Here is a 60,948-nt window from a genome sequence, read left to right on the forward strand (position 1 = left end):
TCTCCAATGCTGACCAAACTGCAAGGCAAAATCCCCAGCGGTCATGCACTGAGTTTCGGGAAATTCCTTTTTTGGGACTTCACCTGCCAGCACCCTTTTAGTATGGATGAGATTGCCCATCCTTGAACTAAGGGATTTCACATTGCCAACCCTATTCAGTGGTGTTTGCCTGTCACTGTCGGGTAGCTTTTCTCAGGGTGTTGGAGCAGCTTTCATGGAAAGGAAGAGCTGGGAAAATTATATCTATGCCAGCCCTGTTGCATGCATCCACCTCAATGGGAATTCATCCAGGTTATTGTACCAAGTGACCCTCATGGGACACGGTGGCCACACCTGAAAGTGTTCAGCGCCTATAAAGCCAATGCCTGTGATACCATGTTCCAGGCTGTCTTGACCACAGCATTTGTTAGCAAATGCAAAACAAAGGGTTGATTTGTGGTAAAATGATCAAGGTGTCATCGTTTCTGTTCTCTTCTCTTCTACAACTTAAATTTTTTGTTAAATGGTCATGTCCAAATTAAGACCATGTTCATGCTGATGTTTAAGCCAGCAGTGTTTCCTTTCTCAAAGGATAATTGGATGAAATATACGCTGGCATGCTGTGGATTTGGCAACCTTTTCGGATTCACCAGGTGGTCGGTTGTCCAGGAAACAGAGAGGAAAATGGATGGATTCCCAGCACAATCTGAGTCAAGGTGTTTTTAATGATCACAGAAAGAGAGAGGATTTCTTCTGTTATACTTGAAGACTCGGTATTGTGCAGACAGAGCCTGAAAACATTCTGTTTTGGACCACGAATTCTGGGATCACCAAAATTTTGCAACCCCCCAAAAAGGAACTTTTTCAAGTGCTGTTTCAGGGTAGTCAGGGTGGGAAGGTGTTGACATCCTTTCTCCACCATGGAATATGGAGTACAGTGGCACTGTCTTGCAAAAAATTCATCTTGCAAAAAGTGGTTTCCCATAGGTATGCATTGCAATGCATTCCTATGGGAACCTCGCAAGACGAATGAATTTTTTTCGTCTTGCGAGGCATCAGTCTTGGGGGAAAAAACGTCTTGCGAAGCATGGCCATAGAAGAAGCCGTCTTGCGAGGCACCATAGCGATCACAAAAACCATTCATCTTGTGGGTTTTTCGTCCCGTGAGGTGTTCGTGTTGCGAGGCACCACTGTATAGGAGGGATATTTCGTATAGCTTTAGGGAAGTGAAGACAACAGATGGTTTAACAAAGCCAAAGCCTTCTAGATCCCAGAACATGTTACTGTTATGTCACGTCAAGGTGCCTACAACCTATGCCAACCTTATGAATGAGCGATTTCCAAAATGTCAGTCTTCAACGGTCCTGTTCAGCCACTAAATGAGCCGGAAGTTCATGGTCGTCTCTAATTAAGAAGCCACGAGACTCCAATCAACTTTCTGCGGAAGCAAACTGGTTCAGCAGAAACTGGCAAATATCCCTCAGCATTTGAGACCACATACCTCTTGTATACATTACACTCTCAATGAGATCAGCCCGTTTCCCAAACCCTAGCAGTGCAAGTGCTATTTTAGCCATGAAGAAAGGGCCCACTTGTGCCCTACAGGAGGGACTCAGGTGGGCAGAATACCTATGCAACCCTCCGTGGGATGTTAAGGAGAAAGGGAAACGATTGCCAGAGTGACTCATTTTTTAAAAATTGCTGCAAGCATTTAGTGCCTCCTGTAAAACCATTCATTCAAGTAACCAAGGCAGCAGCATCTCAGCTAAGCGGCATGGCACAGAATTTAGCACCGACTGGACTAAAACATAAAGAAATAACGAAAGGGAAAAGGAATAAAGGAAAGATAAGAAAATCAGACGTTCACACTGGAAGCATGAAACCTTTCAGTCCTTCTTAATTCCATGGCTCACCTCCCTTCCTTCCCCAACCTAGCATCAAGCCACAAAAAGTGAATTACAATACCATGCATCAGTGCAAGCCCGTTAGAGTACTCTTGCCTCCATTAAGTCTGCTTTTTTTTAAGAAAGGGAAAAGCAGGCACACACACCCCTTCCCAGGTTAAGACTCCATAACCTGGCAAAAAGGGGTAGTAAATCGATATAACGGCACACTGCAGATAGTCCTAACGCAGGGTACAACTGCTACGTGTAAGCAAACTGAACTGAGATGCAAATAGCGAGGTCTTTAACCCTCTGCAGCTGGCTGGATGGCTCAATGGTTCAGGTCTCTGGTTGCAGAGCCAAAGATTGGGAGTTTGATTCCCCCACTGTGCCTCCTACGAGCAGAGCCAGCCTGGGTGGCCTTGGGCCAGTTGCATGGTTCCAGGGAAACTCCACAAGAAGGGAATGGTACCCACTTCTGGGTCACAATAAGTGAGAATTGACTTGACAGTGCATCCCTGTTATTATCCCTCTGCTACACATCATTGTAGCTCCCTGGAAGGACAGATCCTGAAGCTGAGGTTCCAGTACTTTGGCCATCTCATGAGAAGAGAGGACTCCCTGGAAAAGACCCTGATGTTGGGAAAGTGTGAAGGCAAGAAGAGAAGGGGGATGACAGAGGATGAAATGGTTGGACAGTGTTATTGAAGCGACCAACATGAATCTGACCCAACTCTGGGAGGCAGTGGAAGATAGGAGGGCCTGGCGTGCTCTGGTCCATGGGGTCATGAAGAGTCGGAAAAGACTTAATGACTAAAGAACAACACACATCATTAACAAAATCCACAGGGTCTCCAGACTACAATCATACAAATAACTATGTGCTATCAAATCAGTTAGTAATTACATACTGCCAGGGTAACTCTTCCCAGGGTTTTCTAGGTATAAAACACTCAAAAGTGGCTCACCAACCTCTCTTTCTGATGGCAGTCTGGGATGATGCAGCTCGCCCAAGACTACGTAGACAGTACAGCATGCAGTTCCATCAGCCGCACATGCTCCGGGTGACCTCGGACTGCACCTGCCCTGAGAGACACTGTAGGGATTTCAATTCCCAGGCCCTGGGAATAGCTTTCTAGTCAAAATGATGGGGAACGTAATAGGTCCGCCAGCAATTTAATTTTCCAGTTGAAAAATTTAGAACAGAAATGAGGTTGGCCACTAGGTGGCAGACATCCCACTTCTGGTGGCTTGAAGGTTCGAAGGGGGTTCTGTCGAAAAAACAGAGTCATAATAATTCAAAGTACCGCTTTATGGCAGAGCAAACACTTGACCGTGAACAGATGAGGGGAGCGTTCTTATATACAGCTGGGGATAATTACATTTCATGCATCTTAAAGCTAAATTAGGTGACAAATTCAAAAGAGCACTTAGAATTCAGGCAGAGAGATGCTCCATCGGATGTTGCCTCACCCTGAATCAGCTCCATCATCCATTCTGTGTTTTGTTTACACGGATGGGCAGCTGATCTCAAGAGTGTACATTAAGGGTCGTGCTCAGTCTGGAGATGCCAAAAAAGCAGACTCAGGACCTTTTCGAATATAAAGCTCAATCGTTGAGTTACAAAAGCGCTTCCCCCCTCCACAAGAGGGTCGGATGCTGGAAGCAAGAAGTGCACTTGAGTCCTTCAGTTCAGTTCAGGGCTTCTGAATGTCCCCTGATGTGGTCCAAAGTGACACATGTCCCCTCCAATTCTGTCTGTGCCCAGGATAAAAATGAGTTTGAAATCTAGAGACATAATAATAATAAACCTCATGTTCTATCAACTCATTTCTGACTGATGATGATGATGACCCTTTTCAGGGATTTCCAGGAAGAGAGTACTCCGAAGTGGTTTCCCATTCCCTTCTTCTGGGGGTGCCCTGGGATGGTACAGCTTGCCCAAGGTCACACAGGCGGCTCTGCTCACAGGAGGCTCACTGGGGGAATCAAACTCCCAATCTCTGGCTCTGCAGCCAGATGCCTAAATCATGGAGCTATCCAGCCAGCTGTAAAATAGATGAATATATATTAATATATATTCAACGGGATTGAAAATAGGTACAGATATAGCACAAGTGAGACGTGAATCATTAAACATCCCAGTTTTTCAGAATGAAGAAATTCTGAATCGAACTCTCAACTTCTGGCTCTGCAGCAGAGACTTAAAACCACTGAGTTATCCACTGCCCTATCCATCACTCTGGATTAGGCCAAGGGCATCACTGCCCTTAAATACCCATGGGGCATTTAGCCATTGGGCTAGTTTAACTACTGCCCTTTGAGGCATCAGATTATCAGTCAATGCACTTTTCTCAATGCCTTGTTCCACAACCCAAAAACCAAAAGTAAGAGCCATTGAAATCCACAAACACCAGCAGAGCTTCAAAAAAAAAAAAAAAAGAAGAAGAAAGTTTAAAACTCAACAAAGCTTGGCTCCCAGCACTGAAAAATACAGCCTGCAAAAGGTCAACAAACTCTACCCAGCCACAAGGACTAGTGATCACTACACACAAAAGACCAGCTAACGACACCCATCAATCACAGTGACAGATAATCTCTCCTTATCACGACAATACACCCACAACAAAAACACACTGATCACCATAATCACCCATCTCCTGAATAGGACATACGCTGATCCAACAGCTATAAATACTCAACTCCCAAACAAACTGCATCAGAGCAGAGTGCTACTCCTGTCCTCTGAGAATGCCAGCCACAGAGACTGGCGAAACATTAGGAAGAACAACCTTCAGAACACAGCCAAAGAGCCTGAAAAACCCACAACAACCAAAAGTAAGAGTCTTTAGTAGTCCTAACACAATGGTCTACTAATGAGTTTCCTGCAGACAGGGTTTCAAAGCCGTTCTTCAAAGATTTTATTAACGGCTAAAAGAAAATGTAGGTTAATTGAACGGTCCGCACAATATTAAAGAAGATGAAAAAGCTTTCAAACGTCTGTATCCTTCAGCATAATAATCACACTGAGCAACTGCAGAAGTCTGTTTCATTAAAAGCTGCTTTATTAGTCATGTTTTTGCAAACACAACCGTCATATTTTAAGAATTGGTTTGCTTCTCCCAAGAGCAATTAAAGAGGTGACCTGTTTTTTCTCTTCAGACCAACAACATTTCTATTTGCATCTTTGTTTCGTTTAGTCGTTTAGTCGTGTCCGACTCTTCGTGACCCCATGAACCAGAGCACGCCAGGCCCTCCTGTCTTCCACTGCCTCCCGTAGTTGTGCCAATTTCATGTTGGTTGCTTCGCAGACACTGTCCAGCTATTTGCATCTAGGCTTGGCTAATGTAGAGTATTCCTCCCTCAAACATCCTAAAGAAAACACTATCCCCGCACCTTTCCAACCCTATGCCAAATTTTGGAAATGCTTCATTTGACTTCCCTGACCATATGTGTAGTAATAATGATGAACTTATTCCCCACATAGAGAATCTTTCCAGGAACAAAGAAGTGCTAGACATCAACATGTGACATGTGTTAGCAGTCATGGGGGAACCCCAATGAGTGAGTGAGTGAGTGAGTGAGTGAGTGAGTGAGTGAGTTAGATAGTTAGATAGTTAGATAGTTAGATAGTTAGATAGTTAGATAGTTAGATAATTAGATAGTTACCATGTTTCCCCAAATGTAAGATAGGGTCTTATATTAATTTTTGCCCCCAAAACACAGTGGGGCTTATTTTCAGGGGATATTTTAAATTTTTTGCATGTACAACAGTCTACATTTATTCAAAGACAGTTATGTCATCTTCTTCTGGTTTCTCCACAATGCTGCACAAGGGTGGAAGGCGGGGTTTCACTTAACTGGAGCTTATTTTTGGGGGTAGCGCTTATATTACAAGTATCCTGAAAAATCACACTAGGGCTTATTTTCAGGTTAGGGCTTATTTTCAGGAAAACAGTGTGGTTGGTTGGTTGGTTGGTTGGTTGGTTGGTTGGTTGGTTGGTTGGTTGGTTGGTTGGTTGGTTGGTTGGTTGGTTGGTTAGTTCGTTAGTTAGTTAGTTAGTTAGTTAGTTAGTTAGTTAGTTACATCCTGCCTTTCTCCTAAAAAGGACCCAAGGTGGCCTACAGAATTAACAAATTAACAATATTAAAGAGCTAGGAACAATAAATGCTCTGTCTCTCTCTCTCTGTCTCTCTCTCTCTCTCTCTCTCTCTCTCTGTTTGTGTGTGTGTGTGTATGTGTGTGTATGTGTGTGCGTGTGTGTAAAATATAATATTAACACCTGGTAAATTAAACAGTACTAAAACACATTAAATGCAACAGAAACACAACAGTCTCTTTTTAAGAACTTCCTCTTAGACAGCCAGTCACTTAGAGAAAGTTTGCCTAAAGAGAAAGGTCTTTGTCCGCTTGCAGAAGGACAGCAAAGACGGTTGCCAAGCTGGCCTCCTGTGGGAAGGAGTTTAAAAGTCTGGGAGTAAGGACAGAAAGGGCCCTCTGTGTAACCCTGAAAAGGAAGGAAGGAAGGAAGGAAGGAAGGAAGGAAGGAAGGAAGGAAGGAAGGAAGGGAGGGAGGGAGGGAGGGAGGGAGGGAGGAAGGAAGGAAGGAAGGAAGGAAGGAAGGAAGGAAGGAAGGAAGGAAGGAAGGAAGGAAGGAAGGAAGGAAGGAAGGAAGGAAGGAAGGAAGGAGCAAGGGAGGGAGGGAGGGAACAACAAGGGACAAAAAAGGTCAACAAAAACCTAGTGTAGTTGTTGTTTAGTTGTTAAGTCATGTCCGACTCTTCGTGTGCCTCCAGGAATATCCCAATTATTCACCTTTTCATGTTTTCACAAGTAGGCCTATTTTGCCAGTGGAGGGGACCACACTTTCTAGATATACATTCTTTGTCTCATTGGGGGGGGGGGAGGGGGACCCTCAATCACATCAGGGAGTCCTTGTTCACTGCAGTCTTAAGCTCCAGGGCCAGAGGTGGCCTAAGTGGTTCTCCATTCATTCACTTGGAAATTACTTCTGACATTATCTCTGACCACTGATGGGAGAAAAGAAACCCCAAAAAGCTTGGGAAGCTGCTGCATGGCGGTCAGGTCTGATTTGTAGCCTGGGTAGCTATTGTATGAAACTAAAATCTGATTTGCCACCCAGGACGCTATTGCATTGGAACTTTAAATGGCCACTGATAATACATTCAGTTATAGTGGTGCCCCGCATAACGAGCATTTCGTTTAATGACGAATCCGCATAGCGATGTGTTTTTTGCGATCATTTTTTCTATCACATTGCAATGTTTTAGATGGTAAAACATCGCTTTGCGATGATCGGTAAGCGTTTTGCTTAACGATTTTCGCATTGTGATGTTTTTTCTAACAGCTGATCGGCAGTTGCAAAATGGCCACCAGGTAAAAAAAATGGCTGCCCACAGTGTTTTCGCGCCCTTTCCTCGCTTACTGGGCAGCGAAAATGGTGGCCGCATGGAGGATTTTCGCATAACGGTGAGTTTTTTGCCAATAGGAACGCATTAAACGTGTTTTAATGCATCCCTATGGGCTTCTTTGTTCTACATAGCGACAAATCTGTATAGTGACAATTTTTTCAGAATGGATTATCGTCGCTATGCGGGGCACCACTGTACTCATTCATTCATTCATTACATTTATACCTCACCTTTCCATTATAAAGTAGCCAGAATGCCTGACCATCACAACTAATATTTATTTGTTTATAATATTTTTCCCATGCCTTTCTCCTTAGAAAGGACCCCAAGGGGGCTCACATCATGGACAAACAATATTTAAAGCTGAAAACAATGAGTGTACAATGGTGGTTTACATAATTAACAGGCAATATTTAAAGCTAAGAACAATGATATAAAGAGGCAGCTTACTGTACATCATTAAAAGGCAGCACTGAAGCTGAAACAATAAGGATGCAGGTACTAAAAAGGAACAAACAAATACCACTCTGAGATATGGTAAACACAAGTAGTACTAAAGACCCAGTCGGAGCAGTGATGCACAACAATTCACCTAAAAATCACACTCAGCCGGTTACTGAGTGCAAGCTTGCCAAAAGAGAAAGGTCTTGGACTGCTTGCGGAAGGACAGCAAAGACAGGGCCAGGCTAGCCTCCTGTGGGAGGGAGTTCCAAAGTCTGGGAGCAGCAATAGAAAAGTGTACCCACTAAACACACCTGTGAAGGTGAAAGGATGAGCCAGCACAGGTAGCTTTGAGGTAGCTTGGACCCAGACCATTTAGGGTTTTATAGGTTAAAATCAGTACTTTGAATTGTGCCCAGAGATGGATTGGCAGCCCGTGGAGCTGCTGTAACAGAGGAGTTATGTGATCCCTGTAAGCAGCCCCAGTTAGCAATCTGGCTGCCGCATTTTGGACCTGCTGAAGTTTCCTGACACTTTCTATCAGCAGCCCGGCATAGAGCACATTATTTGTTTAGTCATTAAGTCGTGTCCGACTCTTTGTGACCCCACGGACCAGAGCACGCCAGGCCCTCCTGTCTTTCACTGCCTCCCAGAGTTGGGTCAAATTCATGTTGGTATCTTCAATGACACTGTCCAACCATCGTGTCCTCTGTCATCCCCTTCTCCTCTTGCCTTCACGCTTTCCCAACATCAAGGTCCCTGAAACAAACTGGACAAGAAATTCTATTCCAAAATACTGAAATACTGGACAACACCAGCAATCACTACGTCAGACTGCACAGGGAAGCCATTGAAATCCACAAGCACCAGCAATACTTCAACAGAAAAGAGCAAAGTGTGAAGCTCAATAAAACTTGGCTCCCAGCTCTCAAAAATACAGCGTGCAAAAGGTCAACGAACTCTATCCAGCCACAAGGACAGGGGATCACTACACACAAAAGACCAGCTAATGACACCCATCAACCACAGGAACAGATCATCTCTTCTCCTTAGCACAACAATACACCCACAACAATACACACTAATCACCCATCTACAGGAAAAGACAAAGGCCTATCTCACAGCCATAAATACTGCACTCCCAAAGCCAACTACACCAGAGCACAGAGTGCTGTCGTCTGAAGATGCCGGCCACAGAGACTGGTGAAACGTTAGGAAGAACAACCTTCAGAACACGGCCAAAGAGCCCAAAAAACCCACAACAACCATCAGGGTCTGTTCCAGGGAGTCTTCTCTTCTCATGAGATGTCCAAAGTACTGGAGCCTCCACTTCAGGATCTGTCCTTCCAATGAGCACTCAGGGTTGATTTCCTTGAGAATGGATAGGTTTGATCTTCTTGCAGTCCAGGGGACTCTCAAGAGTCTCCTCCAGCACCACAATTCAAAAGCATCAATTCTTCGGCAGTCAGCTTCTTTAAGGTCCAGCTCTCATTTCCATATAGAGCACATACAGTAATCCAACTGGGAAATAACTATGGCCCTTGGCACAGTGGCCAGCTTAGATCTCTTAAGAAACTGACATTGCTGGTGTACTAGTTGTCATTGTGTAAATGCACTCCTGGCCACTGCCCAAACATGGGCATCCAGGCTCAGAGACAAATCCAAGCTGCGCAAGTGTGTTTTCATAGGGAGTGTCACCCCATCCAGTGCAGGGTGCATCCCTACCCCTTAATCTGCCTTTTGATTTACCAGAAGCACCTCTGTCTTGTCTGGATTAAGTTTTGGTTTATTCATCCTCATCCAGTCCATTACTGATACCAAATTCCTACAGAATTCTAGAAGTTTTCATTTAAAACAAAAAAAGCAATTTAGTTCCCTGTGGCACTCATTCAGTCTGGAAGGGTCCCTTGTTAAATTATCAAGTGGAACAAGCATGTCTAGGTTTCGCTCTACCATCCAATAACCAGGCAGCCAAAGCTAATATTTCTCCCCATTTCAGGCTTTTACTGTGATAATTCATTTGCAAATACCCACCAGACACCATGCCTGGGAGCAATTATACCTGTCAAGTGTAATTGAAGTCCTGAGATTGATCTGAATGGTAGCAGATGCTGTGTTCAGCTTTCTCATGGAAATAAAACTTCTGTAAGCTTCTGGCATTTTTCTGAAGAACCAGTATTTCCTGTAGAAGCTTTGCCTGCCTGCCTTTTATTTTTTGCCTAAGTCTAGCACAGGGAACAGAACTGAAATCCAGACACAGCAAGGGAATGCGTGGAAGCAAGACTAAGGATCGGGGATGGCTTTAGGGTAGGGAGGCCACGTGGTTGTTCGGGGTCACCAAGCTGAGCTCATTGACCCTGTTGCTTTCCAAGGAAGAAGAAAAGAAGGAATTGTGTTTAAACTTTTATACAAAACACTATCTAATCCAGAAAATCCAAGTCTAATGACTTCCTGAAGATTTTTTTCCATCGGGGGGGTTGAAGAGGCCCAATTATTTCTGATCAGGGATTGGAAATAGCAGGGATCCCATTTCCAGCTCTAAGCCATGACTTGCAATCCTTCTGTCTTCTTTCCCACTTCTCTCCACAGAGGGGCAATGGAAGGAAGCTTCTTTCCTGGATGACGTGCAAAGCTCCACCTGACACTTTTAGCAGAGCTTTTGGGCAAAGCGTTGCGAATCATCCCGGTCTCATCTGGGATGTGTAGCAATCTCCCCCAAACAGAATCCAACCATGAGAAAGATCTGCCCTCTCCCCCAAAAGCTAAACGTTTCCCTGCTTCTGTTTCAAAGCATGTTCCTTCCACAATTCCCGGCATGATGCAACTGATCTGAGGTAAAAAATCAGCAGAACGAGGCTTTCAGCTCACGTCACAAGCAAGGATTCTGAGATTGGTAGCTCCCAGAAAGTAAAACATCCAACTCTGGCTAGGTGTGGTCATGGAATTAAGCCAAGCCCAGGTTTAAAAACTACAAGAGAACAAAACTGAAGAACTGGCGACACTGTTTCGAGGGTGAGAGATGGTGTTTCTTCATGGGTGCATTCATTTATGACCCCACCTGTTAAAATTGTGAATGCATTGTGCAAGATGGTCCCCATTTCATTCACACTGCGTGTGTCATTGGTCTCTCGGCTGCTTCTCCCTCAGTTCCGGTTAGAGAAAACCATACCTTCATCGGTAACTTTTATGCTCTGCTCCTCACTCTTTGTCATATAGATTTGATCTTATAGCATGAGTTTATTAATTTATTTATTGAGCTTCCAAACTGCCCCATTTAGTGAAACGCTATTTGGGGCGGTTTACGTAATTAAGAAGAACATACAAAGCAAGGTAATAAAAGAATGAGTAAATATTGCTACAAACTAAACAAAAACAGAAACAGAAAAGCAACCGAGGATTGCCATCTGGTGGCTTAGAGGAACCAAATTATATCAATATATGCAGTCTGTTTTGCTTCCGTAAGCAGGGCTTATGGAGTTTTGGAGAGTTTCTATTCGTATATCATTTTCCCTTTGGCTTATGTGGTTACCTATCATGATAGCTACTGGTGTGTCCAGAGGACATAATGATGATGCATAGAGTAGGGTGCAGTGTGGGAGTGAACCTTACCCCTTTCGCTTGTCTTCTGATTGCCCTGGATAAGGACTACAATAGCAATGGATCTGCAAATGACATTTTCAAAAAATATTTCATTGCCTAATGCAATAGCAATAAATTCACTAACCCAAAGGTTTACCCTGTTTTGTCAATTAAATCTTATTTCATTTTTATACTTTCATATATTTTTTCAAAGGAGGTGAATCCTGGTGAAAGAGATGGGTAAGAGGCGCTGGAGTTTTATTTGCAAGATCACTGCAGATGTTGATAGCAGTCACGAAATTAAAAGACACCAGCTTCTTGGGAGGAAAGCATTGACAAACCTAGACAGCATCTTAAAAAGCAGAGACATCACCTTGCCAACAAAAGTCCGCATAGTCAAAGCTATGGTTTTTCCAGTAGTGATGTATGGAAGTGAGAGCTGGACCATAAAGAAGGCTGACCGCTGAAGAATTGATGCTTTTGAATTGTGGTGCTGGAGGAGACTCTTGAGGGCAGGTCTAAAGTTTTTTTTTGTAACTTTTCTTGTCCTTTCTCTCAGGGATCAAAATGTCTTGGGACTTGAAAAAGAAGTCAATGCTATTTCCTTGATGTGAACTTGTTGTACTATTCAAGAGTACAAGTTATCTTAAATTAATTATGTTTACTTTAAGATTACTTATATTTTTCCTCTCTTTTTTTAGTATATTGTGCAACCAAACAAAAACTGGCTGGTATGATTGAGATAGTGATTCGAACACCTCCGGTTATTATTAACACATCTATCTGAACCTGATGCCTTTATATCAGTGTCTCTTCAACTCAGTGACCCAGGGGCCCTGTTTTTTTTTTTTAACTTAACCCTTTTTAATCCCCTGAACTAAGTGCAAAAACTTCTACTCCAAAGGTGAACAGGTTGAGATTCTGGATTCCATTACATTCACATAGGCTACTTGCTGCTCACATGGGGTTGTAGTTTGTGAATGGATATATATATGCCCAGCCACCCATGTGCTCAGAGTTGTGTCCAATAGGGAAAAAACTGCTGAGCCTGCCTTCCTTTCCCTCACCCCTCTACGTCCTACTCTCTCGAAAACCCCTCCCTCCCCGTCGCTACCTCTCCCTGCCATTTCCTTATCTCTGCTGCATCTTCCGGTGAGCATCACAAAGCTTCTTCCTGGTTTATGGCGTCCTTCATTAAAAGAACAGGGATTCGAAAATGTGACTTGTAAAAATGGCTTCAAGTCATGAGTTGAGTCCGAATCATTGAGAAAACAACAACCCCAAGTTCAATCCGAATCGAGTCGCCAGTGCAACTTAAGCCAGACTTGACTGTGAGTTGTGAGTCTTCAACGGATATGGCCGCGTCTGCTATTCCCCCTCCACCATCTGCTACCCGAGGCAGTTGCCTCACACTGTCTAACGGCAGAGCTGGCCCTGACTGCCAATGAAGTTCCCCTGTCCAAACAGTCATTCCAAACTCATTTGCAGTCCTAAATATGAAAGCAAATGCTGTATAACTGTATAATTGCACTGCAGTGAAACCAGTTGGCTGCTTACAAAACTGTCTGTGCACAGAATTGGTTTAAGCTTCAAGAAGGGCTCCATTCCACCTTTTCCCCCCGGGAGGTCATCACCTGTGGCCGCATATGACTTTGGCAGCTGTTTAAAGAGATGTAATTGCATTTGTGACTTTTCGTTGGAATAGTAATTTGTGACTTCTATTCCATTTCAAAAGGTGGGCCAGGGCGGTCTAACTCAAATCCTGTTTTGATTCATTTACTTCAGAATGAGAAATTCAAAGGGAAATCAAAGCACCACAATTTGACCTTTGAGCAGCATGAATAGCAGCAGCAAAGGAAAAGTACACGTTGCTACCCAATCATTCTCAGGAGACAGACATAAAAATACAAGGAGATCTTGGAAAAGTCTTAGTCTTCCTCGGCCAACACGGCATAAGGCAATTTTTCCCCACATTCTGAGTAATTATAAGACGAAGGGAACAGCCATTGTGAAGTGGAGCATAGAAAGACACACAGACACATCCTTGTTAACATACGATGGCCCGAATCTGCTAACTTAATGCCTGCTGGTTTAAATTCATCAGGTATCCATCTCAGTTGCAAATCGCTGCTGATTAAATTATCTACGTTTGCAAATGAGTCATGTGATTTGGCCCTTGGCAAGAAAAGCAAACACTGTTTTCTTAATTAGTGGCAATTTGCCACTGAAATTTGTGCTTGTTGGCCTTATGCCAGGGCAAATCTTCGGTCAGATTCTGGTTAATATAAAGAAGTAGCGGGGGGGGGGGGCTTCCCTGATATAGTGCACAAAATGGACCCTTGAACTCATGAGATCTGGTGCCCTGCATTCTTCAATGCCATAAATTTATCAGGATCCATGATAACATGAAGAGTTCTGTTGCAGAGTTTTAATTTCTGTTAAGATTCTCTTTTTGCTGCACAGCAGAAGTACAGAGATCCACAGAGAAGAATACAGTGGTGCCCTGCATAGCGACGATAATCCGTTCGGGGCAAAAAAAACCCATAGGAACACATTAAACCCTGTTTAATGCATTCCTATGGGGGGAAAACTCACTGTTATGTGAAGATCCTCCATAGGGGCAGCCATTTTCAGTGCCTCTAAAGCGAGGCAACACAGCGGGTGGCCATTTTGGAACTGCCGATCAGCTGTGTGAAAATGGAGCCTTTGGGAGGACCGCGGGGGAGGGTTCCCAAGCCCTAGCCGGCATTTTTGCCCAGCTGAGCGGCGGTGGCTTCAGAAGCTCCCGCCGCTCAGCTGGGGGAAAATGCCAGCTAGGGCTTTGCGAGGAGCCTTCCCCCGTGGTCCTTCCCAAGTCCCCGCCAGTCAGCTGGGGGAAAATGGGGCTATGGGGAAAAATCGCAAAGCAATTTTCCCCATAGGCAACATTGCAATGTGATCGCAAAAGCGATCACAAAAAAAGCCATCGCTATGTGGATTCGTCGTTAAATGGGGTGCCCATTAAGCGAGGCACCACTGTAGCTACAAGTTCCCCAGAATCCATCCCTTTCTCATTAGCTGACACTTAAGAGTCTCAATAACACAGTCGGAGACATTGTTAGAAAAAAATAAAAAACACTTCTTTACTTACAATTGCTTGAAATTACAGATTTGTGTGTGCTGCTTTCTTTCGGCACACTTATTCAGCCACGGACTGAACTGATCAAAAGCAAACAAGCAACTGCCACCAGTCAAGGAAAGAGAAGGGGTAAAAGAGTACTCAACAGAGAGAAGGGGCTCCCTTAGAAATCAAAGACTGGAATGAACAATTGGGTAGCGCTGTATAGATAAACACTCCAGCGCAAAAAAGTCCCTCCCAGTCAAACAGACAGCATTGTTGTTGTTGTTTAGTCGTTAAGTCGTGTCTGACTCAGGATAATACTGGCCACAGTGACACATGCCTTAGATTTCTGCAACACCCTTTATGTGGGGCTGCCTTTGAAGAGTGTTCGGAAACTTCCACTGGTGCAAAACACTACTCCAAGACTGCGAACTGGTGCTGGTTGTAGGGAGCATGTAACTCTCTTATTACGACAGGTTTGCTGGCTGCCCATTTGTTTCTGAGCCAAATTCAAAGTGCTGGTTATTACCTATAAAGTAGTACCTCGGTTTACGAACACCTCAGTTAATGTAATTTTCGGTTTACAAAACAAAATCCATTGAAAATAATGCCTCGCTTTATGTTTTTTTTTTCCTTCGGAGCACAAAGAACGTTTCCCCATATACTGTGTTTTTGAATTTGTTGTTTTATCTGCTGTGAGCCGCCTTGGGTCCTCTATGAGGGGAAAGGGAGTAGATAGATAGATAGATAGATAGATAGATAGATAGATAGATAGATAGATAGATAGATAGATAGATAGATAGATAGATAGATAGATAGATAGATAGATAGATAGATAGATAGATAGATAGATAGATAACATTATGTGGGTAAAAAAAACACAGAGGTTGCTCTGAGCAACTTTGCACAGGAGTGAGATTAAAGTAATAAATAAGAAAGTATTTGATTGTATTTCCATTCAGGTAGGGCAGTACTTTCAGATAATTAGGATCAATCAAAATTAAGTTTCTCGAAATTTTGTGATGGAGCATGCCAGCTGCTGAACCCCACAGAGTTCTTCCTGAGCTCATGTTCCTCTCACAGATGATGGCTAAGACCAGACCATAGTGTTTTTCGAAAGCACTAATGCGTACATCAGCTTCTTAGTAATGCAGTAACCTTTTAAGATCATACCTCTCATGGAGACTGAAATTGTGTTGCTTAGGATACTAAGGGCATGTCCAGACAGGGGAAGTTTTGCACTTAAAGGGTTCTTCTATTTTATCTCTCTCTTGAGCAATCCTTCCGTTCACAGTGATCAATATTTCTTCTCCCATGAGAAATGTCCAGACAGTTCTTTGGATCACTCCAATTTGTCCCCCTTTCAATTAATGACACTCCCCTTCCCTGCCTTTTCTCGTAGTCATCATTCAGTGGGTCCTGATGATTTTCCTCTATTTTGTTAAATAAATTAAGTAACATAGCACAACAGCAATGCATCTACCTAGCATAATACACGTAATATTGCCAATGTATCTTGTTTATCTAGAATAGCGCTGTCTCAATAGGAAAATATAGATTAAAATATTTAAAATGGTAGAGGAGATGAAAATAGAGGAGAGGGATTCTCCGTTATCCCTTTCAATGTCACAGCCCACCAAAAACATCACAGGGTTATCACCTCAGATAACATCACCTACAGCTCTATTTGGGTGCAAGCTAACTACCCACATGGGCTACAGAACGGGATAACGAGGAGGGCTTCAAATTGCACCAAAAACCCTGTAGCCAAAACGGAGTGGTGCAGCTCTAAAAAGGAGAGTGGGATGGATTGCTCTAAGTCAAACATGTGTAGACGCCATAATTTGATTCAAACCAAAGTGCACCAAAAGTGTTCCAAATAGTGAGCTATATGCTCACCTGGCTGTGCTTTGTGTTGCCATGGAGTAGATCCACTGAATCAGTAAGGCTTTGATGGACCATCTCCTCTATAAGGTCCATTGCTTCAAATGGGTCGATGCCAGCTGTGACTTACTACATCGAATAATTGATCCAATGGGATTTGCAGAGGAATTGTTCCATCAAATCCCAAGTCATTCAGTGAGCCAACTCTTGTGCAGCTTTCCATCTTAAGCAACAGGATTTCAGCTTGTTTGTTAACAACCATTCTGCAAATGTGTTCATTTCCAACTATGATTATTTTAAACTCTTAGTTTGTCTCACTTATTTACCTGCAAAAAAAAAAAAAATCAGATCCCACAGAACCAAGGTTCTTTTTTAAATATATATGTAAAGAGGTATATCTAGTGCTGTTTATCTGGATAACCTTTATATTGCTTTACAGCATGTTCCATTTATTGTAATCCATAAAGATAAGCCATACGCCCTTAAAAGTTTTTCAAGAGGTCTCAAGGTACATAAATGTGTCCAGTTTTTTTTAAATACCACCTTCTCACTTTCAACCCTCTGACTTGCATGCTCTCTGTTATGCTCTCCAGCTGGATCTGATACATCAAGACCACAGGAAAGACATTAGAAATGTCACAAGAAGAAGACCTCATATATAGGTTCAATGGAATTACTTTCACTACCAGATCATCTCCGGAGCTTTTAAAATCCCTGGTTACATTCAATGCTAGAGAAGATGATGTTCTCTTGGTTTCCTACCCAAAGTCTGGTAAAGTCTTGTCTGAAACTTGTGTGGAGGGATTTCTAATGAACAATGTGCTATTTTCGGTTTCGTTTCCTTGAGTAGAAAGTGGTATGTATAAGAGAGAGGAAATCAGGGAAAACTGCTGTTTTAAAGGATGTGCAAATGCTTGATTTTATAAGAAAAGAGCATGGAAATGCTGCTGTAAATCCTAGAATCTCCCAGTCAACATGGCTACTAAGGACTATGGGGACTGTAGTTTTTTTGTTTTGTTTAGTTTTGTTTGTGTTTTAATGTCTGTTCCAAGCTCTCTTTGGGAAGGACTACCCTGTTTCCCCAAAAATAAGCCCTAACTTGAAAATAAGCCCTAGTATGATTTTTCAGGATGCTCATAATATAAGCCTTACCCCAAAAATAAGCCCTCCAACCTTGTGCAGCAACCAGAAGATGACATGAATGCATTTGAATCAATGTAGATAGTTGTACTTGGGGGGAAAAAAATAAAAATAAGCCCTACTGCATTTTTGGAGCAAAAACTAATATAAGACCCTATCTTATATTCAGGGATTTGATGGATATTCAAGAGGACAGCCAAACAAGAATTTTGATATGGTTATGGACCATGTACTACCACAATCTTTTTATACTGATCTACTTTTACAAAGGATATAGCAAGGTACAGAAATGGTGGTTCAAACTGTCAAGGGCTTGAACAGTTGAATTCTCTAGTCATACATTCTCTAGTCATGCAGAATCTGTTCTCAATCATCCCAGAGTGCAGGGTACGTAATAATGGACTCAAGTTACAGGAAACCAGATTTTGGCTGAATATCAGGAAAAATGTCTTAACTGTTAGAGCAGTACGTCAATGGAAACATTTGTACATTGGGAGGGGTTGAGTGCTCCCAACGCTGGAGGCATTCAAGAAAAAAACTGAACCACCCAATCCGCTTCGATTTGGATTCCTGCCTGGAGCAGGGGGTTGGACTCAATGGCCTTATAGGCCCCTTCCAACTTCATTATTCGATGAAACCTGCATCATCCAGTGAAGCAGAACAGTTAAAAGAGAGCTAGAAGGGAATATCTTTCATGCAACAGTGTGTTGTTCAGCTCTGGAATTAACAACAGCAGAAGGTAGAGGTGGCATTAAAGGAGCATTAGACAAATTCTTGGAGCATTAGACCATCAGTGACTGCTAATTGTGATGGATCTCTAGCAACCTCTTGTATCAGAGTCATGATGACTCTTAGTCCCAGTCAATGGAGATCATAGATGAGAGAATGATATTGCCCTTGTGTTCTACAAGTAGATATTCCGCAGTTCTCTAGTTGCTGGACTCCAGAATCCTTTGTCTGATCCAACAGGGGTCTTCTCCTGTTCTTACATCTTAATCTCAGTGTTGTGGTCAAGGTGTGTCAGGGCCATAGCTTGGGGAAGTTACTTTTTTTGACTGTTGCTATAAAAAGTAACTTTCCTGATCCCTGCAGGAGGATCCATCTGATTAAACTCTGCTCAGCAAACAGGCGCAAGTGCACACTGCAGTCTAGACTTCCTAAGTGCAGAGAAAAATGTTGTATGCAAGAGCACACATCTGAATCCTTATCTCAAGTCTGGCAGCCAGAGTTTAAGGACCTCGTTGGAAACTACACTTCCATCTTTTCTTCATTCTGAAAATATGGGATATTTAATGACTCAGTTGTGCTCTATCTGTACCTATTTTCAACCCCGTTCTTGAGAAATATTTGTGACTAAGGCTTATATTAATATATATTAATCTATTTTATAGCTCTGTTGTTTACACATCTGGCTAGGGGGCCAGAGGTTGGGAGTTCGATTCCCAACAGTGCCTCCTGCAATTAGAGCCAGCCTGAGTGGCCTTGGGCAAGCTGCACAGTCCCAGAAAGAGTACTCTCTACCTGGAAAGCCCTAAAAAGGGTCACGATAAGTCAGAATTGACACCACATATTATATTATATTATATTATATTATATTATATTATATTATATTATATTATATTATATTATATTATATTATATTATATTATATTATATTATATTATACATTACATTACATTACATTATATTACATTACATTACTATGTTGGCTCTATCATGAGAAGACAGTGCTCACTGAAAAAGATACTGCAATTATGTTAGGAAAAGTGGAAGGAGGAAAAGGGCAAATGAGGTGGAGGAACTCAATAAAACAAGGCTAATCTTTTAGTTAACAGAAGGGACGTGGTGGCACTGCAGGTTAAACCACAGAAGCCTCTGTACTGCAAGGTCAGAAGACCAAGTACAGTAGTACAGTGCTGGCTCTATGGGTTGGAAATGGAGATGAGCACTGCCCCCTAGAGTTAGACACAATGGGACAAATTGTTAAGGGGAACCTTTACCTTTACCTTTAGTTCACAAGACCCTGGGTAATGTTGTTTGGAAGCTGCTACCCAACGTAAAACATAGTGCAATTGCCCTTATGACAAAGGGAATGTAGAACCAAAGGCACACGCTTGCTGGCTGGAGTGTCCAAAGTTGCACAAATGTTGGAAAGATGAGTCAAGTATGGTGGATAGTATAATTGGACAGTCAGTTGGAGGTGAAAGGTGAATTGTTACTCTTGTCATTGTTAGTGGGATTGGAGGAAAATCTCCCGCATAAAACGAATCCTGCAATCACAAGCGATAGGGAGGTTTTGGCACTGCAAGGAGATGAAAACATTTGACTCTGTACATACCTGGTTGAAAGAAGCATGGACGTTGGAATGGGTAAATTGATTCAGAAAGAATACACAACAAGAGGACAAGCACACCATGAGCAATCTGTTGAGCAGGGGCTTGAATGTATTAATTATTGACTATATGTGGGCAATTTTGACCTGTATACAGAACAGCTCATACAATTCTTGACAAATATCACATTAAAAAAAGCTTGTAGTAATAATATGAGCAGCAATATTTGTTTGCTTGCTTGTTTGAAATAAAAAAAAAGGATCCAAAGCAGCTGACCCCCCCTTTAAAAGACAATATTTAAAAGCTAAAAACAGTAAGTGTACAAATATTGTATTCTCGAAGGCTTTCACGACCAGGATCCGATGGTTGTTGTAGGTTTTTCAGGCTGTCTGGCCATGTTCTAGAACACAGCCAGTCAGCCCGAAAAACCTACAACAACCATGTATAAATATTAATACAAATGGCAAACAAAATCAACAAAATTTGCCTGATTCTTTTTTGGAAAGGTGTGTTTGCAGCCAACTTGAAAGCGAGGCCGTGAAAGTTACTACACACCTCCCTTCAACAATGCTGGGGTTAGGGGCGCCAAACCCCCTTGTAAGGTTCAAAATCCATATACATATAAAACTCATGCCCTAAAAACACAAAAGAATACACTGTTGATTAATGCACACCTAAAGGCAGCTAAAGAACACACACACAAAAAAGACTCTTTCAGACGGAGAAAGCAGAGGCGCAATCTCTCAATGTCACAGTCCCTCCCCTGATCCATGTCAGCCACCCGGCATGCCCCTTCCCAGCCACCACATGGAGCTCCCATGCCAAGAGAGGGAGTTGGCCATGCGCCACCACAGCGCCAACCATAGGGGCTGTGGTAAGTTCGAGACCCATCTTTCTCAGGCTACGTCCTGCAGGCAAATAGCAGCATAGTATTGAATGAATGAATGAATGAATGAATGAATGAATGAATGAATGAATGAATGAATGAATGAATGAATGAATGAATTGCACAGCTTCGATACAAGGAGATCTGCAAGCGGGATCTGAAGGCCTTAGGAATGGACCTCAACAGATGGGAAACTCTGACATCTGAGCATTCAGCCTGGATGCAGGCAGTGCATCACGGCCTCTCCCAATTTGAAGAGACCCTTGTCCAGCAGGCCAAGGCAAAGAGGCAGTCACGAAAGCAGCAAAATCAGGGAGCTAGACAGGGTACAGACTGCATTTCTCTTCAGTGTGGAAGGGATGGTCACTCTCGAATTGGCCTTCTCAGCCACACTAGACGCTGTTCCAAGACCTCTATTCAGAGCACGTTACCATAGTCTCTCGAGGCTGAAGGATGCCTAATGATTTATCGAATATTTATTTATTGAATATTTATTTATTTAGAGAAATATTTATTTATTTGATTGGTTGAAAACTAATCCGTGCACCACCAAAACCATGCTACTCAGACCCATGCAATTCAAGGGACGAGTGTCCTGTTCAGACCTATCTCTCTGGTCACTTGGGGTTATCATCTTCTGACCAAACAGGAGGTCCATTGTGGCCTTCCTCTGTCCACAGTCTCTGTATCCCACCTGGCACTTTAATTTCGCATGTGGGTGATTTTTAAGACCCCCTTCTGCTCTTCTCTGCTGCAGGGACCCACTGGCTTGCTGAAATCTTAATGCACCTCTATGCTTCCCGAGTGGCTCTCACTTCACCCATTGAATTTGGAGACGTCTCCAGGCTGGACCAGCTGAACTGCCTTTCCTGTAAGAGAATCATCCCAACCCATCTGGATGGCAACATGTTGCCGCCCACTTTCAGGCTTAAGAAATGCAAGGTAAGATACACTTCCATTACTACCAATTCCGGCTGAGGCCCAATGTCTACTGTTCGTTTAGCTGTGCACCGTGATTTCCAAAATTTGGCACTGTTTTGCAATAAGCCAATTACAATATAAATTGCAAATATGCACACACTATGGTCTGGATCCAGCTGTACTTGTGTGTGTCTGTGTGTGTGTCTGTGTGTGTGTGTGTGTGTACACACACACACAAAGTGGTCATGAACTCCGGTGTTCAAAAGCTCCACAAATCTTTTCTTTCAAGCTAAATTTCATGTGCACCCTTAATCATGACTAAGGACCATAAAGCGTGGAGCAGAGAGAGAATTTAACTCTTCCCTAGGCTTTGATTTATCATTGGACCCTCTATCTAGTAGGTAGCTTTCAACATTATTTTTAAAGGGGTTTTTTTGAAGATATATTTTGTTATCAATTTCTATACCATTCTCTTATGGGTAGCATAACACAAAGTAGCAGAAAACCAGTGGGCACTGGAACAAGCAACGCAATAAGTTACTTTTAAAGCACGATATGGAGTAATGGCAGTAAATTAAAATTTGAATACTATAAAGAGCAATGGGAACGGATTGTATTTCATGGTGAACTTTCCTAAGTCTGATCACCCCACAAATCACTGATTCGTCCCTCTGTCCTCTGCTCCTTCCATGGCACATGAGCGGCCAGCCTGGGGAAGTTTTTCAAAGGGCTACAGAAAGAGTCTATCTCTTAAAGTGTGTTGTGGCAAGCCAGACCTAGTTATATAGCAAGACCTTGATTCCAAAGTAATATACTGTATAAGCAGAAGATTTGATCCAGATCATGATCTAGGGAAGGCTGTCACTCAGTGGCATACACTGGGTATCTCAGGCCACCCCTTTGAAAGCCGTGTGGGTCTGGAGGTGAGGACATCACCCCCTGGTTTCAGACACATTAGCTACGTTATGCTCTGTTCTCCTGCCCTTTTCCTTGTTTGGCTGGCTTAGGTTTGTGGGACGGAGGTTCTCCTCTCACATAAACGATTTGGAACTAGGTAGATCCATGGCCAGATTCCATATAAGACAAGCTTCCTGCTTTCCTACTAATGTGTTGTCTTATTTCGTAGGTTATTTACTTAATCAGAAACCCAAAAGACATTGCTGTTTCCATGTATCATTACTACAAAGAGAATCCCAATCTTCCCACGGTTGATTCCTGGCCTCGTTTCCTGGAGATGTTTTTAAAAGGAGATGGTAAGACCGAGTGCGCCCCATCCCCCGTTCTCCTTCCAAATTCAAAGGTTTTGTTGTGCTGTCAAGTCACTCCTGACTTATGGCAACCCTCAAGGGGCTTTTGAAGTACGTGAGATGTCCAAGGAATGGTCTTCCAATTCGTCTGAGTGGGGATTTGAATCCAGGTCTCCTGAGCCTCATCAAACACATTATCTCCTCTGTAACAGTGGTTCTTAGAAATTCAAACATCTTGACGTGGGCCTTGAGAGACTCCAGGAATGCTGAGCCTATATGCCAGGTCTATCTCCATGGTTTTGGGAAGAGGTCCCACTCTTTCCTTACAGTGTACATTTGTTTTTTAACAGTGTTCCGTGTCTAAGTCGCACTGGCCACGTGACCACGGAAACTGTCTTTGGACAAACGCTGGCTCTATGGCTTGGAAACGGGGATAAGCATCGCGCCCTAGAGTCAGACACGACTGGACAAAATGTCAAGGGGAACCTTTACCTTTACATTTGTTTTTATTTCTTCACGTCTCCCCAAAAGAACTAAACCTGCAAGCCAGAGCTTGGAAAATTTACATTTACATGTGGGCTGGAGTATTCTGGGAGTTGTTGCCAGTGTTGTTATGAATTGCTTCTTTCAAACAGGGTCTTCAAGTATGTGATATGTTCATGGCGTGGTTTATCATTACAATCCCTCCCAGTGATTAAGCAGAGATTTGAACCCAGGTCTCCCGAGTCATAGTCCAACACGTTACCCATGAATACCACACTGGTTGTTCTCCCAGAAGTCACAGCGTCGACTTGAATTCCCAGCTCCCACTTCCATGGCCAGCTGCTCCTCCCAACTGAGCGGTCTAGCCAGTTCTTTATTCTGAAAGTTGATGTGCCAAAAATAACATTTTCGAGAGCTGTTCTAAGGAGGAGAAATGTCAATTCTCTTGATCTTTTGGCTGTTGACTTCCACAATCGCAGTTGCTTAGGGCTGCTGCGACCCCAGATATCTGGAAACCCAAAATATCTGTGGGGTGCATGTGTGCCCCCCCCCATCTTCTAAACTCATAGAAGGTTGGCCTTTGTATATGGAGACTTGTATTCTCAATACCTTTTGCCTTGTATCCCTGTTGGTGATTTTGAATTTCCACATCCATGTCCCCATGATCTGTTTTTATTGCAGGTCCTTTAATACTCTGTTGAGGTCAAGACTATAAGGGTCTTGTTCTTGTTATCTAACTACTGCTCACACCAATTTATGGCACGGCTGTAAACATTTGTCCCCGTGGAGCTGGTGCTCCAAAGATCAACCAAGCAGGGGGAAAAAAAGAAGGTGTCATTAACGATGGAAAAAACCAAGGGACATTTTGATCTGTAATGTAACATAAAGAAATAATGATAATTTACAGTATGCCCTGAGATGCCTGCCTCCCTGGCTCCTGGTTTAGCTAGAGGGCAACATGTCAATTTAGTTATCATAGAGTAAGAGGACAAGTCCTCTCGTGAAAATATTTATATGTTAAATAGGAGAAAAGACGGTGGAAGAGCCACTGCATATTCTCACAATTAGGACAATATAAAGTAAATGCCCTCAAGGATTTTTTTAAAAGAATGGATATTATTTAACTCATTCAGAAATATTCTGCATTGGATCGACCCGTATGGGAAGGAGCTTTTTATTCTGGGTGCTAAAAACCCAGGACAGGTGCAAAGGTGCCACAAAAGAACCTTTCCAAAACAAGGTGAATGAACCACCAAGTGGAAAACGTGGTTCGGTCTTAGTGAATGCAAAGTAATTCATACTGCTCCCAAAAGAAAAGCTAAATTTACATGTATGTAGATGAGGTTCGGACCCTAACAAAGGAAGTGATGTCATGATCTTAGGGTAGGTAAATCAGTAAAAATCTCAAATCCCTGACCAAAAACCTATTGAGTGTTTACTATGCTGGCATAACACAGCTGGTGAGAACTTTGCTGGTGAATTGCTTAACTTGCGAAGTTTGTGTAGGCATTAGGTGTTGTATGCTGAGGTGCACAGCTAGCTCAGAATAGCAAATGCCTACAATGATTGACTCACTTGCAGCCTTTTGCCAACAAGATTTATACCAACTGCATCATGCTGGTGGGAATACTTAACAGGATTTGGGCCACTGGGTGGTAACTACACAGGACCAACTGTATGCTAGTGTTGATTACAAAGGGGGTTACAAGTTAAACCGGTGCCATCGTTGTACCTTGTTTTATACGGCTATGGTGCGGCTGCATGCTGAAGATTGAGTTGTCTCGTTTCAAAATGGATATCATCGATCTAGGAAAAAAGGTGACCTAATGAAGGTGTTTTAATAATTTGAGGGAAGGAAGGTAGACACAGCTGTGATCATCTACTGGAATTTTCCCTATCCTTATATCTTCCAGATGTGGCAACCACAAATCCCATTGTCTCTAATCAAGGCTAAGGACAATGGGACCTTTAGTACAACGTAACTGGAGGATGCTAAATTTGGGAGGGCTAATCTACTCTGAGAACTTTAACACATCATTTCCTTGTGGAGGAGCATGGGATTTGTGACTTCCCATGCCTTCGGATTCAAGCTCAGGGTGAAAAGAAACTATAAACTGATGGGACAGTGTCAAAAACCTCACTAGTGCCATTCCCAGTTATGGAAAAGTCTGGGGTGCCTTCACTTGACCTTAGTCAACCTTCCCTGTTCCATCCCACCTTTTCTTAAAGAGAAGTTGCAAAGATCAGTTTGATCAGATGAATAGGGAAGGAGGGAGTTGACTTAGAGATGGAATGGAAAATGATGGCATCTGTAGTCCAGAAAATCTGAAAATCCCATCCTAAAGAGCACATCATGTTCTCCACACTGAGTTTCAGAGCTTGGAAATATTATTTTTGAGTATTGCAATTCTCAGAATCCTTGGGATTTGGAGCGTGGTAGTCTGAAACAGTAAATCACTTGGGTTCTGCTATGTTTATCATAGCCCTCATGACTCATAGCCACTGATGGCCTCCATGGCTTCTGACAGTCAACAGAGCCAGCTATGAAGATAGTCACTGCTGCTATTCTGCTTCAATTGAGAATCAAAAGACTATAAATTAATAGCAGAGCAGAGGCCTTTCAGATGAAAAGTCTAGGGTTCATGCCCCAGTATCTTCATGTTGAGCTGAAATAGACTCTCTCCCTGATATTGTACACTCTGAGTAGATAATGGCTGCAATCAGATTGGCATTTATCCCACTGTTTGGTCTAGGTTGAGGACAGGGTGGTTTGCAACTTTTCCTCGTGATCACATGACGTGCATGCCATCTTGAGCCAGCCTGCCCATGACTGATGCCTACCTGTACCTTTTTTGGTCCCTGTTAGGGGCTACTGTGTTTTTTGGTGTGGGTAGAATCACTCCATTTTGGTTCAGTTCCAGCAGGTGTGATCACTGGAAATGAACCAGAGAGGCTCAGCTGACTGCCGCTTTGCTGAAGCTGCTTAACAATCTCGTGAAATGGAAAACCCTGTCAAAGCATCGCTGATGCACTGTGTCACTTAACTACAACTAAAATGAAATGGGAAGCTTCAGCTCTCTTCCCCTTTGCAAATAAACCGAAACTTCCCATTTGTCCAGATCACTAAGTGGCTTGGGAAAATCATGGAGGAAGAGACAGGAGAGGGAGTGCTTTACTTTGTTTTGTTTCCTTTCCCTACAAAACAGAACAAAAAATCCCTTTACTGTCTCCTCTGTGCTTTGTCTATGCTGCTTAACGATCTTGAGAATTGTGACACTTTCCCTTTAAAGGGACAGAAGTTTTGATCATATTGAAGGGGGGGAGATTGAGGTGAGGAGCGGTGGACCCTTGCATGCAGATGCAACAATCACTCCAAATGACATCCTGCACCTCAGAGCAATCCAACGAAGCGGGATCTAGACAGATCCAAGCCAGGATAATTCAGCCATCTTGATGCACCCAATGTTGAGTGGTTCCTCGTATTCCTGAGTCCATGAAGATGCCATAGAACAGATATGTACAGAGTTGTGCTTGTTTTTTTTTTTTTGTTCGTGATACAACACTTCAGGGGCTCTTTAGGGTCTCCTCTAGACTTAGCATTTACTAGGTTCTGTATTGATTTTATTAGTATATTTCCCGCCATACACACAAAGTTCATCCAAAGCATGTTTCATTTTTAGCCTCACTTCATTCCAGAGGGACAGAGTTTACCACTGGTGGCATTTTCCATGAAAGTTCAGGTCTGCAGAGAGAGAGTTTTCCTGTGAGAGGTGTTCAATTTACACCACATCCTGTTCTCCTCCTCCTCCCTCTTTGAAGAGATCAAACTGAGAAGCTCTTGCAGGGAAATGGATTCCTTTATTTTATATATTTTTCTGAAAAGATTTCTAAAGATGTTTTAAAGAGAAGTGGGTTAAAAGAGAACTGTAGACATGAATCTTAGTTCCAGGTGGTAGAAAGAGGGAAGGGACAAAATGCCCCATCTGAGAGAGAGAGTCCCAAGCCACAAATCTTTGGTAGGATTCACAAAAATCTTATTTTTATTCTCCTTTTACAGTTGTCTGTGGATCATGGTTTGATCACGTTTTAAGCTGGGAGAAACACAAAAATGAGAAGAACACCCTGTTCTTGTTCTACGAAGACATGAAAAAGGTAGGTAGATAGAGATATATACTGTATTTTTTGTACCATAAGACTCACTTTTTTCCCACAAAACAGGGGGGTGGAAAGTCTGTGCATCTTATGGAGCGAAGAAAACAGATTATATTTTCCTGTTTTCTTCTCCTAAAAAATCGGTGCGTCTTATGGAAAGGTGCGTCTTATGGAGCGAAAAATACGGGTAATTATATACAGTATATTATATGTTATTTATATTATTTATAATGCTGAGAAGCTGCCTCTGGAAGTGCTTTGCTTGAAAATCAAAGATCAAATGTTTGCCAGCTTTCATTCTGATCTCACCTTTCCTTCCAGAAAGGTTAGGGTTAGGGTTCCTAGCCCTGCTGACCCACCCACAGTACTCCTCACAACCACCTTGTGGGACAGGGTTGACTGAACAAGAACTTTGGAAGTGTAATCTCAGTTCTCCTGGGCCGAAGGTCCACAACAGTCCATCTCAACATGGCAACTGTTTATGTCTTTGTTGTTCATCCTTGGGGGTGAAGACCTATAGTCCCTTGGTAGAGCACCATCGGTGGGAGCTGAAACTCTTCCAACAATCCTACTGGCTCTCAGTGAGAGGGAAGGAAACTAGGGTCCTCTCCAGAACGTCGCCTCCTTTACCTTGTCATCTCCATAGCCTGTATTTCCAAACCTTGCTAAAACATGGGGAGCTGGCTTTTCTAAACGGCAATGTTCGCCATGACGCTGTAGTTTTCCACTCTCCGTTTAATTATCGTTAAGTGCCCTTGACTGATTAGGACAAATTTAGAGCTGAAAAAAAAAGTGTCAAACATTAACCCTGTGAATTAGTTTTATGATCTGATCCCTCATGACTAATATTAGCTAAGAATCATGTATTAACTTTCTCTCTGCGTTGGCCAGGCACATTTCGGTCAAAAGTAAAAACCTCCCCCAACTGATTTCAGTGGGAAGCGCATAAAGACATGATACAAATTCACAAGATTCAAACTATGTGTGGTTGGACCCAATCCAAAATAAATGCACATATGCACACATACACATGAATGTACACACATATATGCACACACATCCCATAAGGAAGGAGAAGGACCCCCATCAACAGTTAGAACCTGGACAACAGAAGGAGAGACAAACTGGTTGCCCAGTTCTAGGTCTTCTCGTGAGAAATGTTTAAAATCTAGAAATTATTCTTGAATTTCCAGCTATGCATACAAGCATTTGCTACATCTAACACAAAGGGACATTTTTCCTTATCTTCTTGAAATCCTTCCTTGTTCAGTGAGGCTTACACCCCCTAGTGGACGTATTTGGGATTGTAGCCTTAAACTCCTTTTAACCCTACCTTCTTTTAACTCTGATCAGAACTGAGTTAAAAGTATTCAAAACCGCTGTGGTATTTTTACCTTTTCCCAGGATCTACCTACCGTGGTTCGGAAAGTGAGTGCCTTCCTAGGAGTCAACATCTCCGAGGGCAAGATTAACGAAATCTGTGAAAAATCTTCCTTCACCAAAATGAAAATCAACACGGCGAGAGAAAGTCACGACCCAAGTCGGACAGTCTGTGTGCTCACGTCCGTCCGGAAGCTGGTATTCCGAAAAGGTAATCTGATGTTTGCCTGCTGGCCCTCTTCAAATGAGTGACACAGATTAGATGTAACTAGTTACAATTGGAATTGCAGCTAGTTAAATGGAATGAATTCCTTTCCCCAGTCATTGTTAACTTGCATTACCACCTCAACATAGTGAAACATAATGTCACTTCATTTGCAAAAGAATGCTAAATTTTCAATTCCTTCTACAGCCATAGAGGAATGTCCTCACTCCATACTGGAGGAGGAATACCCCATGGTTCATGTGCTGGCTTATGGTGGATTTTGAGGTGCCATCAAGGCTGACAAGAGGAGAGTTTTGTGCCATTGTTGTTGTTGTTTAGTCGTTAAATCGTGTCCAACTCCACGTGACCCCATGGACCAGAGCACGCCAGGCCCTCCTGCCTTCCACTGCCTCCTGGAGTTGGGTCAAATTCATATTGGTAGCTTCAGTGACCCTGCCCATCCATCTCGTCCTCTGTCGTCCCCTTCTCCTCTTGCCTTCACACTTTCCCAACATCAGGGGCTTTTCCAGAGAGTCTTCTCTTCTCATGAGATGGCCAAAGGATTGGAGCCTCAGCTTCAAGATCTGTCCTTCCAGTGAGTTTGTGCCATAGGAGTATTTTAAGTACCTAAATAATTAACCTTTCAAGCTACATCTGTAAAACAGAAAACAAAGACCAGCATCTACTTCAATAATTTACGCACACGGTGCTCCTACAGTGAAAGCTGCTGCAGAAACATGACCACGTGGACTAAAATGTCAGCACTGGCGACTCTTTGTCTAGCTCAGGTGAAACCTGAAAACAACTACCTCTGAGCTGGTTCTGCAGCCGCCATTTTGAAGCATGCATTTAACTACTGAATTTAACCCAAACATCTGGTTTTGGATCTTGGGACTTATTTGGTTCTTCTGCAATACCCCCAGCTCCGTAAGGTCCATCCTGATGAAGACTTCTCTTGAGTAGGCATGGGACTTTATTTATTTTAGACTGCATCTCTCAGAATTCAATAGGAATCCTACCCACCCCCAGCAGAATTTAAGGAGGTGCACCAAAAAGTGAAAGTCCACACAGAGCATACTGTGTCTCTGGACACCATTTCAAGAAGGAAACTGGCCTGGTGGTTCTTGGGAGACAGCTCTTTGTGGGAGCCCCAAGAATTTGTGGGTGGGGTAGTTTTCTGGGAGGCGCCTGCTTTAGAACCTAAAAGGGAACAAGGTTACTCCTCTCATGAAGCCCTGCAACTCCCACAAAGCACTGTGCCTCACAAAGACCACCAGTGTACATGTAGGGCCATCTGCTCCATTGACTTTAATTTTTTTTTGTTGCATCTCCCAGAATTCTGTTTTTTTGGGGGGGTTCCTGGTGAGTTCTGGGATTTTCAGTCCAAAAGAAACTAAAGTCCCATGCCTACTCTGTAGTCAAAAGCGAGCTTCTGTTTACGAGATTTTAGTGGTCTAATAAAGGTATAGAGCTGGCTGGATAGCCCAGAGAGTTAGGTTTCTGCCTGAAGAGCCAGAGGTTGGGAGTTTGATTCCCCCCTGGGCCTCGTAGGGGAAGAGCCAGCCTGGGTGGCCTTGGGCCAGCTGCACACAGTCCTAAAATACTCCCAGAAGAAGGGAATGGGAAACCACTTCTGAGTATTCTCTACCCGGAAAACCCTGAAAAAGGTCACCATAAAACAGAATAACACCATAAAACGGAATAATAATAGTGTGACTTGATAGCACATTATTATTATTATTATTATTATTATTATTATTATTATTATTATTATTATTATTATTATTATTATTATTATTATTATTATTATTATTAGTATTAGTATTAGTATTAGTATTAGTATTAGTATTAGTATTAGTATTAGTATTAGTATTATTAGTATTATTAGTATTAGTATTAGTATTAGTAGTAGTAGTAGTAGTAGTAGTAGTAGTAGTAGTACTATTATTATTATTATTATTATTATTATTAGTAGTAGTAGTAGTAGTAGCAGCAGCAGCAGCAGCAGCAGCAGCAGTAGTAGCAGTAGTAGCAGTAGTAAGCAGTGAGATTAAGGCAATGACAGACTCTCCACATCCTTCTGCGTCATTTTTAAAGAGCATGGGAATGCAACTAGAAGGTTGCTTTAAAAAGGAGGGGTCAAATGGAGATCTGGGTAAAGTTCCATGGCCTCACTTTGTGGGCAGGTCCATTTGCAGAAGATCAAATACTGTCCCTTATCATTCCAGTTATCTTGCCTTTTTTCATAAACCCTAGTAAGATCCCATAACTGGTGGGATTCTGATTCCCGGACAAGGCTTTCGATTTAGTTCCAGGGACTCAGGGCTCCCCATGAGGCAGAATTACAGCCTATCCCTTAGATGGATTTCCTTATCTTTCTTTCTGAACCTCTCTCATCCTGTTCCCCAGCACGCCTATGGGACACCCAGTACTGCAGGGCAAAGTGGCTGGACTTTTATCTGAAAGTAAACAGAGACCAGACACTGTTTTTTTCCCCCTGCAACAAGTTGCAATCACAGCACGTTTTATTGGGTGTTCTGACCTGAAGGAAAACAGGTCAACATGCTGGCGCCTCAGAGACCAGAGGAAAAAAATTGATCAGATGGGAGACTGAGGAGAGAAGGAAAACCTCTGATCTGGCACGGAGCTCATGCTTCTGAAAAAGAAGGTCTCAAGTCAAGTTCCTGATATCACCAGGCAAAACTGTTGCAGAGTCTTGAATGTTTGGTTAAATTCCTCTAGCTATGCAGCAGAAGTGCAGATGATTCACAGAGCAGAACAGCTTCAAGTTCCCCAAACCAGTCCCTGCCCCCTTTTGTCATCAATCATCAATTGGCACTTCTTGTTGTTTAGTCATTCAGTCGTGTCCGACTCTTCGTGACCCCCCATAGACCAGAGCATGCCAGGCCCTCCTGTCTTCCACTGCCTCCCGGAGTTGGGTCAACTTCATGTTGGTCGCTTCGATGACACTGTCCAACCATCTCGTCCTCTGTCATCCCCTTCTCCTCTTGCCTTCACTTTTTCCCCACATCAGTGTCTTTTCCAGGGAGTCTTTTCTTCTCATGAGATGGCCAAAGTATTGGAGCCTCAGCTTCAGGATCTGTCCTTCCAGTGAGCACTCAGGGTTGATTTCCTTCAGAATGGATAGGTTTGTTCTCTTTGCAGTCCAGGGGACTCTCAAGAGTCTCCTTCAGCACCACAATTCAAAAGCATCAATTCTTTGGTGGTCAGCCTTCTTTATGATCCAGCTCTCACTTCTATACATCGCTACTGGAAAACCCATAGCTTTGACTATGCGGACCTTTGTCGGCAAGGTGATGTTTCTGCTTTTTAAGATGCTATCTAGGTTTGTCATCACTTTCCTCCCAAGAAGCACGCGTGTTTTAATTTCATGGCTGCTGTGACCATCTGCAGTGATCATGGAGCCCAAGAAGGTAAAATCTGTCACTGCCTCCATATCTTCCCATTCTATTTGCCAGGAGGTGATGGGACCAGTGGCCATGATCTTAGTTTTCTTGATGTTGAGCTTCAGACCATTTTTTGCGCTCTCCTCTTTCACCCTCATTAAGAGGTTCTTTAATTCCTCCTCACTTTCTGCCATCAGAGTGATATCATCTGCATATCTGAGGTTGTTGGTATTTCTTCTGGCAATCTTGATTCCGGTTTGGGATTCATCCAGTTCAGCCTTTCGCATGATGAACTGCATATAAGTTAAATAAGCAGGTGGACAATATACAGCCTTGTCGTACGCCTTTCCCAATTTTGAATCCATCAGTTGTTCCATATCCAGTTCTAATTATTGCTTCCTATCTCATATATAGATTTCTCAGGAGATAGAGAAGGTGGTCAGGCACTATTTCTTTAAAGGCCCATTCACAGGCTTGTTTTGTTTTCATTCTAAGCATCCCAAACGTCAAACACTCCTTGTAATTTTATATTGAGAGACATGCAGAGTTCCTCTGCTTAAGAACCATTCTAGTACCCCTGTGGCCACTCATTTCTTTCCTCATTAATTCTCTAGGTGCTGTCGGTGACTGGAAGAACTATTTCACTCCCAAACAGAACCAGATGTTTGAAGAGACATTTAACAAGAAAATGGCATTCAGCGAAGTGGCAAAACATCTCGTTTATGAATACTGATTCGATGGCAAACAGGGGGGTGAGTCCACATTAAGTGTGTTTGCTGCAGGCCAGTACTCCTTAAAACGGCTTATGCCTTCCAGATTTATGAACTAGTTTTTTTTTTTCTTTCCTAAAGAGGAGTGTAGAACGTGTAGAAGCGGTACCGGCAGCGACGTGGATGCTGGCTCTGATGTAGGATGCAGACGATAATAAATAAACAGGTTTATCATGTTTTTTTTAAATGTGATTGTGGGTTGTGTGAAATTATTTACCGTTGCTCTTTAAAATATGACTTATTTATAAACCGTGGGAAGAGCCTGAGATGTTTTGGCTCTTGAACATTTTCCTCACTGAGCGACAGACACAGGGACATGATCCGCTAAGCAATCCGTCTGCTGCAATGTGGTCTGTCCAACATTAACCTGGCTGCTTACGGAGCTAGAAGGAAAACTGTATCCAATAGTTCAGCCATTCTTATTGGGGAGCCTGGCACTTTTGATGTGTGGGGTTTGTCACAGATTGAAAACAGTTCTTCAATTTATACCATCCTGATTTGGCCTGTATTTCTTTGTACCTACAGCCATCGCCAAAAAAACAGAAAAGGTTAAGAATGGTTGACAGAGTTCACAGTCGGATGTGAAATGGCTTTGCACACTATTTTGTTGTCAAAGGATACAAGCCTTACAGGTTAAAGGAGAAGTATTTAGATTAGGTAATAGCATTTATTTGCCGGGGGGGGGGGAATCAAGGGCTTAAATCTGTTAGTCTCAACTAGAAAAGACATGTAGAATCATCACGGAATCATAGACAAGTAGGCCTGGCCGGGACCACATCAAACCAAACCCCCTGCCAAGGCAGAAAATCCCTACCTAAAGCATCATTAATACATGGCCATCCAACCTGTTTCAACAGCTCCAGTGTCAGAGAATCCACCAAACTACAGGACAGCCCACTGTCAAACAGCTCTCTCTGTTAAGAAATTCTTTCTAATGTTGAGTCGCAATCTCCTTTCCTGAAATTTAAATCCACTGAGTCAATGGGACTTATGGGAATGCGGGATTTAAGAAGCCCCATTCATTCAATGAGCCTCCTCTGTGTGGCACTATGAATTAGATTTAGCAGGGAGAATTTACTGTATTTTTCCATGTATAAAATGACACTTTCCTCAAAATAATTACAGGAAAAATTGAGGGTCATTTTATACATGGAAGTATGGCAAGAGGATTAAAGTGGTTTTTGCAACGAAAGTGGAGGGGAAAAGTGATTCCTGCTTTGCCCCTACACTTTTGTTGCAAAAAGCTGCTTTTCCCCTACACTTTTTGCAACTAAAGTCTAGGGCCAAAGCAGGAATCACTTTCCCCCTACACTTTCATTGCAAAAAGTGTAGGGGGAAAGCAGCTTTTTACAAAGGAAGTGTAGGGGAAAAGGACTTTCCTCGCAAGAAAGTGGAGGGGGAAAGCAGGAATCAAAGCGCTTTGATTCCTGCCTTCCTCCTCCACATTCTAGCAAGGAAAAAAATTTTGGGTTAGAAAAGTAGGGGGTGTCTTATACACAGAAAAATGCAGTAATAATGATGAGCCAAATATCCCCACCTGCAATCACGTATACTTGATTCTGACTAATTCCCCACTTTCTGTCTTCTATGTAGTTTCAGAAGTCTATAGGTTTCATGGTCTTGAAGTGACAGCTCCGAGAGTCACATAGATACAGTACACTAATTTATGACCACAAGCTTGAGCCTACAAGAGGTGAGCAAGGCTGTTGAGGACAGGATATTGGGAGATTGCTCATTTATAGGGTTGCTATAAGTTGGAGGCAATTTGGCATCACATAATAACAACAAACAAGAAATCTCTGTAGACACTATCTGTTGCATACCGAGTCACATAGAGTCTATGTTTTGGGGAGGGTTTGTGTGTGTGTATTTAATTTGGAGTTTAATGGTGAAGTAAGGCCAAGGCACACTCTTTATTGCCACCTAACTAATGACTGGAGTAGTGACCTTGACTTCACAAATGATCTATTACATTGCAGGCCTGCTAAAACAACCTTAAGCCTGATAGAGATGGTTCTGCAAATCAAGGTCCTGAAGTATCATCAAAAAGCATTTTGCTGTGTTCTTTTCCAGGACACCACACACAGAGAGACGTGTGTGTACATGCGTGTACACACACACACACACACATTTTCCTCACAGTTTATCTCCTCAAAAGCCAATCCACTTCCTTTACACAATGTGCATGGTCAAATTTTATTATGCTATGTGGATTTTTTTTTCACCTCAGAACGTCCCTCCTAAACCTCTGAAAAATATGGAATACCACAAAGACTGCCTGTCCCTTCTTAGAAGAATTAAAACCCCACACAGATGAGCTACAAAGCAAGTCCTGAACATTCTTGCAAAGTAATGAGGGCCAAATCGTATCAAGGTTGTGAGCTGCTGCAGGCAGCATCCAAGCCTAGAACCTCTAGCTCACAGTCCCTGGGGCCAGTAGCCTGTTGGGGAAGCAAACACAACAGACTCTTGACTGGACAAATGCAGAAGGTCCTGGACCCTTTGAATTTATACTACTCCTGGCCAATCCAGGGGCTTCATTCACACTGTGAACCAATCACAGAAGGCAATATGGCACCTTGCTATTCCCTTCCAAACTCAAAGAAGGCTCCAGAAGATTGGTCTAAGGTTGTTAGGCTTACATCTCAACCTCATGTTGCTAGCTCACATCTTGCACCCTTGATGTTCAAGTAGCCTCCGTCATTTTACTCACCTGCTGCCTTTACACCCCTCTTTCCTCCCATGAGCTCAATGTGGTGAATATAGCTCACCTCCCCATTTTGTCCTCAAAGCAACCCTGTGAGGAAGATGTAACGGAAAGTAAAGGGTTCAAATTCAGACAGGGAATGTACACTGCTCAGTAGGACCTGAACCCCATCCAGTCCAACACTCCAGTTACAACCTGGGGAGGAAGTGAGCAACTGTGGCCTTCTGGATGTTTATGAATTAAAACTCTCATAATTGCTCAGCAGTGGCTTTGCTGGCTAGGACTGTAAATCTGTGGTCACACCAGCAAAATATGCCCCTATTTTCTTGTGTCTTTTACCCCCTGAGCAGTTGCACGTTGCAGTCACAGGGTGTGCATTCTGACGTGTTTTTGAATTACCACATTCCCTAAATTTGATGTGGCATGACCAGCTACACTTCAGCACTGGAATTTTCCCCTCTGGTTTGTTTGTCTCTGGGGCCCTTTTTAAAAAGGAAAATAAGTTGTGGTTGGTGTGGGTTTTTCGGACTCCTTGGCCGTGTTCTGAAGCTTGTTCTTCCTAACGTTTTGCCAGTCTGTGGCCGGCATCTTCAGAGGATAGGAGTTAGAATTCTGTTTGTGCTCTGGTGCAGTTTGTTGGATAGTTGAGGATTTATAGCTGTGGGATCAGCTTTTGTCCTTTTCAGAAGATGGGTGATTGTGGTGATCAGCGTGTTTTTTTGTTGTGGGTGTATTGTTGGGATAAAAGGGAGAGATGATCTGTCACTGTGATTGATGGGTATCGTTCGCTGGTCTTTTGTGTGCAGTGATCACCGGAGCTTTTAGGTCCTTGCTTGCTAAATTTTAAAAATAAATAAAGGGACATGCAGGCAAATGACATCTCTGGCAGAAGCAACACAAGACTGCTTGCCAGAAAAATTATCGGTACAACTGTGAACAAAAGGAATTGTTGTGCAATGAATTTCACAACAAAAAAGGTAGAAGTCTTTTGGAAGGTGGGATTTGATGCAGGGATAGTATGGGAAGGGAACAAAAGAATCAATAATGGCCGTGCATTGTCTGAACCCTGCCCCCTAAAAGGGTTGAAATTAACGAGGAGTAACTTGAAAACATTTTGCTGGTATGACTAGAGCCCAAGCCAAAAACAGAGAGGGACATAAGTGTCTATCCTATTCTTATTATACCACAGTATCCATGCCTAACCAGTTGCCAGAAATATAGCCAAGCTAAAGAAATTATTCTCACAAACATATATAGCGACAGGGTGCACATTACAAATCAAGGAGTGGCTCTTTTCAGCCATGTTTCTATGTTAACTGTATATTATTATCATTTTTAAAAAAGGATGACAAACATGCAAACTAGGTTTTTACCTTTTTTATTCCTGAATAAAAAATAATGAAAGATTTCTTTTAATGCTTCACAATTCATTTCAACCACTAATAACTTATAATCCCAAAGACAAATCAGTAGAAATTTTTTTGAGATCCATATTGCACCAGGAGAACATTTTGAGCATGAAGGTTCGTCATTTTTAACCAAAAGGAATCCACAAAACAAAAAAAAGGATCATCTAGTCCAGCCGGCTGACAGAAAAGGGGTCTTATATTTCTGCACAGAACCCTAAAAAGCCATTCCACCATTCTGTTCACAAATCGTTCAAGGCAACTTATGGTCTGCTGTTCCGCTAGCAGATAATACAGCCCTGGGGTTAAGTACAAAGGACTCAAAAACGGTAAAATGCTGCCTCTTGCTTTCCTTTCCTCATTGCTCTTCCATTCCCCCAGCCACCCCACTTTACACCAAACAATGCAAAACATTGCATGGGAAGCAAAATGGATCAGCAAACCGGTCTGCACATAAGTCAAGGAATTTTCTTCCAGTGAAGAAAACTCAAAATGACGGTTTGAAAATATAACATTTTGCACTACTACTCCCAGAATCCTTTGGCCAGGATGGTTATGGCTGATACCATGAAAGAAGGAAAGTAGCAGAATAATGATGGTTGCTTACATACATTGCTAAGAGTTATTACTCTTAGCCCTAGTAAGGGGTAAGGACAGGACACCAATTAATTTATTGTAGTAGCAACAAGCATGAGTCCTTTGCATTTGAAGAGGCGGACTTCAATCTGCAAATTATGCCAAATAAAACTTGCTCATCTTAAGATGCCATCATCCTCTTTGTTGTCATTACTGAGCAGAGGGGTCAGTTCCCACAACACAAGGCAACTGCACTGCTTACAGGTATACCACCAGCAACTGTGGTACCTGCTGCAAACTGGGGATGTGGGGGGTGGACCCTCTAGAGCAGTAGTTCTCAACCTTCAATCCTCAGATGTTTTTGGGACTACAACTCCCAGAAATCCTAGGCAGCACAACTAGTGGCAAAGGCTTCTGGGGCTTTTTGTCCGGGAACACCTAGGGACCCAAGGTTGGGAACCCCTGCTCTAGATGTTGCTGGCCTGCAGTTGGCATCAGCCACAGCTGATGGTGAACGATGAGGGGGAGATGCTGTGGCCATACCTTCCCAATCCCTGCTTAAAGTATGAAGCAAGGGTGGTTGTTTCTTAATGCAACACCTATCAGATAGCCAACAAAATAGTTTCCCAGGCAAAAAAAATATATAAATGAATGTCTGTCATAGCTTGCAATGTTTACTATGCAAATACTTTGGTCACAGAGTGGGCTCAGAGCCAACTTCCCGTAATAACGTGGTTTCTAAACGCTTCGGGATCAGACAACCTGTGACATTCCAGATCTGTCTGTGAATGCAACATGCACCCCTTCTCTCCATCAGCTATTTTGGTGCATTCCAACAACCTCTACAGCCTCCATCTCACAACTTCTACACTAGCCTTATTCAAGTGTAACTCACCCAGGTCTCTACAACTCTAGGCACTCCCCTCCAAGCATGTTGGAAAGAAATGCATTGAGTAACCCCTGAGTAACCCAATCACCTCTTTGGTGTGTAGCCAAAAGGGAAAAGACAGTAGTGATCTACGAGCGGTCCCCCATCCTTGGGCCTCCAGATGTTCCTGGACTTCAACTCTCAGAAATTCTGGCCAGCAGAGATGGTGGTGAAGGGTTCTGGGAGTTGTAGTCCAAGAACATCTGGAGGTCCAGGGTTGGGGACCACTGATCTAACCTGTCACAAGTAAGCTTCATTATGTTCCCTGCAAGGTAGAGGCTAAAGGCAGTGCAGCTTAGGATCCATATATACAAGGGAACTGGCTTTTGGGGCATGAAGTATAAAGGTGGCTACTGGTGACGCCGAGGGTGCATGAACACAGTTCATTCCTACAAAGTCATGCACTGACCACTGTGTTTTGCTACAGCTGGGATCTTATGTGAAGAGCATTGGCATGTTAACTGTACTTTCCCAGGTCACAGCTTGTTGGCTTAAAAACCCACAACATAAAGTAGCTGGCAAACACCTCAAGAACCTCTGAAACTAGCAATCAGAAACCTTTGGGCTGCCACAGTTTAGGGACTACAGCCCCCATGATCCCTCACTACAACTCCCATAATTCCCGCTCACAGGGGCTGGAGCTAGCCCTGAAGTCCACTCTGGCTAGGGCTTCTGGGAGCCGAAGTCCAAAATGCCTTGGGGGCCAAATTACCTGTGTGAAGGTGAGGATCCCCTTCACAAACCACACACTTGTACAGCGCCTTTGCATAGAAAGTGGCATACAAATCCTCACCCTCTCCCACCCTTTGGAGACAGGAGGGGAGGAATTGTGGACTGTACCACAGATATGGAGTGTCTGCGAAGCAACCAACATGAATTTGACACAACTCCGGGAGGCAGTGGAGGATAGGAGGGCCTGGCGTGCTCTGGTCCATGGGGTCACGAAGAGTCGGACACGACTAAACGACAACGACCACAGATATGCACAGGTGCCACATCTGAACGCTTCCTTGAGATTTAAAGACAACTCCGTATTCCCACTCTGTTGACCAACAAAATGGGAGGTGGGGAATTCAACCTAGCCTTCCTCTAATCTTGAGGTTTAATGTTTTCCCCATCATGCAATTTAAATTCTGGCACTAATATGGAAACTCCATCGCAGTGATACACTCCATGAAACTACATCTGTCCAAAACAATCGCTCCACGATTCTGCTGATGAAACAAACAGGCTTGCAGTAAAAAGCCGAGGAGCTGGATGGACTAAAGATTAGCTTCAGAGCTGAAAATGAGGCTTAAAAATGACATTTTGGAAATGTCACTGTGTTGTTTTTACTGCCGATCCCAGTATACCCCAACCAGCATGGCCGGTCACAGTGCTACTGGTGGTCATTCTGGGAGCTGCTGGATTTACAATCACCAGCTACTTGACAATTTTAATTGAATCGGAAGGCAGGGAATGGGTACCCTGCCAGCTTTACCCAGACTACAACTCCCATCATCCTGATCACATGGGCCAGAGCTAGCCCTGGAATCCAGCAACATCCGCAGCATCACAGGTTCCTCAACCTTTTTTTAATGGGGATTGCAAGCAAAGCATTTGCTTTAGCAACGAACGAAGGCCCCTCGCCTTCCCTTTGGTATCAAAATCCAGAGCCATGGGGAGGATTCAATCTCTTTTAACTTGGAAGATTCTCCCTCCTTGAGATGTCAGGAGGCAAAGCGTGCAGTATTTGTAACTGAGAGTCGAGGAAGCTCCTTTCTCCAGGGAAATTTGCATGACAGCACTGGGTATGGATGGAATCCTGTAACTGCACCACCACCACCACCTCGATCGACTAAAGAGATCAGCATTAAAGCTGCAGAATTCCTAGTAGGATCCACGGAAAGTCAGCTTGAGCTGGTGGGCATACAACAAGATTTAAAACAAACAATTTGGCTTTAGTGCCTGAAAATGCATGCTATTTTTTTAAAAAAAGAAGACAATGCCCTTCAGCTTCCTCAAATGTCAAAAGCCAAGCTGTGAGTAAACGACAAAGAAACCCCGCGGAATGAATCAGATGATTTCCTGCCCAGCCTTTGGGGCTTTAACACCGGAGCTGCTTTCCAGATGAATTCACCTTTTCCATTAGGAGGAAAATGTGCTCGGCAAACTCCCGGACTGCGCCACGGCCGCCGTTACATCTGCAGATGTAGCTCGTGGCTTTCTGGGCAGCCGGGCAGCCGTCAGCGGGGACGGCGCTCATGCCGGCTTTCTTCAGGCACTCCACGTCAGATTCTTCATTTCCTGCCAAGAGAAAGGGAGAGACATCACTCCACATTAGATCAGAGGAGGAAAAACACCAGTAGAGGACCAGAAGCTCAAGCACAAGTTTAAGGCATAAATACAGAGGTAGTCCTATAGAGGAGGTGCAGGATCTGTTCTCAATCATCCCAGAGTGCAGGACACTTAAAAAATGGACTCAAGCTACAGGAAACCAGATTTAGGCGAAATGTCAGGGGAAAAAATTCTTAACTGTTAGAGCAGTACGACAAAGGAAACCCATGACCTGGGGAGGTGGTGAGAGCTCCAACACTGGAGGCATTTTCAAAGGAAAAATGGACAACCATCCTCAGATCTACTTTGAATTGTATTCCTGCACTGAGCAGAAGGTTGGACTCAATGGCTTTATAGGTCCCTTCCAACTTCATTATTCTGTGATTCCATGATTTCCAGCCCAAAGGGTCTTCAGAGGTTGCGAAAGCCACTCTTAAGCAAACAGTGGACACTTCTTTTGTTTTTACAAGCAACACCTTGTTGAAGAAGGGACTCACATGCCCCAAAGACGGTGATTCCTCTGTTTAGGGGGAGAGGGCTGAAAGAGAAAATAAAAATGACCAAAACGAAAAGGGAGAGAGAGGGAAAAAGAAATGAAAACTCAGCTTCAAGGACTCAAAAAGTCCCTTCTGGACACAGATGGCTTGTGAACTGTGTGATTTATAACCCCCAAACTGCTGTGTGACCTTTTCGAGTCACAGACAGCGCTCACAGAATTAGACAAGAACACTTCAAATGGATCCAGTCCCAATAAATGGAGCTTATATACTTATTAACTTACAAAGACTGGAATCCCGTTGCTTAATGCAGGGGGTTGGACTGGAAGACCTCCCATTAAACATAACAAAAATAAAAAATAAAAAAGGAACTCTCCTTTTTTATTATTTTTTGTAATATTACATGTTTGTAAGCCACCTAGAGTGGTCGCAACGACCAGATAGGCAGAATATAAATAAATAAATAAATAAATAAATAAATAAATAAATAAATAAATAAATAAATAACCAAACCCTACAACGAATCTATGATTCTATATGATTCTATGATTCTCTCCATGAGCCCAAATATGTCTCCCAAAATTTTCCTTATCTCTATTTTTTTACACACACACACACACACACAAGGTTGTATACACACGCCCACACGCACACATTTGCGGGTGAGGATTGCAAGGTCCAGATTTCTGAGATCACCCACCCCTGCTTGCGGGGTGTACGATTCTCCTCTAGGACAAAATCTGCCCCCCACATCTTGTTTGAATAAAATATTTATTAAAGAGGAAAAGAAGAGTTTTAGACAAGTTAGGGATAGTTCTTGAAGGGTCTTTAAGTGAGAAAAACCAGCCTTTGGACTCCGAGATTTCCCACGCCTGTTGAACTGACCTGTGTGATCAGCATGATCGACTCAATAAAAAACACAGTTCAAGTTTTTAAGAGAAGGAAAACGGGGTGCCTAACCCAAGTACGCCACTTCCTTCCAGGACAATCCCATTTCCTTCCTCCACTTCTCCACCATCTGCAGCTTGTCCGTCACGCCAGCCTCCACGGTGCAGCCCAGTTTCATGGCAGAGAGAGTCTTCAAGGAGCAGTCCCGCTCAGAGATCAGTCGCACCTGGGCAAAACCAGACACCATGAGGACGGAACAGCGGGAACCAGGGGGAGACAAAGTTACTGCACCGAGCAACTGGGTTAGAGAATCTGCCTTGTGTTGATGGATAGATGGATGGACTGAGTGAGTGATTTAATCCGTTGGCTATTAAACGTCTACCCCACCCAACTAGTGGAGAGCCACACGACTCTGGCTACATGAAATTAACCACAAGTATGGAAACTAAATTAAAAACAATAATCGTAAGAGAAAAATACAACCTCACAAAAACCCCATCATCTACACTGAAGATGGCCAGTGTTGGGCTTTTTCTTGTCATAGAGAAGCAGACCCTCAATAAAGCCTAGGAAAGCATGAATGATATTTGGTGGTTCATCAACCCCAAATATAACCATCACAATGGAGAGCCAACACTAAGTGAACTCATGCGGGAAAGGACAAAAATCCCAGGGTGGGAAAAGGGACTTCGGAAACTAAACCAGGGAAACCTAGAATCAAATCTGTGTTTGTCCAAGAGACTTAACCAGGTGACAAGGCTATTTTGAGGATCTGGATGGGAAATCAGATCCTTTTCACCTTCTTGGTCCAAGAGCAGAGTACACAGGTTAGATGGTAGGCCAGTGAATTTTTATAATTCCAAGGTCCACTTTGTGTTGCTTATATACTACCCTAAAGCACTTAAAGGCCTCTCTGTGTACACAGTGCCCTGCACCCCAAGCAAGCTACACGCTGCTGACCTCAGAAGGATGGAAGGCTGAGTCAACCTTGAGCCATGTACTTGTGGCCACCGGGATCGAGCTCAGGTCATGAACAGAGTCTTAACTGCAGTACTACGTGGTGGCGCTGCGGGTTAAACCGCAGAAGCCTCCGTGCTGCAAGGTCAGAAGACCTGCAGTCGTAAGATCGAATCCACGTGATGGAGTGAGCTCCCATCGCTTATCCCAGCTCCTGCCAACCTAGCAGTTCAAAAGCACGTAAAAATGTGAGTCGATAAATAGGAACCACCATGGTGGGAAGGTCACAGCGTTCCGTGTCTAGTAGCGCTGGCCACGTGACCACAGAAGACTGTCTTCAGACAAACGCTGGCTCTATGGGTTGGAAACGGAGATGAGCAGTGCCCCCAAGAGTCAGACACGACTGGACAAATTGTCAAGGGGAACCTTTACCTTTACTTCACCACAAGGCTCAGTGTCTCCCCCTCTAAATTCGTAACCTTGTTTAGTCCTAAAGTCATCCGACATCAAGCGTAAAAGTTGAAATTTCTCTCTGCAACCTACAGATCTAAAAACATGCTTTTCTCAAAAAGGAAAGTGAAGTTTTCATGACAACTTGACTTTGCAAATGTATGCAAACTGGCAATTTGTTGGGTTTTTTTTTAATGTACCTCAACACCTCTTTTTCGAAGCAAAGAAATTCCAACAGCATCTCTGACATCATATGAAACAATTTCTTTCGCATCTTCTGAAACGTAGATATGACCAGTGGTGAGGCCACCATCAATGGTACAAACCAGCAGTTTTACCTCTTTCAGGGTCTCTTTACCAAAGTAGCCATACCTGGAAATATGAGTGCAATAATCAGAGAGGGCATTGAAATGCTATGCTCAGGGATGTGACTAACAACAACAACAAACTTAGAATTGCAGAGCTGGAATGGACCTCTGGACCATCAAGTCCCACCTCTGTCAAAGGACCACCGTGGGGAATTGAACGCCCAACCTCTGTCTCCACAGCCAGATTCCTAAAACAATGAGGTCTCCAGCAGCTCAATAATCTTAGAACTGCAGAGCCGGAAAGCACCCTATGGATCACGGAGTCTCCCTCTAGTTCCTCTCTATTCAGTACCGGTTAAGGTCTTATCTAAAGTATTTATTTATTTATTTATTTATTTATTTATTTATTTATTTATTTATTTATTTATTTATTTATTTATTTATTTATTTAACTTATCTGCCACCCACACTACCCAAAGGTCTCTGGGCGGCTTACAGCATTTAAAATACAATAAAAAGGCAAAATAAAAGGGCAAAATAATTAAAATGCAATTAAAATATCTATTCTATTGAGTCCAGTTCTGGGCACCACACTTTAAGAAGGATGCCAACAAACTGGAGCAAGTTCAGAGGAGGGAGACAAGGATGAGCAGAAGACAGGAAACCAAGACTGAAAGAACTGGGCATACTTAGCCTTAAGAAAGGAAGACTGAGAGGGAGATAGGACGGTATTTTTCAAATACTTGAAAGATAGTCATACAGAAGGGAGGGCCCAGGATCTGTTCTTGATCATCCCAGAGTACAGGGCATGTAATAATGGGCTCAAGCTGCAGGAAGCCAGATGAATATCAGGGGAAAAAAGTCTTAACTGTTACAATCATATTATTATATTATATTATTTATTTATTTAATTTATACCCCGCCTATCTGCTCGGTGAGGACCACTCTAGGCGGCTAAATCAATGATTCCAGGAGGTGGTGAGTGCTCCAACGTTGGAGGCATCCAAGAAAAAAGCTGGACAAACCCTCTGTCAGCTCTACTTTGATTTGAATTCGTGCCTCGAGCAGGGTTTTGGACTCACTGGCCTTAGAGGCCCCTTCCAACTCCATCGTTCTGAGTCCAGCCCCCGTCAAGGAGGAACAGGGGGGAAATTTAACTCCCAAAGCTCTGGCTCCACAGGCAGAGACCTTCCCAAAATTTATTTTTTCCGTGGGAAACTTTCTAGAAACACCTCTAAAAGAAAAAGTTTCATATAAAAAACAACCGTGAGGTGAGACTTTTACTTTAGAACATTAGCCTGGGAGGTATTTGAGCTGTCAGGAAGGTGTTTATTCTGCTGTCAGGGAAGTCACCCGACCGAACACACCTCCAAGGTTATACCAGTGTAGAACTGTGAGTTGTCAGATGCATAGGAGGACTTTCATAAACAGTTATAAAAAGCATCATAAATGAATTAAACTACTTTCAAGTAGGCATTCTTTACAGGATGTACCTAAGTAGAAATATTCCTTTGGCATCTGGCCCGTCTGCACCAACCTGACAGATACGCCTTAGCGGGAAGGGCTGTCCTTGGCCTGTTTTCTCAAAGGATAGCCTGCCTGCGTTAATTGTTTTATGGGGTCTTGTTTATAATTTAAAGAAAATGCAGGCCTGCCTACGTGCCTTTACACTTTGCTGAAAAGGGCTGTTACCTGTAGTACCTGGGTTTTAGCTACAGTGCAAGGCTTATGGGGAAATGTCTTTGGCTATATTTAATGGGATGTGGTGGTGCTGCGGGTTAAACCGCAGAAGCCTCTATGCTGCAAGGTCAGAAGACCTGCCGTCATAAGATCAAATCCATGCGACGGAGGGAGCACCTGTCACTTGTCCCAGCTCCTGCCAACCTAGCAGTTTGAAAGCATGCAAAATGTGAGTAGATAAATAGGTGGGAAGGTCACGGCATTCCGTGTCTAGTCATGCTGGGCACGTGACCACGGAAGAGTGTCTTCAGACAAAACACTAGCTCTATGGGTTGGAAATGGAGATGAGCACCGCCCCTTAGAGTCAGACATGACTGGACAAATTGTCAAGGGGAACCTTTACCTTTACCTAAATAGGTACCACCTCGGTGGGAAGGTCACGGCATTCCATGTCTAGTCGCTCTGGCCACGTGACCATGGAAACTGTCTTCGGACAAACACTGGCTCTATGGCTTGGAGATGGGGATGAGCACCACGCCCTAGAGTCGGACACGACTGGACTAAATGTCAAGGGGAACCTTTACCTTATATTTAAGGCATGAATACATTTGTGAGGATCTAATATCCGCAATGACACATGAGTCACCATTGGAAGGGATCTCCTCACTAATACGATATTAGGCAAATCACAGGCAAGTTGGAAGTTTCAAAGTTGTAATGAATGCTTTTATTTTATTTTATTTTTAACCTACCTTTCTCCTTAAAAAGGATCCAAGGTGGTTCTTTCCATTTCTAGGGATATATGTATATATCTCTACAAAGTAGATGTGATATACGTATACCTTTTATTGATTTGTAAACTAGGGCAGGGCTAGTGAACAAAACCGAACACTCAATCACCAAACGACAATCACGTTAGGAATTCAGCTTCTGGCTGGCTGTGCAGATCATGTATAAAAAAATTAAATGTATCTGAATATTAAAACTGCATTTCAAGTGTTCCCCATTTCGTTTCATTTTTAAATTCAACTTTTCTTAAGCCGCCCTTTGCAGTGACATGCGGTCAAGGCACTCCTCCCTTCCAGCAGCCCTAATAGGGTTTTCAAGGTATTTGAAATGATCGACGAGTAGGTTTCCTAATGCTGCCGTCACCACACCAACAAGCTGCCATAGGCTACTTGAAATTTGAACCCAGGTCTCCTATCCCAACCTGACCCTTCGATCCCAGGGATTTCCAAACTGTGCACCATGGTGCCGTGGGGCACCACCAAACCCAGTCAGGGGTCCTGCGGGAAAGGGAGGGAACGTAGAGCTATGAAGGCTATAGAGAAGCTGCTCATCGCTCTCAAACTGGAGCCAGAAGTGGAATCACTGTGCCTGCCTGCCTCTCCTCTCCCGATCTTGATGGTCTCCGGTGGAGGGGCTTGCCACGTGGCCTCATGAGTTTCCCGTGTCAGGACCTGGAAGGCCCTTGGGGATATTCAAGAGGAGGAGATGGGTTGGTCGGGGTGTGTCAGAATCCTGCCTCTGACAAAAAGACGCCTGATGGCCCCTCCAAGCAAGGGGAGCTGCATCCAGTGGCTGGTAAATCAAGCAAGCCACGAGTCCAAAGAGTTTGGGAACCATTGCTCTATTGACTACACCGTACAGGCTTTCTCAGGCACCCTGGGGTTATGGCTCAAGGATGGAGTATAAAGCAAACCAATCAATAAAGAAAGCCGGCATTAAGTTTCCATCTGTCTACCACCAATACTGGGTCTGACTTGGGAGAGGCGGCCAGAATCCACAGGAACGCAAAATGTGCAGGCAAATCACTGTTCAGTGGCTACCGTTTCCTATTTGCCCAACACACAGGAGGGGAATCCCATCTCCACCCCCTTCCGCCATTGCTTTCTGCCCACAATAGCCAGTGAACCCGGAGGAGGCTCGGCTTGAGTTCATGAACGCTGTTTTTCCAGGGGTTTTTCGCTCACACATAGAATCTCCCCCTTGGCTACAAAAAGCTTCTTCTAAGACCTGTTGCTTATGGTGTGAGGAAAGTGAGGACACAATAAGGTGCGGCAAGCCGCTCGCCTGTGTGATTACTAAACACAATACCTGAAACTTCAAGAGGGATTAAGAAAGGGGGGAAGACAGGCGAGAAAGGGTGGAAGACAGGGTGGAGAGAGATATATATTGTTGTTGTGGATTTCTGCCCCAGTCCTCCTCAGAGGCTTTAAAATACAGCCAGTGTATTTATTCAAAGAGAAGCAACAACAGACACACACACACATATACACACATATATTTGTATATACGTATGTACGTATGTATGTGGGGAGAGAGAGAGAGAGAGAGAGAGAGAGATCCTTCCCTTTGAATAAATTGGACACTGGCTCTATTTTAAAGCCTCTGAGGAGGACTGGGGCAGAAATCCACAACAACATCTCACTTCACACAAAATCCATGCAAGACCCATGGAAACCAGTAGGGCTTAAGTTCGTTCGTTCGTTCGTTCGTTCGTTCGTTCGTTCATTCGTTCCATCCATCCATCCATCCATGCATCATGATGATGATGATGATGATGATGGTGATGCTTTAAAGTGCAACTGTCATATGTTTTTGTTGGGGGGGGCGGAAGTCACCTTCTCTCCACATACTAGTTTTCTATCTGCTGAGAGACCGATTCGCGAGACGAATATCCAACGGCAGAGACCTCCCCTGTTCTACTGCTTGTAGTTGGGGCAGTTCAGGAGGAAAAATGCACCACTCCTTTCTGTAAGCGGACACTGAGGATGCGTAAAGGTAAGGCAGGGAGACAGCTCAATCATGAATGGAGAGAAGCCATTTTGGTTTTTTTTACCTCAGGACTCTTTGCTCAGCAATAGGCCAATCAATGTCAACATCTATGTCCACGCTATGCTCAGCCCGCATTTCGTAATAAGCCATCTTCCCACCCTATAGAAAATTAAGAACAAGCATTAGTTCATTTCACTGAAACGAAGAGCAGGAGAGCAGCGCATTGCACCAACTAGAACTGGTCCCAATAATACAATAATGCTGGGAATCCTGGATGGCAGTTAAGAAATGAGGGAGAATAAACATGAGATGGATTGAGTTAATAATGGAAGCCACGGTATTTAGTTTGCAAGACTAAGTGTGTGAAATAACATGATGTTTTGGAAGTCAGGAGTTTGACAGATGGCTATAAGTCAGATATGACTTGAGACCACTCAGCAACCAGATTCACTGCAAGAGAACAAGTCATCCAGCAAGTTTCACAGTGAAGTGGGAAATATGGACTTGGGTCTTCCACCAGAGCTTTGAAAAGCTGCCTTTTTTTACTACATCTCCCAGAATCCCCAAGGCAATACCACTAGCATGGGGGGGGGCACCACTCAAGGGCAGCTTGAATTTGTAAGCAGCAAGGAACACACTCTGAGAATTCTTGCTTGTTGTCACCAGCTAGAGCTTGTTATTAGTTCTGTTTTGGGGACCATAGCTCCCAGAAGTCACTGTGCTACCTGGCGGATTCTGGGATTTGTAGTCCCCCCCCAAATGGAAACTTTCCAAGCTCTGCTTTCCACACAAAATGGACTAAGATCTGGAATAATATGCTAGCCATATTATTATGAACTCTACTTTTAAAAATATATTAACAGGGCATAAAAATCTGTGAAGGGTCTGCACTGGGTGGGTGAGAATGAGTTCTACTACCCTTGTACAGTGGTGCCCCGCATAGCGATGGTAATCCGTTCCAGGATTAACGTCGCTATCCGGAAACATCGCTAAACGGAACGTAAAACCCCATAGGAACGCATTAAATAGAGTTTAATGCGTTCCTATGGGGGGGAAAACTCACCAGTAAGCGAAGATTCCCCATCCGGCCGCCATTTTCGCTGCCTCGGTAAGCGAGGGCAGGGCGCGAAAACACTGCGGGTGGCTATTTTCTGCACCCGGCAGCCATTTTGGAATTGCCGATCAGCTGTTTTCTAAACATTGCAATGCGAAGATCGGTAAGCGAAACACTTACCAATCGCAATGCAGTGATTTGCCACCTAAAACATCACAATGCTATTGCATTAGCGATCGCAAAAAACGCATCACTATGCGGATTCGTCGTTAAACGGTGCGCTCATTAAGCGAGGCACCACTGTACTTTCTTCCTGCTTGAAACAGCATAAATTGTTACCCAAAGATGTAAATTCAACAAATGGTACAGTCAGGGAGAAATGCCAGTTTTGGAGGAGGATTCCAAGCAGGAAAAGGTGTGGGGAGAAAATCCAAACATTCCCCCCCCCCAAAAAAACCACCCACCCACGATCTTCTGGATTGCATAGGGCCACAGAAGGATCCAGGATTAACTGACTGGCCCCACATGAATTAATCTCCTAGAGAAATCTCCCGCTCCAGTCAAGCAGAGAAAATGGGATTGCTCCCAGCTCCATAGCCACACCAACCTGCAAATACCCCTTTTCAATCAAGGCCCTTTTGGCAAAATAAAATGACCCGTTTTCATACAGCTCCCCATCCCAGTCCTGCCGCCGGGGGCGTTTGGCAGGATTCAGGTTCTGAGGGACAGTCACTTCACACACTGAAAAGAGAGAGACAGAAAGGGAGGAGGGAAAGACACAGAAACAATGTTAATACGGTCTAGTGAAAGGTTCGGTCATTTCAGAAAGACAGAGTCACAGAGGGGGGCTGTAGTGGACCTGAGTTCAAATTCCTGCTCAGTATGGAAACTTACAGGGAAAGGAGAGGTGGCACTCATAAAATCACGCCTTAGATAGCTTGTGAACCTTGAAACCTGTGTCACTTTAAAGTCGGATGCAAACAACACATAATGACACATAATAGATAGTTTAAGGTCAGCTGGCTGGATAGCTCAGTGAGCTGCAGAATGTGGCTGCAGAGCCAGAGGCTGCGAGTTCAGTTCCTCACCACTGACTAAGGATTTGATTTTATTTTATTTGGGACTAAATTCCCCGACTTCCACAACCAGCAGGACCACAAGCCATTCTGGCTGGGTTTATCTGGCATTTGTAGTTGAGGGGGAAAGGTAACAACAGTGGTGCCTCACATTACGACGTTAATTTGTTCCAGCGAAATCGCTGTAAAACGAAAACGTCGTAATGCGATTTTAAAAAGCCCACAGAAACGCATTAAAACCCGATTGAAACTCACCGTCCAGCGAAGATCCTCCATAGATCCTCCATAGCGCTGCCATTTTCGCTGCCTGTGCAGCGAGGAATCCGCGCCAGAAAAGAGCAGGTGGCCATGTTGTTTACCCGGCGGCCATTTTGAAACCGCCGATCAGCTGGCCGAAAATCATTGCTTTGCGATGATCAGTTCCTGAAACAGGGAACCGATCATCGCGAACCGAAATTCCCCCACAGGGAACATCATTTTAGCGATCGCAAAAACATCGACGTCTAGCGATTGCGTCGTCAAATGGAGCGCCCGTTAAGTGAAGCACCACAGTATTCCAGGCTCTTGCATAGGATTCAGGCATACCATCTCTAGCAGAGAGCCACCCAACCATCTCAAATATCTCTAAGGGAAGAAAACCCAATACTCTTAGATGCTTCTGCTCAGCTATCAACCACTCAACTAACTAGACCAAGGCTCTGAACTGCATTCGTAGCCTAGGCAAGCTGCAATGTCAGCCAGAAACACCGGCACCCCCTTACCTCCTTTTTTGATTTCACTCCATCTAAACTGATGCCTCCTCACAACAGAGAAGACCGAGTCGAAGCCATCCTCTCGGATCACTTTGGCTACTCTGATCAGATCAGTAGGGTGCAAGCAAGGGGAGGTTGCTTGAATGTTTCCTATGATATCAACCTCTGAGGAAGGGACAACGAGAAGAAGAAAAATATTAGACAAATCATTGATAGTTCAGCTAAAGGCTGTAACAGTAGTTGAGTCATTACTCAAATCATCTATAACCCTGCTCACCATTCACATCCAGAGGATTAAATGTTTAAAAATTGAGGGCAAATTTGTTAGAAAAGGTGCACAAAGCATCAACATCACTAAGGAACTTTACATTTCTGTAGCAACCTCATGGCTGAAGTTGATGTGAAATTCCACTAAACTTGTAAAAGAGATGTGGAGCACTCTTACCCCACTCTCCAGATTCCAGCATGTTTATCATCATCATGATTATTCACTGCATTTATTTCTTTAATGTATATACTGTCCGTCCAGTGAAAAGCCACTGCCCTGGGCAGATTATGACAGATCATTATCATTATCATCATTTTATTTTATTTTCCAGGCTAGTAACTCTCATAGGGAAGGTAACCATCTATGCATTCAGATTCAGAATGTCAACCTGAAATCAAATAGAAACAGATTGACCAAATATGTGTATATTTAAACGTTAAAACTCCGGTATGCAATGAGCTTTGAAATACAGGGAAGCGTGCTGCCATCTCAGCCTGCAACATGGTTTCAGAACCATGATTTAAAAACTTTTCTGTATTTGATAGCAGGCTTTCACCTTTTCCTTTATCACCTATTGCTTTTTTTCCCTTACTTTCTAAGTCCACATTCAGATTTAACATTCACCCTGAGAAATGAGCACAGCAAGGAAAAGGTAAGATTTTAAGGATGACAGATCTCCAAACCGCTATGATCCCGCTGGCAGCACCAAAATCCAGAGTCCAGGGCAGTGGGAAGGAAACTAGCAATCCTAATCCGCTAAGAGGAAAAGTTGCTAGTGCCACAGTCAGAATTCTGTTTTATATTTTCCAAGCTGAGTCTTCCCTGTATTTTAAGGATCGTTGTTGCATTAGTTGCCAAAGTGCTTAAAGCATTTTTTTTCAGCAACAGAAAGGTAGATCCATAAATACATTAACATATCCAGAATGAGTAACGTCTGCCACCGCACCGTCGTGATACTGAAGAAACTCCACAATGGCGTCAAGAGAGGTCGAGGAATCTTTAGATACTTCTGAGCTTCTGCGGTGAACTTGGGCCCCAAAATGCTTGGCCACTTTCTCAATTTCATCATGATCCGTGGAAACCCAGATGCTGTTGGTAGACAAAACCAAACCAAACAAAAACACAGGCTTACATCACTGCCCAGACAATTGAGAGAGATCAGGGCTATTTCTTGCCAGCCACCCAAGGATAGCTGCTGCTGAACGACAGCTTGTGCAACGCAACGTTTTTAAGTGTGTTGGTAATGTTCTTATTTCATTTCATTCCTGTCATCTATACACCACCCCAATAGCGCACAGCACTATCTATGCTGGGCGGTGTACATAGAAAAACAGCAGTAACGGAATCCTGCAAAATAAGAACCACCAACCACCACAGCAAAACAAACCAACACTAAAACCTGACGATGCCAGAAATCAGAGCAGCCATGCAGGGGTGAATAACTTCAAAGGACGCTGCCTTTGAAAGCCTCTCGAAAGAGATGTACTTCCAGCAGCCTCTTGAAACTGGGGAGGGAGGAAGCCAGGCGTAACTCCACTGGGAGGTGATTCCGGAGAGACGGTGTAACCACCAAGAAGGCCCGACCTCATGTTGAAGATTCTCTGCCCTCCTTCAGTGTAGCTGGGGGACCATAGCCTGGGAGGATCTGGAGGTGCAGGAAGATGACCCTGAGAAGAGATGCTTCAACAGGTAACATGGTCTCAAACCATGGAGGTTTTTGTAAGTACCGTATTTTTCCATGTATAAGACGCCCCCACTTTTCTAACCCAAAATTAAGAAATCTAAGTGGGGCTTAGCAAATGTAGCTTTAAAAGGATCAAAGTATTGCAGGATGGCTTTGATCCCTGCTTTCTCCCTTTGTGCTAAGCCCCACGTAGCTTAGCAAAAGGAAGGAGAAAGGGATCAAAGCAATTCCACGACTGCACAATCATTTTGATCCCTTTCTCCCTTATACAGCCACAGGATTGCTTTGATCCTTCCCCACTCCTTTTGCTAAGCCCCATGGGACTTAGCAAACAGAGGGAAAAGCAGGGATCAAAGCGATCCTGGAGCACTTTGATCCCTGCTTTCTTTTTGCTAAGGCTTAGCAAGTGGAGGGGAAAGCAGGGATCAAAGCCCTGCAGGATCACTTTGATCCCTGCTTTCCCCTCCACTTTTTTTCTCCTCAGCTTACTTCTGTCTCAATTTTTAGTCTAAAGTTTTTAGACAAAAGTATAGTCTTATACATGGAAAAATATGGTAAACTTTGAATTTGACCCAGGATGCAACCAGTAATCAGCACAGGATCTGATCAAATCTTCTCACACCTGTCTGGCAGCTGTATTCCGGAGTCAACCAACTGCAATCTCTAGGTCAACCTCAAGGGAAGCCCCACACAGAGAACATTACAGTAGCCAATCCTGGAGATCACCAAGAGATGAACCAACGTTGTGAGGGCTCCCTTATCTAGTAAAGCTGGCCACGACTGTTCTAGTCAGCAGAGGACTCACTAAGGAGCCACAATTAATTTGATATAAATCAAATTAATTAACTGATTAATTAATTAATTTGAGGTATATCTCACTCCCATTATTGCTAAGGCACTACTCTGAGGGAGGGGTTACAACAAATGTAATACAAAAAAAGGTTAAAAATATTAAAAGCAGTTTATAAATAACTCTTAAAAACAGATGGCACATATCAATCATATAAAAACCGGAGGGGATGGAAGGGAGAAACAAAAGGTGATTGGTAGATCAGTCTATCAACTGGAGCAAAAAAAATTATATGAGACCCTGTCTTATTTTCGGGGAAACACGGCATTGTTATTTTACCATTGCTAATTTATGACAGAGGTTCTCACATTTTTTACAGCACAAGCTTGGACTAGGGACCTACAGATGAAAGACACTATCATCACAATGTTTAACACCTACTGACTTCCTTACCAATCAACCATGATCTCTGTATTCTTAATATCTGTACTTTGATGCCATGTATAAATATTTGGCAGGAACAGGAACTGGCAAGCCACTCCAGTATCTTTGCCAAGAAAACTCCATGGAGAGCAACAAAATGCTAAAAGATATGACGCCAGAAGATTAGCACCCCAGGTCGGAAGGCATCCAACATGCTACTGAGGAAGAGCTGGAGCCATAAGAACAAGCAGCTCCAGAGCTAATGAAGTGGTTGGGCCAAAGCCAAAAGGACGCTCAGCTGCGGATGTGCCTGGAAGTGAAAGGAAAGTCTGATGCTGCAAAGAAAAATACTGCATAGGAACCTGGAATGTAAGAACTATGAACCTTGGGAAGCTGGATGTGGTCAAACAGGAGATGGCAAGAATAAACATCGACATCCTGGGCGTCAGTGAATCAAAATGGACAGGAATGGGCGAATTCAATTCAGACTACAGTGGTGCCTCACACAACGATGTTAATTGGTTCCAAAAAAATCAACGTTGTATGAAACATTGTTCTGTGAAACACCATTTCCCATAGGAATGAATTGAAAACCAGTTAATCCATTCCAATTGGAACAGATTGCCGTCTTTAAGTGAAAAAACCCATAGGAAACATCGTTGAGTGAAACAATGTTTCCTCCATTGGAATGTATTGAAGCCGACTCAATACATTTCAATGGCTTTGCGAAGTCCTTTTTCGCTCCTGTAAAAGTGCCTTACAGTGTTTGGAACAGGTTTTAAATGCTTGCAATCGTTAGCCCACCTCCTGAACCCTATGCAAACTTAATTTGATGTTGTTCTGAGTCGTCCTTAATTTTTAGTGATTTTTTGAATTTTCTCTCATTGGAATGTATTGAACTTTCCGTCCAATGCATTCCAATGAGAGAAAATTCAAAAAATCACCAAAAATTAAGGACGACTCAGAACAAAACCAAATTAAGTTTGCACATGTTTCACAAGGTGCACTATGGAATCCAAGCATTTAAAACAGGTTTCAAACATTTTAAGACACTTTTAAATGAGCAAAAAGGGACATTGTTAAGTGAAATTCCCCCATAGAGAACATCTTTAAACGATGGGGGAAATTCCTCAAAAAAACCCATCGCTGTGTGAATTCATCGTTGTATGAAGCAATCGTTGTGCGAGGCACCACTGTATTATCATATCTACTATTGTGAGCAAGAAGACCGTAGAAAGAATGGAGTTGAAAAAACTAAGATCATGGCCACGGGTCCCATCGCCTCCTGGCAAATAGAAGGGGAAGATATGGAGGGAATGACAGATTTTACTTTCTTGGGCTCCATGATCACTGCAGATGGTGACAGCAGCCATGAAATCAAAAAGATGCCTTCTTGGGAGGAAAGTGATGACAAACCTCGACAGCATCTTGAAAAGCAGAGACAGCACCTTACCAACAAAGATCCGCATAGAAGGCTGACCGCTGAAGAATTGATGCTTTTGAATTGTGGTGCTGGAGGAGACTCTTGAGAGTCCCCTGGACTGCAAGGAGAACATTTTGGAGGAAATCAACCCTGAGTGCCCACTGGAAGGACAGATCCTGAAGCTGAGGCTCCAATATTTTGGCCATCTCATGAGAAGAGAAGACTCCTTGGAAAAGACCCTGATGTTGGGGAAGTGTGAAGGCAAGAGGAGAAGGGGACGACAGAGGACGAGATGGTTGGAGAGTGTCATCGAAGCAACCAACATGAATTTGACCCAACTCTGGGAGGCAGTGGAAGACAGGAGGTCCTGGCGTGCTCTGGTCCATGGGGTCACGAAGAGTTGGACGCGACTTAACAACTAAACACCAAAAATAAATATGTGCCATGTATTACCTCCTGCACTTATCTTTGACGAAGTGGGCTTGTCTACAAAAGCTCACATTAAAAAATATAAAAGTTATTCTTGAAGGTGCCACGTTTTCTTTTTGTCTTTTTACTTTTTTTCCTTTCACCTATAATGCTTGCAGATTAACACAGCTAAACCATGTGATTTTAATCCAAACTGTAGCACTTTTTCTAAAAAACCATAAACTACCCTGCAAAGTTCAGGCATTTCCTCTGCAGTGACCAGCCTGGTGAAAACTCATGCAAAGTCAAAAGCTAGTTTAGATTCGTGTATGACCATCCAGACGTTAACGGACTGGACCTCCCTGACATCCCCTCCCTATAAGCTAGGCCGACTGGGACTCATGGGAGTTGTAATCCGAGTACTGGAGGGCAGTATTTTACCCTTCCTTAGAAGAAAGACTCAGAGCCTTAAAACACAGGCACACCTATACGCCCCGGAAGTTCAGACTGCAAACAAAAGAACGATTCCCCCTTTGAAAAAAGGGGCGGGGTCGGGAGACCGAGACTCGCGCATGCGCACACCTCTGGAAGACGCCAGAATCCACGGCTGCCCTCAGCACCCAGCCAATGAGCGGGACCCCAGCCAGGAGCTTAATGTTCTTCAGCGGGATTCCTTTGCTGCCCCCGCGGGCCAGAATCAGCGCCGCCATGTGGGGAGGCGTCCGCTCGGCGTCTCCCGAGAGCCCGCAAGAGGCCCTCGGAGAAGCGCCAGCAGCAGGTCCGGCGGCAGCCATTGTCCTCTGAGAGAAAAATTCCCGCCCTGCCACGTCTAGGCCTGACGCCGTCACGCGGCGGCGGCGGCGGCCGAACTGACGTACTCGCAAAGCATGCTGGGAGGTGTAGTTTTTTTAAGGGCCGAATGGAGGGCGCCTCCCTTGCAAGGCTTCCTGGGATTGGTAGTTCGTGGGCGGAGAGGGCGACGTCGCGCTTGTTAGGGGTTGATGGGTAGTGTAGTTTTTTTTGTTTTGGTCTTAGGAAAGGGAAGTGGAAGAATTCTTCAGGGATTGTGGGAACTGCAGTGGGGAGGGGAAATGGGGTGTAAAAGGAGAAGCAAGGAAAAAATGAGAGGAAGGAAAGGGAAAGGAAGGGATAGCGCGGCCCTTTCTTCATTTAGTATCTGTTGGTTCTAAATGAAGATTTTAATATAATGCAGATATAAAGAATCTTTATTAGTACCAAGCAAAATGTGTCACAAGTGTGCAAGCTTCTGAGTTCTGCAGAACTCTTTGTCGGGGGTGCGGGGGACAAGAGATGGAGGAAAAGATGGTGCAGATATCACAACTATCATTTATTTGGTTTTCCTGGACTGGAGCTTGTTATATTCAGAAGCAGGTCCCTTTTTTATCCTTGGTTGACACATCCTAGACAGACAGACACACACACACACACACACACAAAGTGCATAAACAAACATAAAAGTAAGGCCACCGTTTTACATTTATCTTTCTTCTGAGGAGTACGGCTTTTATTTGTCGGATCTGAATGCTCAATCTGGCTCCAGAAGGCTGTCAAGAATATAAACAAGACTATACTTTGGAACTCCTTCCCACTGGAGACCAGGCTGGCCCCATCTTTGCTGTCCTTTCACAAGCAGGGGAAATCCTTTCTCTTCAGGCAGGCTTGAATATGAAGTGGACTCGATCTATGTAAACTCACATTAAAATATTGTCCTTAGTCTTTACGGTGGGACAAGGCTTTTGGCTTTTAAAAATTTCCCCCCTTTGGATTTGTCTAACGTGTTTATTAAAGACATTTATGCGTCTACATTTCTAGCAACGGGAGAGCCAGCGTGGTGTACTGAATAAATTGTCAGACAAGGAGATCTGGGTTCAAACCCCAGCAAAGCTATGCAAACTCACTATGGGGTTACAATGGGAAACCACTCCTTCAACACCTGAAAACCCTGTCAGTTTCAGCATGGGTTGGAAATCACTTGACAGGGACTTAATACAAGGCTGCAGGAGGAGTCAATGGGGAGTGAAGCATCAGGCTGGGAGCCGCTTGTCCTGAAGGAGACAGACAGCACATGGTTAATTTCTTGGGGCTCACTGCAATGCTGTTAAATTTTTATTCCATTTTATTCACCACCCAACCCTCACGCTGGTTCTAGAAATAACAAGGATGGCTTCTCCTGCAGTGATGATTTGTTCCAGCAGAGAGCAGCCATGTTATTCTCTCCCTTGCTTGACAAACGTTATCTCAAGTTGAGGGACATTTTACTATGAACTCTTCAAAGGCTGTTGGAGAAGCTACTGAAGAGAAGAGGCTAGACTGGAGGGCTTGTGTGTCTCATCCTGCGTAGTCCTGTATACCCACACTGCAACCTTTTTCAAGCTCCAGATTTCTTGAACTAGAGCACCCGTTGTTCCCACTGTAGAAAAAAATCTGATGGGAATAAAGGGAGATGGAAGTAAAGGAAATAGACCAGGATGGGGTAGGGTTAGGGGAAACCACTCACGCCCAACCCCGGTACAAATACGTTCTTAGGACACTTTCTCCTGAATCTGGTGCCTTCCCCCTGGTAGCTTCCTGATGGGGTGCAGATTGTGGACTGCAGCTTCCAGGATCACCAGTCAACACCTCGGGAGGGTTACTCGCTTAAGGAAATGCCTCCAAACGTTCATCAGGTTTAAGGTTCTTGTGCACTATCCCCAGATGCATTTTCTGAAACCATAAATACACCATTTCTGTTTTTACCTAATTACGATTTTCTGGAGTAGTTATTTGGTAGTTTTTCAGAGCCCATCATTGGCTCGCTGGACTCAGCAAGAATAAAAACCCCTATTCTTATAAGGCCACCCCGGATGGCTACTATAGAAGTTGACAGGAGTATCAACGTGCGGCGTTCACTGCACAATTTCCTGGAATTGACTCTTATTCAAGCTCAAGATAAATCTGCCCCTTATTTTGCTGGGCAGCACGGTCTTAAAATATGTTGGTGAATGTATTTGTTGGCTATTATCCCATATCCCGTCATTTGTTTATTCCGAATAGCTCTCTGCTTCCTTCCATTTCTTACTGTGGGGCTATAATTATTAGAGAGATGCAGATTCCTGTTTTCCATTTTATTGCAGCTTCCAGAATGGTTGTAGTCCAAAAACACAAATTTACACACGACTATTCATACTCGCTCCCTTCCTTTAATTTAGGCTTCAGATTTAAAAAAGATGGGGAGGAAAATAAATGATTCAAGTCTTGCCACGTAACATGGCTCTTCTTTCTGTTCTCCAATTTGGGCAACAGCTGACAACTTAACTTAGCAATGTGTAGCCTGTATAATTAAAAATTGTAAACCGCCCGGAGAGTGCTTGTAGCGCTATGGGGCGGTATATAAGTCCAATAAATAAATAAATAAATAAATAAATAAACTCCTAAGACAGTACCTGCAAAAGATCAATAGAAATGCCCATTTGGATAAATGTTAAAACATGGTTGGTGATTTTGTTTTTTTAAACAGGCACATCTGGCTTTCTTGGAAGGATGGTGGGAGTTTAACTTCAGCCAGGATTTATGAGGACCTTGACACACCATACTTTGGGGGGGGGGATTGATCCACTGACTTCAGCACTGTCTACAGTGCCTGTAAAACTGTGCTTTGCAGGCAGGAAAGTTGTTACCCCGAGGCTCACTCCTCCAGCCCCAGCGAGCTGGGTACTCAATTTACCAACTTTGGAAGGATGGAAGGCTGAGTCAACCTTGATCTGGTTATCTGAGCCCAGGATCAAACTCAGGTCATCAGCAGAGTCTTCACTGCAGTACTACAGTCAAACCAATGTATCCCTTGTTGTCCTTCATGTTTCTTTCTATTTCTGGGAGGACGTTTTCAATTACAACCAAATTTCTAAGCGATGCAATCCATCAGCAATGTCCCAGTCTAATTTTTGTTAAATTTCCTCTGCTCCTCCACAGAACAGAGGAAGTGTTTAATTTGCCAATATCCTGAAAGGCCTGTCTTCTTAAGTCATTTTACAAGATGGGAAACTGATAGCAGAAGGAGCTTTGGTAGCCCCAGTCTCACTTTGGTTCATTTCCAGCTACCACACAGGCTGGAAACAAACCAAAAAGGTGTGATCCTACCTGCACACACAAAAAAGTAGAGCTCCTGACAAGGACCCAGAAAGCTGCAGGTAGGAATGTTCTGGGGACAGACTGGTTCACTCCAGTGGTTAATTTGTGGGGTTGCCAGAAAAAAAGGAGTGGGATAAAAGCTCATCTGATTGCACCCTAAGTCAACAATTATGTAACATCTATTGATTAAATTGGTCTGTTCTCCTGGAGACTAACAATCAAACATAA

The 60,948-nt window shown here is 43.5% G+C and overlaps 2 protein-coding genes across 2 annotated transcripts; one reads left to right on the forward strand and one right to left on the reverse strand.

The window, feature by feature from the left end:
- The first annotated feature begins 16,287 nt into the window (after window positions 1-16,287).
- LOC110091201 (sulfotransferase 6B1) lies at window positions 16,288-33,415 on the forward strand. The gene is made up of 6 exons (XM_020815223.3): window positions 16,288-17,071; window positions 21,416-21,600; window positions 22,706-22,832; window positions 27,367-27,461; window positions 28,866-29,052; window positions 33,068-33,415. The coding sequence occupies exons 1-6, from the start codon at window positions 16,933-16,935 to the stop codon at window positions 33,184-33,186; spliced, it is 852 nt and encodes a 283-aa protein (XP_020670882.2). The 5' UTR covers window positions 16,288-16,932; the 3' UTR covers window positions 33,187-33,415.
- Window positions 33,416-40,779: 7,364 nt separating this feature from the next.
- CMAS (cytidine monophosphate N-acetylneuraminic acid synthetase) lies at window positions 40,780-57,437 on the reverse strand. Its single transcript, XM_020815222.3, has 8 exons — window positions 57,175-57,437; window positions 52,811-52,953; window positions 51,606-51,761; window positions 50,376-50,509; window positions 48,779-48,873; window positions 44,149-44,320; window positions 42,614-42,767; window positions 40,780-41,126 (listed from the first exon to the last, which is right to left on the reverse strand). The coding sequence occupies exons 1-8, from the start codon at window positions 57,384-57,386 to the stop codon at window positions 40,927-40,929; spliced, it is 1,266 nt and encodes a 421-aa protein (XP_020670881.3). The 5' UTR covers window positions 57,387-57,437; the 3' UTR covers window positions 40,780-40,926.
- Between the last annotated feature and the right edge of the window lie 3,511 nt (window positions 57,438-60,948).

This window comes from Pogona vitticeps, chromosome 5 (assembly GCF_051106095.1).
Source record: "Pogona vitticeps strain Pit_001003342236 chromosome 5, PviZW2.1, whole genome shotgun sequence".
Taxonomy (NCBI): Eukaryota; Metazoa; Chordata; class Lepidosauria; order Squamata; family Agamidae; genus Pogona; species Pogona vitticeps.

Excerpts from the sequence above, each read along its gene's own strand:
- LOC110091201 (XM_020815223.3), top strand. The coding sequence starts at position 16,933 with ATGTCACAAGAAGAAGACCTCATATATAGGTTCAATGGAATTACTTTC. Across the intron at positions 17,072-21,415 it reads GGTTTCCTACCCAAAGTCTG|GGACCCACTGGCTTGCTGAA; the intron begins GTAAAGTCTTGT and ends TCTCTGCTGCAG. Across the intron at positions 27,462-28,865 it reads TCTACGAAGACATGAAAAAG|GATCTACCTACCGTGGTTCG; the intron begins GTAGGTAGATAG and ends ACCTTTTCCCAG.
- CMAS (XM_020815222.3), bottom strand. The coding sequence starts at position 57,386 with ATGGCTGCCGCCGGACCTGCTGCTGGCGCTTCTCCGAGGGCCTCTTGC. Across the intron at positions 51,762-52,810 it reads GTTTCTTCAGTATCACGACG|AGGTTGATATCATAGGAAAC; the intron begins GTGCGGTGGCAG and ends TCCCTTCCTCAG. Across the intron at positions 41,127-42,613 it reads GAAGGAAGTGGCGTACTTGG|GAAATGAAGAATCTGACGTG; the intron begins GTTAGGCACCCC and ends TTCTCTTGGCAG.